The 72,089-nt window shown below is 36.4% G+C and overlaps 1 long non-coding RNA gene across 2 annotated transcripts; it reads right to left on the bottom strand.

Moving 5' to 3' along the window:
- Positions 1-19,991: 19,991 nt before the first annotated feature.
- Positions 19,992-55,284, bottom strand: LOC149912897 (uncharacterized). 2 transcript variants are annotated; one of them, XR_016461824.1, is made up of 4 exons: positions 55,210-55,284; positions 31,357-31,382; positions 30,714-30,796; positions 19,992-20,071 (listed from the first exon to the last, which is right to left on the bottom strand). It is a non-coding gene; the product is annotated as an uncharacterized LOC149912897 (long non-coding RNA). The 2 variants fall into 2 exon arrangements; XR_016461823.1 differs by lacking the exon at positions 19,992-20,071 and adding an exon at positions 21,962-22,009.
- Between the last annotated feature and the right edge of the window lie 16,805 nt (positions 55,285-72,089).

The raw sequence follows: 72,089 nt of genomic DNA on the forward strand, positions 1-72,089 counted from the left end.
ATACTGCAAATTTGGTTTGCATGATTGAAAGGATGACAGTGATTACCATGGCCAGAAATTAGATGTAACCAGCAAACAAAAGACATTAATTAATATATTTCAGGTCCTTAGAACACTGTAAACACATCTGCAGTACCACCACAGCAGCAGTTTGACTTCCAGGCTAGTTTACCAGTCCCAGGTTTCTTGGTCTCTCAGAAGAGGCTGAAGAAAATCTAGGATAAGGGAAATTTCTGTCTGTCTGATCAGATACTGATCCTACATATCTAGAGGCTGTATTACGGAAGTAAATGCCATGACCGTCTTACCTAGCTGAAAAAAGGTGATAAATACAAATTCAGTCACTTCAAGAATTATCATGATTTGTTCCCCCCCTCCCCCTTTGTCTTACTCCAAAAAGCTAAAATACCAGAGAACATCACAATTGAATCATATTTTTTCTGCACTTTACAATCAGCAGGCTGTCAAAATTCAGTCTCTGAAGAGGAGGATGCTGTATCAGAACTTCACTCTTTATGGCATTTGTTAGCAATTTATAAAATTTCAAGTAACTTAAGAGGATTTTCAAAGGCTATAACTATGCAGCAATAGGAATATACCGAAATAGTAACTACTGTTAATTGCAAAGTTTCAGACACAGATAAAGTCTACAGTTTCTGATGCACAGAAGTACTCACTGTTTGTTTAAATGTAAACCTGAAATTGGGTCTGCAGATGTCAATGGGAACATCTGCATGCATACAGCTATTCTGCTGCTAAATTAGCTAGTTGAGTCAGCATCTAGTGCTGAAATTCCACTAAGATTCACTGCCTGAAAACAATATATGGCCCTATTGCATACTTTCAGGCTGGATAAAATATGGCCTCCATACAGTTATTTAAAAAACGTAATCAGAGATACTCTCAGATCAAGCATCTTCTAATAGGTAGTAACTGAGACCTCAAGAAACACCAGCATTCAAGGTGACTGAGATGTCAGCACAGCTGGTGCGTGGGAAACATCTGTTCCCTGAGCATTTATCAAAATTGTGCTGTGATCTACCCACCTCACACCTGCATGAAAACTTGCATAATAAACTTAGGACAATCCAGCATGCATGCTCAGGAAAGAATACACAAAGCTCTACCATACAGAAAAACTCCACATTTAAAATTTGTTTCCCTTTGTCATCTTGGCAAAGTAAATGCACAAAAGTCTCTAACAAAGAAAGCAGAATAAACCGGCTGCCATAAGCTTTCTTCAGGGAATGATGCTGGTGTTCCTGTTTGAAACCTCAATCTGCCTATGATAAAGTTATAATGACAGAAAATGTTGTAGATGAGAAGTCTCTAAAAGTATTTTTTCTTCCAATTTATGTACATAAGACAGTTCAGCAGTGAATATTAAAAAGGTCAAGCCACTGATTTTAAGGGAGAATAAGGAATAAGGCAGACTGCACATATAATTTTTAATTTGTCTAGCTGCTTTATAATGATATATGCAACACCGAACATGGAAACACTTTTTCCAGCCATTTTTCCCTACATTTCATCATCTGAGCTCCACTGAGATCTCATTTCTACTTCTGACCCTTTCCTCAATCCTTCACTTTTTCTCTCATCATGATGGGTTTCCTATGATTGCCTTTTTCCAAGTTTCCCAAGTGTAAGGGTAATCCCAACCACAGGTACAGGTTGGGCAGAGAATGGCTTGACAGCAGCCCTGAGGAGAGGGATTTGGGGCTGTCAGTAGATGAAAGACTCAATATGACCCGGTAGTGTGCGCTTGCAGTCCAGAAGACCAACTGTATGCTGGGTTGCATCAAGAGAAGCGTGACAGCAGATCAAGGGAGGAGATTCTGCCTCTCTATTCTGCTCTTGTGAGAACCCACCTGGAGTACCGTATTCAGTTCTTTGGTCCCCAAACAAGAAGGACATGGAGCTGTTGGAGCAGTTTCAGAGGAGGGCCACAGAGATGATCAGAGGGCTGGAGCACCACCTCTACAAGGTTGAGAGAGCTGGGGCTTTTCAGCCTGGAGACAGCTCTGAGGAGACCCTACAGTGGCCTTTCAGTACACAAAGGGGGTCTACAGGAAAGCTGGCGAGGGACTTTTTATAAGGGCAGTTAGTGACGGGATGAGTGAAAATGGCTTTAAATTGGAAGAGAGTCGATTCAGACTAGATATTAGGAACAAGTACTGTGAGGGTGGTGAGACACTGGAACAGGTTGCTCAGCGAGGTTAAGAGTGCCCCTCCCTGGAAGCACTCAAAGCCAAGCAGGATGGGGCTGTGAGCAACCTGGTCTGGTGGGAGGTGTCCCTGCCTATAGCAGGGGGTTGGAACTAGGTGATCTTAAACGTCCCTTCCAACCCAAACCATTCTATTACTCTGGTAATAGTTTCTCATTCTTTCATCTACTAACTGCGTTATCCACTTGCTCTAAGGAGTTTAGCTCTATTTGAATCCAACAGGTATAACGACGCCTTTTCTTCCAAAGCCCCAATCTACTGCAGAGTGGGATGCTCACTGCTATCCAGGGAGTACTTGTGAGATTTACTATTTTTGGACTATTACAAGCCTAGTCTGTATATTATCTAGCTTATTCCATGTTATCTAACTATCTGACTATTGCATGGCCAAGGAGCTTGCCACGTTTCCAGTTCTGCACCACAGCTTTCTCCTGTAACTAAGGGATAGAAACTTCACATATTTACAATTTCTCAGTTTCTATGTCAACAACTGGAGACAGAAAACAATGAAAGCAATGCTGTTTACTGCTTTGAGAAGTTTCTCTAGGATGCAGGATTTATAGATGGGCTACTCTATGTCCTGTCAGTGCTGACAACTTTCATATACTCCTCAGTGATAAAATCTGAACTCAACTGGATTATTTATGTCTCTGAATCTCATTACTATTTCTTATAAGTCAGTTGCTTGCCTTCTTAGTAGCATCCACACAGTACAGGCAAATCTGCCTTACAAAGCCAAACAGAACTCAGGTTTCTTTCTACTAATCAGAAACAAAGGAAATCAGACTTAGCAGCATTAATTTTAAAGATACTCTGAAGTTCAAAGAAAGATTTTATTTTTGTTTGGAACAGTGTTAAGTTCTTTCTTTCTCCTGACCCGCTAGGAATGAATAGCACAAGAAGGGTAAGCCTTGCCATTTCTTTATGAAAAGACTTATTATACTAGGAATCCTTTCTTTGTCTGATGTGTATAATCACAACATTGCCTGCTGAAAAAGGCAGAAATTGTTTTTGCAGACTTTTCATGAGAATCTGCCTTCTGCTAATACGAGTGGGAGACTGGTGAGCTGTTGCCAGCACCTACCAATTTACTGACAAGTGCCGATTAGTTTGCATCCCCAAACAAGTGTGAAATCACAAAATGAAGTTATTGCTAGGATGAAAAATAGGGGTATGAAAATACTTCTGCTTTAAGAAGACTGTTAATTCCAATGTTAAAAAATCTGACTGCTTTTCCTTAATCACATTACATACAAAATGTCTGATGCTTTGTTTGTTTATTTTCCCTTCTATTAGTTTGATATCTTTCTATACATACAAAATTTTAATTTCAAACAGCATGGATTTTCTCAATGTCTTCATTAATGTGCAATCTACACAACTCAGGCATTTATAAAGAGAAAGATTTTCTCAGCCTTTTACCACGTTCACCTTCCTCTACCTTATGCACGAGCATGTCAAACACTCAGAACATAAACAACAGATCTCAATATTAAATAAAGTTTAACTTGCAACAGATTTACAGATATACAATTCCTTTTTTTTTTTCCTTTTTTTTTTTTTTTCTGTGAATACAGTAGTCTGACAGAATAAAAACCAAAAGTGGTTCATGGAAGAGCCAAACCATTTCCACAGAGGCAAAAATCACTGAATCAGTGCTAAAAATACATTTGAGTCAAATACAAATGCAAAAATAATGTCAAACTTTTGTGTGTTAGGACTACATTATTCTGTGTTAGGATAAATCTGATCTCTGGTAAATATTCCTTAAGGTTTTAAACAAGTCTAAATGATTTATCAAAAGCCCACTTTACTGTTAGTCTCTACATACAAGCATGCTTAAAAATTCAATTCAATTTCTGGAAACAAAGAAAAGAAGCAGTGAGATGAAAACCTGAATTTTTATTCTATTTTATTAAAGTTAAGATCTTATAATTTTTTCTAAAGGATGACACATCTCTGTCTACATAAGAGTTTATTACATGTATGCAGTTTGTCTACATATTACGTGGAAAACTGGGAAACTTCACACCTGAGAAAGATTACTTACAGTAAAGTTATGGAGTGTGCCATAGCTTCATTAATAATATCAATGCTAAAAATAATAAGTTAAGTTAGTAGATTCCTGGTCTTGCAAATTCTTGAAGTGGTATCTGAAGCTGTTCAGTGACATCTCAGCCAGTAGTACACTGAAAACTATAGACTAACTGGTATGAAGACATTAATCATGAAATAATGAGTAACACAGGCAGATTACAAGATATGGACAAAGTGTCTCTGTGAAGTTCATGACAGCTTAACCTTTGGCCTCCAGTGGGGAAACTGATACTCTTCAGAGTTGTGAGAGATTCAGAATGAAACAGAGCATTGCAAGATGTGGGAAGGAGTATCCAGAAAGTTAGAAGTGAATGGGAAAGAAGGAAAGCCTCTGTATTATAATAGGATTGCTTTCATTTTTATTTCAGCTAAAGCTTTGAAGTGTCTTTCCATGATAAAAACTTATGCCATGCCCATTTATACTTATTTTTTTGTTGTTGCTAATTTCACATGATATTTCTAGAAGTTGCTAAATTAACTGCATTTTTTCCTCTGTTTAGATGCAGAAACGTATAACAAATTATCTTTACTTTCTCACGAAATACTTTCATAGACTATTCTGAACTTCTGAAATTAGTATTACTTCTACAAAAAAAGAGTGGCAATAAATGCTTTAAGAAGATAAATGTTGAGTGCTAAAATCTACAGCGTTTGGTCCTTTTTTCATATAGAAAATTTTCAAGATTATATTTTCAGTTCTCTCTCTTTTTACATGTTCAATACATTAAATATCACAGGATCTGAAGTAAAACCAAACATAAACACAAGTCAGCTTTTCAGGGATGCTTCATTTTTTTGCAAGAGCATTCTTGTGCTTATCAAGGTGCCCACTGGACTGAGATGACTTCAAAAATTTCAAGCAACTATTAAAGTCAAAGCTTCTATTTAATAGCATGAAAAAAAGAAATTACTCAATTAACTCAGACTTACCTAACACAAGTACATAATATTGCTATCAAAAAAAAAACTTGCTTGGCATTTCTTTTATTATTGTTCTTTGAAAAGAAGTGCATTAATCTACTTACCTATTCATCATAATTTTTAACATAATTAGCTTTTGGCTTTGTTGCAAATACCATGAAAGTCTATATCCATACTGAGAGGAATATGTCATAAGATTGCACGGAAATATGATTCTTTCTGGAACCGTTACCCTTCTAAATTATTGGTTAGAGTAAGGATGTCACTTGCCTGTAATTGTTTTCAGCCTGCAATATTTCTAAGTTTTTACTGCTCAATAGCTGTGAAGAAATTGTCTGACTTAGCTTATAGTCCATGTAACACGGAATATAGGTCATTTATGCTAGAGATAGTAATTATATACCTTGAGAAGAATGCAAGGACATAACACACAAACACAATAATGCATTTTTTCATTACATTTTTTCAGCATAGATACAGAAGGAGATATTACGTTAATTTATACCCAAGAAATATACCGTTTTTATCTCTTCCAAAAAAGATCAGAGCAGAATACTTGAACTTTTAGAGGTAGCAAACGAATATTTTTTTACAGAAAATAAGACTGATCTACTATATCATAAAGGTTCTATAGACTGTTATGTATCAGTCACTAAGTGCTGTGAGCACTTCTAATTTTTAGATTAACCAGACATATTCTTAATGATTCCTCAGTTATGAAGAAAACCACAGAGTTTTCTAGCATTATTCTTTTTGTTTAAGACATTCTGTGATTCAAGGTATACAGACAGTGCAAATTTGCTGAGTTAGTAGAACTGGCGGTTCTGAAATCTCTAATTCTGATGTCAGAGGAAAGCTCTGAATTTTGAGACAGAAGTCTGCATTCAAAACCAAACAAAACTCTATAGCATCAGGCAGCCAGGGTGTGAATCACAGATTTAAGAGAAAAGTACCAGAAGTCTTATAGTTTTTTTCTTATGCAAGAATGACTTAATGATTCCTTCATGCTCTTACTATTTATCTTGTTCACTTTTGCATGATTTTGAAAAAATTTCAGAAATTTTGGTCTGTTTTTGAGGTACAGAAATTCCTGGAACTAGACTAATGCTTGAACTTCTACAAAAATTACAGTATTTGAAAGAAAAAAAAAAGAAGATTAATGTAAAGGTCACTGAAATAAAGAAGTTTCATCTAGGTAAAAAGTCAGTGTTAAGAAAAATAACTTGAGATAACAAGTTTTCTTTTGGGAAAGAAAAAAGCAAAATACCTTCACTTTTAAATTTCTGTTCTTTCTTTTGTACTTCTAGGGTGGTTCACAAACAACAATGCTATCTGAAGCTTTTATTTAAATCTAGCAAATAAGGTTTACTCTAGCAGTAGGTGGTAAATGAGAATTAAAACAACTATATTGATAATATAAGCTTCCTTGCTACATGCATAAGGACACAAAAGGAAAAAAAGCCCACAAAACCACAACTATTTAGAAAAATTGAGAAAAAATAAGTAGTTCCATTACTTTGCTGTGGCGCAGAGTAAATTATGTGCAGAAATAGAACCTAGGATGCATAAAGGAATAGAAGGAAAATAGCACTAAAAGATTCTAAATGTTCCTAGTTCTTCCAACATCATTTTGGAGTTAGAGAGTTTTCTTCCAAGATTTTGGATAACAGTCTCTACAACAGGAGTATGTTGACACAGAGTAAGGATTCCTTAAGTATTTACATACTATATGGCAGATATTTCACAGTCTCTGCATTTCAGCTTTGTTCACACAATAGCATAAACAAAAAGAATTGTTTGCTCTTCAGCACCTTGACATTTCTGCTTCTAGCTAGTTTCATCGTACCTCTAAAGCAGCCAAAAATACGTGTTTTAAATTAAATATATTTATAAATATTACATTTCGTGGAGTTTTTAATTTTTATTAAGTATGGTAAATCTTGGAAAGTATCTCTACTCTTCAATCACATCACTTGTGCAGCAGAAACAAAAGTTGTAAGGAAGACTACAGAAATGTCAAATCAGGAGTCACAAAGTATTAACAGCAAGGCAGCAAAGCAAAGCTGAGATATGCAATGACTATAGCAGTGGACTTCTTTATTCATTAGTGCTTCATGTGCAGTACTATTGATAAATAAAGCACACCTGACCACTTGACTTGAATCCTCATATTTGCAGCAGAGTAATCAAGTACCTTTTTCAAAGGTTTTCCTGGAGAAAACCCAACACCCAGAGTCCTTATTTTACTGGAAATTTACAGGTCAGGTAGTGTTGGGTTATTTCCTTCTTGTCTGCATGAAAGAATGCAGGAGGGAAGAGAAGAACTAAATGATGTATCAAATAAAGACAAAGCTTTCTTTCTCAGTTTAGGTTCTGTGCATCCAACAGAAAAACATAATGCCATGGTGAAAATATAGTTAAAATTTTATCATATACTAACATAGTACATATGTATTACATTAATATTATGTTAGTATTGAACTTTGTGCATGCAGTTAATTATTTATGAGTTTTTAAAGTTGCAGTTGCTGTTGATTAATACAACACGCAAACAAAGCTTTACTACAAAGAAAATTAGTGTAACTCAGACTCTTTTGTGCTGGAGTAGGTTGCTTTCACTGTCTACATTTTGAATTGACCTATAAGAAGTTCAGAGTTTTTGAAAACTGTATCCAAGATTTAATAGATTATATTTTTAATTAATTAAAAAGCAATTAACTTAAAAACACGCTTGCGTGACCCACTGCTGAAGATAAAGGAAGTCCCTGCTTCTGTCTGATCTCCAGAAAATGCAAATCTCCTGCAATCTCTAGGAGCATACAGACAGCATGCTTAGCGACGTGTTTTCTGGAGCTACAGAACATAACCAGGCAAACAATGACAACAGCACCAGTCTTTTCTGTGACTTTAAAGTTAGCCAAAGGGACCTTGAAGAACAGTTTGAACAGTCTAGATGTGTAGACAGTCGGAGTGCATTTGAACTGTTTGTAAACTCAACATTTCAGCCTCAGCTTCCCACTTTTCTTGATTCCATTAGATGGAAGAATGGTATCCAACCTTCACCTTCACCCAAGCCTAGTCTTCACCTACTCAAAGATGACAGGTTTCCCTTGGCTAGGTGCTGGCCAAGTGCAAGAGTAGAGGGAGGTCCAGAAAGGGCAGCAAAGCTCAGATGTGGCACCCCAGTGCCCCACCTTCACACTGCTCAGGGGCTGAGTGATGGTTTCAGTCTGGTAGCTCAGCTCCACCATGCCACTCTCTCACTAGCCGTCCTCAATAGGAAAGAGGGAGAAAATAACATGAAAAGTCAAGACAAGAATACGAAGGATGGTAAGTCACCGATTACCATCACAAGACAAAACAGACTCAGCATAAGGAGATAAATGTAATTTATTGCCTATTGCTAACAGATGAGGGCAGTAAGAACAGAAGAAAAACAAAAACACTTTCTGACTGCTCTACCTCCTTCTTCCTCCCCACAAGCAGTCTGCAAAATGCTGTCCTTTCACAACTGATTGTTCCTGCACTGGGTCCACCCTTCAGGCACTGTCCCAGCACAGTCCCCACAGGTGGCAGCTTCCCCAGCCCTTCTGCTGCTTCATGGGCCACTCTCCTCAGGGTGCTGCTCCAGCCCAGGACTGTTCCTGCGGGGGAACCCATGGCCATACCTCTTCCTGTCCACTAGACAGCTTTCAGTTGTCCATCTTCTAAATTATCAACAAAAGAAACGAATGTTACCTTTAGATCTCATCACAAGAGAACAAAAGCGGGGCCAATCAATTTTTTTTATTCCACTTCATCAATCTTGAATTCACTGGGAACTTATCCTCTGAGACTTGAAATGATACAGTTACCACTAACTTTTTTCAAACGTATTTATGAAATACTGAAAGACAAGATGGCAGATTTCTGCTTCTACTTCAGGTCTGATGAAACTAAAACCTGTACATGTATCACAGTTAAAAGCCAGTCCAGTCTGTGTCTTCATGCTTCATCTCAATTCCCGCAGTTCAGTGGCAAGTTAGGTGTATTTCATTTTATTGTCTTCTAAAGACTAAAGCCCATTTGGTCTCTGGATTGTTTACAAGGCTGTGGACTTGGCTGACCTCCCCCTGGTGAACTGCCATGGACAGGGGATGTCTGAAATACCAAAAATGGAAGAGGGCATTCAGGAATGATTTTCAGGCTGACTGATAATAGTCAGAAGGCAGTGAGCAGGGGAAGATGTGGTGAAAGCAACTTAATCAAAGCAAAACCACAACAGAGCTGGACCATAATTGTCTATCTGTTTCATAACAAGATCTTTTTGAGTGTTTGTTACAGTTTCAGTTGGTACTTGTCTTGTTTTGCGTTTGCTCCCTCTTCGAGGTCATTTCATTCAAATCCAGCCATTGGCAAGTGGAAAAACACTAGTCTCTTCAATTATTTTTCCTTTAGATTAATTAGTGTCCATTTTTGCCATTCAGATTTCATTTCTGCTCTTTCTGCTCACACTGTGTCTCTATAGCACTGTCTCATTTGTTTGTTCTCAGTGGTATTTGAAACTCCGTCTCAGACAGGTAACATCGTGTAACTGCAATTAAATTAAAATTTTGCTTTATGGTTCCTCATCCATTTCCTACAATAATTAAGTTGAACAATTTAAACTGAAATTATTCAAGAAAGAGAAAAGCTGAAATGGGAAGTGACACACTACAATAACTAATCTATTTATTATACTTGCACATAGACCATAATCACAAGCTCTAATATAAATGCACAACTTCAGGAAGCCTAACTTCCACAAAATCCAGTCCTGATCGGCATGTCCTTGTTAATGCACTGCATGAAAAATTATATGGCACTAACAAAGAATAAGCTTAAGTCTTTGTTCATGTATCTCCGGGATGAAGAACTGAAACATTTTCACTGTTCCTTCAAGAAGGAAAATGGCTCACTTCTGCAAAACACTGGATCTACACTCTACATGAAGATGTCAATCCCATCAGTGCATCAAATTATACACACTGTGTGTTACCGTTAGGCCCCACACTTGGGAAATGAACAATGACGCTTACGAAGTTTAGAAGTACTACTACCATCCAATCAGCACGCACAAAGAAATGCTGTGTATGATTATGCAGACTTCCATAGAGTAGAAGGGTAGAGAATAGTGACACAGTAGCACAGCATACTGAAATAAATATTTTTAGAAAGTCTTTTGACTGCAGGAGTCTGGCTCTTACTTAATTTGTATGCCATTCATTTATATTTGACTACGAAAAACAAATAATTATACCGAATTACAAATCTATTTGGTGGTCCACTGACACATTCAAGAATACTTACAAATTCTAGGCATGCTGGTGTATCAGAAACAGCTGAAGAGTTCTGCCTATTTACTGCAAATTCTATCTTTTATGAACCTATACAGAAATAAAGCCGATGCTAATAAAAACAGTCAAATGGCTCAGAATATCAAATGACATGTCAGTTTGGAAAGATTGGGAAATCACAGACATACTATACAGATAACGAGTGGGATTCTTAAAATAAGAAATAATTAATCTTACATTTTTTAAAATGACAGTGAAAGACTGATTTTATGCTGTTTGTTTGTTTGTTTGTTTTCAGGGTAGTGCCAAGCACAAATACATGCAGACAATGGATTGAAAGCAACATGAGGAGAAGGACTTGGTGGTGTTGGTTGCTGAAAAACTCAGAATGAGCTGACAGTGTAAGTCCAGAAAGCCACCTGCATCCTGGTTTGCATCAAAAGAAATGTAACAATCAATTGAAGGAGGTTTCCCTTTTACTCTGTCCCCATGAGGCCCCATCTGGAGTACTGCATGCAAGCCTCGGGCACCCAGTACAAGGAGGATGTGGAGCTGTTTGAGTGAGTCCAGAGGAAAGCCACAAAAATGGTCAGAAGGCTGGAGCATCTCTCCTATTGAGAGAGCTGGGCATATTCAGTCAGGACAAGAGAAGGCTATGGGATGACATCATTGTGGCCTTCCAGTACCTAAAGAACTACAGGAGAGATAGGGACTGTTTATTAGGGAGTGTAGTGACAGTACAAAAAGGGATGGTTTTACACTAGAAAAAGGGAAATACTAGGAGATATTAGATAAGGAGATATTAGAAATTCTTTACTTGGTGTGGTGAGGCAGTAGCACAGGCTGCCCAGGGAAGGTGTGAATGCCCCATTCCTGGAGGTGTTCAAGGACAGACTGGATGGAACTCTGGGCAGCCTCATCTAGTGGAAGGTGTCCCTGTCCATGGCAGGTGGATTGGATCTCAATCATCTTTAAGGTCCCTTCTGACCCAAGTCACTGTATGAATCATAAATGGAAATTTTCTTTGTATTTATGAGCAGACAACAGAAAAAGAAAAAAAACCCCAACCAAATAATTAATTCCAAGTTTCAAATTAACCTTTTTTTCCTGGTAGTACTGTCCTCCATAAGAATGAATATTGTTAAATACGGTATTCTATATAACAACAGAAATTATTTGTTATAAGATCTGAGTCTTTCACCACTATGCATGTGTTAAAATAATCTTTGAAAATAAATTCCTGTATTGAAATAGTAATAAATTGACTTGGTAAGAAAGGTTGAAGTCCAAATTGTTCATTGATAAAATGATACCTTGAGGTATTTACATCTGGTGACAAATGAAGTGAGATTTGGAAGTACCGACAATCCTTTTTACTTCAGTGATTCTTAATCACAGCACCTTAATGGCTTGGGATTAGGGTTCTTGCTATCTATCAGATACAACAGGATTAGTGATCTCTAACATTTGGTGGAGATGCATAATATCCTTCTTTGTTCAAAACATAACCCAAATAAAATATGTTCTACGACTTTTTTTTCCAAGTAGAATAGCTTTCACCATAGAGGCAGAAAAATTTACTGTGAGGAAATTCTACAAGCAGAGACAGCTGAAAGAGGAGCTGGGGAGCAGTTATATTACCAAATTGAGAAGGACTGTGCTGCAATATGCATTAGCTCTTCTCAGAACATATCAGGAAAGTGCACAAACAGGGACCATGTAAATACACCTGATTGAAACCTGGAAACAAAGACAAAGAGCCCCCTAAAATCAGGTGTATGTTCAGAACAGACTTCAGCAGCTTTTCAATGAGACCTTGTTAAATCAGCTTTAGCACTAGCTCTCCTCAAAATAAATTTCAGTCACCCACATTCTCAGCACTGGTGCTGACTGTTGAAAGTACAAGTTCTTCTCTGGAGAAGAATGTGTATTTCCAGAATGTTCTCTGAAAATTCAGAGAAACATTTCCTTCAAGCTAATGCAAATGGATTTAGTCAAATTCTGATGACTATCCTGGTATCTTATGCACAATTACCTGAAACAAAGAATCTTGATGTAAAAAACAAACAAACAAAAAACACAAAAAAACCCAAACTATTTATAATAACCATTCAGAATTACCTGCATCATCTCATACTTGCCACATGCTACAAATGTACATTATCCCACATTCTTTGCAATAAAGAAAAGGGAACTTGTCAATTCAGAAACCTATGCATTGCAACTTATCCTGTCATTGCTCAAGAGTAACACCTATAATCTTTTCAGCTCAGGATTGATTTCATGACTGAACGTTTACACAGTAATTTAATTCACATACACTAATGCTGTTGCAGCTTTACAACTAATAAAGAAAAAATTGAGTACTTTCATAACCTCAGTCTACCCTTATTCCCCTGCATTTACAACACATATCATGCATACATAACAGAATAACAGCATGAAAAGATATGTTTTAAGCTTATTAACTGAACTTTCCTCACACAGAGAAGGTGTGAGATTGAAGGTGTTTCAATCTAATTCTGATTATTTTAATTTCTGCAACAAAACACTGCAGATAACAGAGACTAGATTTACCTTAACTGAGTCTACTATATTCAAGGTGAACATCTTTCACACAGAATCATGGAATCACAGAATGGCCAGAGCTGGAACGGATCTCAAGGATCATGAATCTCCAACCCTCTGCCACATGCAGGGCCACCAACCACCTCATTTTATACTAGACCAGGCTGCCCAGGGGCCCATTCAATCTGGCCTTGAACACCTCCAGGGACGGGGCACCCACAACCTCCCTGGGCAGCCTGTTCCAGCACCTCACCACTCTCATAGGAAAGAATTTCCCCCTGATGTCCAACTTAAATCTCCCCTCCCCTCAAATTAAAACCATTTCCCCTCGTCCTGCAGTTATCAACCCTTTCAAACAATTGATTCCCCTCCCCTCTGTAGGCTCCCTTTAGGTACTGAAAGGCTGCAATGAGGTCACCCCGCAGCCTTCTTTTCTCCAGGCTGAACAAGCCCAGCTCCCTCAGCCTATCCTCATAGCGGAGGTGCTCCAGTCCCCTGATCATCTTTGTGCCCTCCTCTGGACCCTCTCCAACAGCTCTCTGTCTTTCTTGTACTGGGGGCTCCACATTTGGACGCAGTACTCCAGATGGGGCCTCGCAAAAGCAAAGTAGAGGGGAACAATCACCTCCCTGTCCCTGATGGCCACCCCTCTTCTGATGGAGCTCAGGATACCATTTGCTTTCCATGCACTTTCACTGCCAAGAACACCTGCGATTCTGTAACATATTTTCTTCTTTGTTTAAATCTGAGAGAAATGACTTCATCAGCAAATGCAGCACCCATTCCAAAAAAACTTACCCATAAGAAAGGCACAGGTAGGATACTGTTAGTAGGCTTTGATTCCTCATATAGCATTTTATGCCCCACTACCCAGCTGTCCCTATCAATTACCAAAATGTGGTCTGCAATCTGTTATAATAAAGAAGGAATGAAGTGAGTATTGCCTTGATATGGCAAGAGGATTCATCTGCAATATACTTTCCACAGAGGAGGTGAAGAGAATGAATAAATTACCTGAGGTTTATTAACAACATTAGTACCAGTAAATGAAATCCAAGTATTTAAGTTTTGAAGCAAGATTTTTTAACTTAAAGGTTTGATTTTGGATGCTGGAATCCTTCTAAGTGGCCTTATTTAAAAATGTTATCTGTTGATCCTTCACAATGTTTGAAAAAGGCTAGAACTAGAAACGTGTGATTAATAACAAATTCCATACTCCTAGGTCTACCACTTCAATTACCACAAGGAGAGGACAAAATGTTTTGATATTTTACAGCGAGAATTTGAGAAAATTTTTGTGAAGCACTTAGAGAATGTGAAATCAATGTGAATGGCCAGTAAATGTTTTTGTAAAACTATTGGTGATAAGTTTCATAGGAAATTATTACAGGTGCAAGAAACATTCCCTGGGTTTTACTATCCATTCTGTGCCACTAGAGACATGAGACTTTAAGTCCTTCATTGGCCTCCTGCAGTTTCAGGAAAGGGTATAGACTCAATGGTTTATAGATATTTTCTCTGTAGAAAATAAAGTCATGACTATGTAACTGCTGTCTTCTCATTTAAGCTGACGTTATAAGCAGTGTTAATCAACTGATCAGTGAAAAGAAATTGATGGCTGAAATAGCTTTTTTGTTTAAAAAATCCTTAAGGACATCTTAGTTAAAAATGCTTTTTTTTTTCTGTGATAGACAAGACAAAAATGAAAGTCTTCTTTATGTAACTCAAACTTTCTTGTATCAGTCTGTTATCTTCTACTAACCATATGAATTTTTAACCAGTACTAAGGCTGTGATTAAACTACACATCCTGAATGCTCAACAAAATCTCTGTATTTCCAAAGAAACCATGGGAGTTCACACTGTATTTTGAAATCAATGTATCTTAAGCATTTGTCATACCAAAAAGACATTTTTTTTCTTATTTATGCTGATTTGATATGGCTACTTTCATCTTCAGCTTGTACCAAATAAACATACTGAGTGTGGGCACTCCAATAGCTGCAGCATGATGAATTTATGCCTGTCCCCAAGTGGTCCTGTCACATTAATTAGGACAATATCATTGGTTGACTTAGCAAATGAAGCAACTCCCTCTGGAGTGCATATGCTTTACTTCCATTTAAAGAAATGCTGTGCTTAGGTGTGCAACAAGAGCTTAATATCTGGCAAACTTTGTTTCCCTAAAAGAAAGAAACAAATACAAAAACTGCATTTCCTTGCACACCCTTTTAAATGTGTCAGACAACTTGTTGTGTTTCCTAAAGATATTCCTGGAAGCTAAACTATAGAAGCTGTGGGGAGTTAACAAAGCAACAGTCTTATGAAATCAAGCTAATCTCCTCTTAAGTCCCTGAATATCAGTACACAGATGATTATAAAGATGTAAGCAACTTTTTCACCTCTGCAGTAAACAAAGAGCTTTCTTAAATCTTAAATCTTAAATCTTAAATCTTAAATCTTAAATCTAAATTGTTTTGTCAAAAGTTACTGGCTACTTATTTCCATATTTTTTTCTGGGGAAAATTACAGAAGGGTTGAGTTATATGTGTATCACATGCTCCAGCTGTCAATCACTTATTAGCATTATGAATCAGGTAGCAGGACTTGATTCCAGGGGAATTACAATTCAGTACAGAAGCAAATGAAAAATACAGTAAAAAAAAAGTGAGATCACATAGAACTTCCACAACTTTAAAGGTTTGTCAGGTCATATCAGCAAAGAAATAAGACAAAGAGGGGAAAAAAGGCACAATATCCCTATGAAGTTACTGAATTTTTGCAGCTTTAGCATCCCAAGGCATGCACTTGGATTTAATTTTGAAACTGCAACAAATATTTAACATATTTTTTCCAGTCCTTCACTACTTTATTGCCACATTCTTTTAAACAGAACTAAAACACATTTTAATAGAATGCAGACATACAAATCTATACTTGTATTTCCTTGGAACAGGAGAATATTTTCACTGACATTTTGGATCCAACTGGCATTGCCTTGCTATGAAATAAGCTAGACCATCATGAAAGACAAGGCAGAAAACTTCCAAAAATATTTCAAGTATTTAATTCAAAGTAGCTAATATAAATGCTAAAAGGAAAAAACCCTCCCTGGGGTTGCTCTTTCTTTCCCCTCTACAGTGATTTAATGAATTCTAATAATATTATATGCTGGTGAAAAACTCTCGAAGGATTTCACCCATTTACTTCAGATACATTTCCAACTTTGGTTTTTAAATTCATAATAATGCATAATTAGAAGCAAAACGCCTTTGTTTTGCTTGATGCATTTCACACAATCAATGGGCAGAGAAGAAAATGGTCTCTGATCAGCTTCCTAAAAGATACATCATCATCCTAGAGAGCAGCTGGTCCTCCACAAAAGCAAATATGCATGCATGCATGAATGTGGGTTATGTGTATATGTGTTTTACACATCTGTAGATTCATAATGGAGTGGTATATTATTTCCAATGAATATTCCAATTTTATTAATTCTGTTTGTTTCATCTCTATGAAGTTTATTGATGGAAAATTATGCTGTATCTGACTAGGCTGCAGATAAATTTTTAATCTGACAACAGCTGCATAGCCTTAAAAGGATAAATTTACATACTGAAATGAACTAGAAGAGATAGAAAGGATATATTTCACATTACTGGAAATGTCTGTTGTACGTCTTACTATCTGTATTTATTGCCTCTTGTGACACATTAGCAATAATTATTACACATTATCTGCCTAGTCCTGCATTAACTTAATGAATTTCTTCGCTTCTAGGTACCAAGTATTTGTAATTTTGATTATGATACGGTCCATTAGAAAAGAGTGGCTGGCAGGAAAGTGAGCTAAATTTGAAAGCAAAGTTATGTGAATAGAAAAAAAAAAAATGAAGCTTTACTTGGAATTTCCCTAGAAGAAGCAGTGCCATTAAGGCTCCGTGTCTTCAGCCAAGGTCCACGGAGGTAGAAAATGAAGATTAGTGGACAGCAAGAAATGAAAACAGAAAGAGGGGAAGCACTCACTACTTGCAGTTTTAATACTGAGAATACTAAAAAAAAATGGCTCAGGTAACTTGCTGAATGCACATCTACTACCTATGACGAGCACAGAGATAGATAGCAGCATCAATGACTTCAGGATTCCAGCACCTGGTGAAAACATTTCTCTATTTACCCACATCTTCTCAGATTTTCTGTCTAACAGAAAGTGCTCAATTAAGTAACCAAAGTATCCTGTCATGTAAGTCCTAAGCCCAAACAGGTGAGGGGTACCTGAAAACGTATTCTCTCCTTCCTGCTGGGTTGTCCTAAGAACACAGATATCTGAGCTCTCCCAGCTGCTGAGATGGTTCTCTTTCTTTACTCACTTGTGTTTGCATTTATGCAGTAGTGATATAATGTCAATGACTTTCACTCTGCTTATTCATATGGATGGCAGCCTCAAGTTTCTTGTTCTCCTTTAGTCTTTACAGCAGAATGCTGTAGGAACAATATGATTAAAGCACTCATGCGGTGTTTTTGGAAGGGAGGGTAGAGGGTCAAAACAAAATAAATTTGCTATTAGTTGCATTTCCACAGCTGTTAGAAAAAAAAAATATCACAACAGAAAAAAATACATATTATCCTTTGTAAATGATAAAAATTGAAAGAAAACATTGTGGAAATTACTTATTAAATTGATACTGAATCTCTCCTTAAAGGGTGCTTAATCCAAGCCACCTTTCTTCTCTGTCCTGGAGTAGACACTGTGAAATTTCTCAATTTCTTATTTAATTATATTTGGCTTAGGAAAATATCTTATGGTGCTGCTTTTTCATGCAAAATTGATGGAAAACACCAAGTAGTGAAAGTAGTATTTTGGCTAGAAACGGACAGTTGGACTTGCTTATCAAGATGGAAAAATATTTCCCTTCTTCATGCAAATACATCTATCAGTTGAAAAGTACTTAGTGTCTCTTCAACAAAGAACAAACCAGCTCTAGTACTAAGCTATGTGCCAGTAAACTAGAAAGTGACTTTAATTTTTATATATATATATAAATCTTGAATAATAACCTTAACCTGAAGATAAATTTAGCATCTTAAATTATGAAATACCAACTTAAATCTTTACTGTTGTCAGCAATTGCCTTCATATTACCACCTTTCTACCTGGAGAACTAATCTATACATTAGGGTGGGAATAACCTTTTCCTGTCAGGTAGAATCAGAATGATCAACATTGTGTACAGTTTTTATGTTACAGCTTCATTTTCATTTTTACTTTTATTACTTTTAATTTTATTTTCTTGTAGAAATGGTTGCTGTAGGCATAGATTTTGATTAATAACTCAGCTAAGCATTCTGTTTGAAAAGAATTAATTATCCAGGCAGGGTACAACAGATATATTCAGAAAACAATATTTTACATGGAAAATTACAAAGAGGACCATAATTACAGATTGTGAGCAGGTTATTTTTTGGGGGGGTGATTTCCTCTAGGTAGGGAGAAATCTGTTGGGAAAGCTGTTGTACCATAAATTTATGAATTGATAAGCATATTCTGAAAGAAGAGTAAATCACCCTTAAACTTGGCTCATGCAGCATATGTCTCTAGTCTCAAATTTAAAAATATTTTTAAATATAAAGGTCTTTCAGAACTTTGTTTTTCTGTATATATTCAAACGACTTGTACCAGAACGAGTGATGCACTGTCTCAGAACTACATAAAATCTATACAAAATGGCCTTATTTTTTGTTGGTATTAGTATTTCAAAAGTCATTCAAGCATACAACCATTACACCTATATGTTTAGCATCAGTAACTGTAAAATAAAACATAATAAACTGGAAGTTACAGAACTTGTACCTTTACACAATGGACATTAAATCCAGAAATGAGATTGTGGACCCTAACCTACTGCTTCATATGTTGAGATTTGCCCTCTTCCATGCATCAAACAGCTGAATGGCTAGGTGGATCTTACTTCAAGCTATTCATATTTGTCCTGGTTTCAGCTGGGATAGAGTTGATTTTTTAATTCACAGTGCCTGGCATGATGCTATGTTTTGACTTTAGAAGAAAAACAATGTTGATAACATACTGATCAACAACTGGTTTAGTTGTTGCAGCAGTGCTGCACTGAGTCAAGCATGTTTCAGCTTCTCAGCTTCTTGTACTGTTCTGCCAGCACAGGGGATAGGGGGGCATAAGGAGCTGGAAGGGGACAGAACCAGGACAGCTGACCTAAACTTGCTGAAGGGATGTCCCATTCTATATGACACAATACGAAAACTGTAAAACTGTGGGAAGTTGGCTGTGTGGGCAGTTGCTGTACAATTGCATTGCTAATTTTGTACATATATACTATATTATAATTACTATTATGTTCCTTTTCTCTTCTTTTTCTGTCCTAGTAGATTTTTATCTCAGTTTTTATTGTTTTTTTCTTTTTTTTTTTTTTAACCAACTCTTTTCCCCATCCCTCTGGAAAAGCGGAGTAAGTGTGGTGCAGAGCTGTCTGCCTCTACTTTATTACTTAGCATACTTCTGACAAAAACAATACTAGAATAGACAGCGAAAAGGTTTTGCAATTTCACACAATAGAAAGCTTCCCAGTTAGAAAAAAAGCATTAGAAAAATAAACTTTGGACACTTTGTTCCCTTAAGGGATATTCTGCTCTTTAGGCATCATTGAATATCATCTGAATATATATCTGAATATAATTAAATGGTTAAAACTTCTCCAAACCAGATGAAGTCTGCACGCAATTCAACTAAATACTGAAGCATGTGAACATAGTTACATGGTTTAAATCAAACCTTGCAAAATATGGAGAAATTCTTAAAAGTAGAATAAAAGTTTACCTGAATCACAGCTGCTTCTGTAGAGCTTTAATTAAGGCCTTTTGGAGGAAGAGATCAACATAAAAGGCTCTGAAAATTTAGCAGCCTCTGTTCCCTATAAAAGAATATAAAAGGATGGTGAAAGAGATAAAGAACACTGCATGAACTGCAATTCTCAGTGGGCTTTTAGCATAACGATTGTTACCTCTGCATTTCTGGGCTGTTAATGTTTGGGATTACCTTCTCTTAATAACTTCTCCAGAGTCTGATGAAAATCTCAGGAGACCTACCTCACTGTCCTATCATGTCATCACCACAAAATCTCCCTTCAAAACAGCACCAGTAGAACAACAAAGCCAAGAATTAATACTGGATGTGTGAGAATCCTTCTTTGTTTTTTTGGCTCAAAGCTTGCTTCCTGAGGTATTTCCTGTGAAAAGGCTCTGATTGATTTACTGAGGAGGCAGGTGATGGGTGCTACCGTGTGACAGTCAACATCACTTTGTGGACATCTGAAAGCCCCCTTCCTCCAGAGCTGCCTGCTTTTGGAAGAGAGTGCTCAGGAGTGTTTACTGGCAGAAGATCTGCCCTGTGACTGAACAGCTCCAGCTTGGTATGGGAAAATTGGGGAATGATACCATTGTGTCCTGTGAAAAACGGGATGTGGGGGGGCATCCTGCTCCCACCTATCTGCTGGCAAGGAAGATGGGAACAAAGGAGTTTCTGCTGAGATCCCAGAGCCAGAAGCTGCCATTCCAAGGAGAGCTGACTCAACCACTTTAGATTTGAGCTTTCACTCCAAAGACAGCTGACTTGACCACTTTGGACTTATTTATAAGTTGGTACTACCACTGAAAAGGGGCCATCATCACTGTGGTCACCGTCGTCAACAGAACAACAATGCCCAATGACCCACCACTACTGAAGATCAATGACTGAACTATGAACTATGCTGGATCCATGGTGGTGACTATCTTCCTCTTGCTTCCTATAAGGTCTCCCTGCTTCTTCTTTCCTATATTTTCTATCCCTCCTTCCCTTCCCCGTTACCCTAATTCATAATAGTGTCCGTCCTCCCCTTCCCCATCTTCCTGATTAAGATTTGTAATAAACTGGTCGGACCAACATTTGAACCATTGTTTCTTAATCTCATGCTGGGTTTATGTATATTAAAAAGAACCTCCTCTCCCTTCTATAAATTGGAGCGAGACAGGATGCATCTAGTAACAAAACATCTTCATGGTGTTCCAAAACTGACGATATTTATTGGTGGAAAGGCAATACATTTATGACATCAGGGGAAGGCAATGCTGATGTGTCTTCTTTGTTATAACTTCAGCAGAAGATGGGTGGTGGACAATGTGGTTTTGGACCTATTTTTTAATCAGAGAATAAAATGCTGCTACATTGAAGTTGATTTAAGATATGATAAGATCGCTAACACAGTTGTAGATGTGAATATGCAGGACTAACCAGATACTGAAGGCATATCAGGCCATCTAACTTAAGATTTTCCCCTCTTCCTTACTCACTACCTTTGTATCATTTTTACCAGTCTAGATTTTACACTTGTTTCAGCTTTACTCTGTTCTACTTCCTCCTCCTTTTCTACTTTGTGAGCTCCTGAACTGCTCCACTTTCTGAGTTCTTGAACTCTCCCTATCTTCCATGGCTTCTCCACCCACCCACACCCACTGTTTGCAGAGCTTTTTAAAAACACCTTTTTATCTGTTTACCAAGTTAACCAATTAGAGAGCAATCTGTCCCTCAATGAACTTATAAAACTTTCTCTGCCAAAGAGATGACTCAGAGCTAGAGAAAACTGATACAAATAAAACAGGAATAATGAAGAATTTGAGAAATCAAGGCATTCTTCAAATCTACTTCTAAAACATGAAAATATGACTGAATAAATCCTAGAGATGTACATTAAAAGGATAGGATGGGAGAGCTGCTCACCTATATTGCCTTAGCTTCTCAGAAGATATTTAAAGGGATAACTTACACTAGCTGTATGTAGGCATAATGTGCTAATAGATGGGTTTTGTACCTGCTATAATGAAAAAAAAAAAAACAATTAAAACATGAAGAGGAATGCATTTATACTTTACACCATTCAGATTACTGATCTGGGAATAAAAAAAATCTTGAACATGAAGTTTACTATCAGATTCTAGCCTTGAATAAACATGAAACAGATTTTGAAGACATACCTTCATATAATTATTGCAGTAATAGTCAAGTAGACTTATCTGCTCTTTTCAGCAGACAATAGTATGGATAACCTTTACTTGTTGAGTCACATTTACTCTTCATCCCAACAGAAGAAGGCTTCCAACACAGGAAGCCTGGACACAGTGACAAAATACACAAACCAACCCTGGCATTACTTGATCCTGGGAAAAACTTTTATACTAACAGAACCTTATAAATTAGAATGAGACAAAAAAGCCAAAGAATAATTAAAAACATATCTCAGCACAGCACTTTCTATGAAAGGATCTTTCCCTATGCAAATGATATTTATGAAACAGTGTCTGTACCTGCGGGAAGACAGCTAGCTTTATAACTTCTATTTTGACAGTACAGAAGTGTTGAATAAACAGACAAGAAGAAGCCTTGACAGTACTGCTTGCTGGAGTAATGCCATATAACTTCTTTGTATGTTGGGAAAAAGACCACAGATATATTTTAAGATGAAATGCTGTCATTTCTTCTGTGAATGCTTAATATTATAGTACAGATGAAAAAAATAGTTATGAAACTGAGAGTAGCTATCTACACTACAAAAACAAATAAAACATTCTACTTAATTATAGTGTTTACTGATACAGTTTTCCCAGATCATCTTTTTTTTTTTTTTTTTCTCATTCCAATTAACAAGCTTAAGAACACACTGACAGCAAAAAACTAATGACTATAAATCACTGTTACAAGTAAAAATGAATTCCGTATTATCTGATAGATGTTTCATGAATGCCAACAGAAGATCAAGGTCAGAAAAAAGAATCGCCACTTATTCATACAGGCAGGAACAGAAAAGATAAGTGAGAGAAATTAGATGGTATTTTGAAGTAGCTAAAAGTAAAAGCTTAAGAGGTCATTAGTAATACTTTCTACATATTCCATGACCTATTGGAAGCAATGCTTTTAAGATCAGTACTTTTGCAGTAATTAATCACTTTTGGGGTGCTGGATAGCTCTTTAATCAAATTACCCCATGTTTCCTTGAAATAGTAATTGGCCAGATTTATCTCTGATGCAATTTGTTTGACTTCTGGAAAGCTATACCAGAGATGAATTTTTTGCTTTGATCCTTGTACCTCTGACATTAAGCACTCTGTTTTTCTGCTCTTGCAAATGAAAAAGAAATTACATCCATTAGGTCATCCTTGTTTTCCTTTAAGTAAAACAACAAACAAGTATAACTGTAAACTAAAATAATTATACTGGTAACTTTTAAAGTGACTGCGAACTGCCTTTGGAAACAATGATATTAAGAACCTGACTGAAAACAGAAATGAGAGGGAGTTGTAAAAATTTGGAGTTGTATTTTCAGCTAAACTTCAGACATGCAAAAGGATTCTGGCCAGCGTATACAAATAGATTTTCAAATATTTGCATCCAAAATCAAAGATTTTAAGTAGCTAATCAGCAACTCTCATTTTAACACATACACTGTGTAAAATCTTAATACCTAAGAACATGTGGACTGCTTACAGTCCATTGATAATCTCCCAGGTATGAATCCCTTAATTCTTTAGCCTTTACAAAAACTAAGTTTTTTATTTTATTGTATTTTATCTATTTAGTTATTCTTCCTCTTTATTTCTCACTGTTTTTTTTTTTTTTTTTTTTTTTACTATTATCTCAGCTTTAAGTGCATTATTTTTAATATCAGAATTGTCCACATTATGAACTTCAAATGTTCCTGGTGTTTTGATTTGATTTGGTGGAGGGCTGGGTATTGTATTATGATGTTAGCCTACTATTCTAAAAGAAAAATATGTGCAGCATTTTCCATATACTGTATAAGAAAGCTATGTTCTCTACTTGGATTCATGTTTTGTCAAAAAAAAAAAAAAAAAAAAAGCAATTTTACAGAACTGTTTCTTTATTTTCAAGTTACTGCTATAACTTCTTCAACATTTTCTGTTCCATATTCACAATGGAACTGGAAGTGAATATTTCAAATATTTTGCTTTAAGTGGAAAAATCTACTTCTTAGATCACTGATCAATTATCAGGAGTGTGTGGCCAGTAATCACCTTACACAATCAATGTTTTGAGGCCTATTATTAACATTGTACTGTAGTTAAACTACAGTACTGTGCTGAGAAAAAGGAAAATAACATTTCACAATGCATACAATTGGTTGTTTAGTTGGTCAAATACACTTAGGACAGAATTTCACTTGTGTCACCTTACTTCTTTTGCTTTATTCTTGTAGCGGGTTACAAAAACTTCAATACAGGATCAATTCCATCAGCAAGGGCAGCAAATTAACTGCACATTACAAAGTAAATAAGGGTGTCTACCTTTACCCTAAAGCCTGCTCCAGGTTCTGTTTGCAATATCTGAAAGCTACCAGCTTCTCTAACAGAGTTTCCAGTGGAGGTAAATCTGCCTGCACTTCACTTTTTTGCTTTATCGGTTTTAGAATACACACATATCCACTGTGAAAAAGTACAACATTGTGGGCTGCCTCCTTACTGTCTGCATCTTGAAACAGCCTTAGAAGCCTCTCCTCTTTTCCCTAGCATATGAAAAGCCAGTACTGAAAAAGCATTTTTGCAGATTACTTGGGATCACACATAAGTTCCTGATGCTACCACGCTTGTTTTGGGTACCTCTACATGAATTTCTTACTTAATATTGATTTGCCATTACTTTGCTAATGAACTTTAAACAGTAGCCTGTCTTAAGAACAAAAGTTTCAACCTCGTAATTAAAGCTTCCTTTTTTGATGAAGAATCTGAAAACAGTTCTGAAAAAAAAAATAAGAAATGACCAGAATGGATATATTTCAGCAAATATTTTTTTCTTAGCTGATCCATGATTTCATACAATTTGTAGGTTGATTGCTGACACCTTCATTCCAGTTTCACTTAGCCTCAGGAGTTTCCTGAGTCTGTTTCTGGTAGTGAGGATGAAAGCTCTTCTCTCTCTTTCATGTTTCCCATTTTTTCCCCACAGTTTTCTTCCTCTGTTCCAAAGTGAAGACAAAGCTCTTAACCAATGACAGCTATTAAAACTTCTGTTTCTTTCCGCTCAGTAGTTTTTAGAATTCAATTTTCCCAATTATTTTTTAATAAAATGAAAACATATAAGGGCTTGTGTTTGCTACTTTTGAAGGGCCAATGAAACATCTGTTTCTTATTTAGTGGAATGATATCACTTATACCTATATTAAGAACACCCACAATAACTAGGTCAGTGGAAAGAGACCATACATGACCACAGTAATAAATACAGATGACAGATTTATTATTACAGTGCTCCAGCTTTCTCAGTTTTAGACAATCCTGACATTATAGAAAAAACTATCTGAGCAGATTCACCTGGACTGCCAACCGAGTAAGAGGACATCTAAAAATAACAGCACAAAATTGAAGAAGTGAGTGTTGTTTTTCCCTTTTTCATCTTACTGCCAAACTACAAGCATCCTCATCCCCAATGATTTGCAACAATAAATATCCTTTGTATGCACGCCTAGTTTATAATACAATACACTAATTGAACTAATCCAGTACTTTTGCCCCCTACAAAATTAAAACTGATGGGATAGTTCATTGCAGCAGATGTGTTTAGAAGATGCAATCTCCAACTAAAAGCAGTAACTTCCTGAAGTATCCTGGAAGTTCCAAAATTACATAGGATTCTCAATTACTCACATACATAGTTCACTCAAACAGTGGTAAATATGACTTGTCTACTCTGATAGTATTTTCTAGCCTTCTCTAAAACAGTGCTCTCTGGAGTGCCTTCACAGTGCACCATGAGCAAGACAATCCACTGAATGCAGGAAGAAAATATTATCAATTCAGTAATACATGTATATAATTTCTAAATAAATACACATGTACTGGGGAGGGTATATGCTAAAAACCAACCAAACAAAAAGGAATAACTGATAGGAGAGGATGATCAAAGAAGTTTGTAGACCACTGCTCTAGAAAATGGAAATGATATTATTCAACCCTGTACCATCATTCCCAAAGGACTTCCAGATACAGAGAATATATCAGATATACCAGGTGTAAAGTGGTTAGGGTACGTCATGCTATGTTCACATATAAATAAGATCTTTTAGAAATGGTTATCTAGCCTTGTAAATGATATAAAATGCCAACTGTGCTACAATCACAATGTGCCTCTTCTCTGTCATCCATGTTAAAGCAGCAACTGGTCATCCTACTTTCCACAAGAGAAAGTAGAAAAGCTTATTATTTTCAAAACCTTTACTCAATTGGATCCAACTACCACATGGTGGTAACCAGGATTTTGTAGTTTATTCTCACTAATTAACATGTGCAGCTGTCTAAAGGAAATGTTTGCCTGTATAAATTTCTTAAATGTTTACCAGAAGTATATTTATTTATATATCCCTTATCTGCACATTGTTCAGAATCTCCAAGATGTTAGTATTCTAATGAGTATAACAGAAAATAGAAAAAGATGGCACATTTCATGTCAGTTTATGCAACATTTTCATAACAAATAGCTTGCAGTGGTTAGTAAAACCTGGATCTTTGGAACTTATCTAGTCCAACCAGCTTCTCAAAACAGATCTAATGAGATCAAGCTGCTGAGAACTGTGCCCTGTTTAACCTAGAATATCATCAAGGATGGAAATCTCACAGTACCTCTGCACAAACTTTTTCAATATCTGAGTGACCTCACAGTCAACAAACAAACAATTAAGCAAACAATCTCCTCATAGCTAGCAGGAATTTCCCTCAAAACAAACTGTACCAGTCAACTCTTGCCCTTCTACTGTGCTATCTAACAGAAGACCAGCTCTGTCTTGTCTCTATTTTCCCATCAGGTAGTTTCAGAGAGCAGTGCTTTCTCTTTCTCTGGTTCTCTCGTATGCCAGGTGCTCCAGTCCTTCAAAAATCTCTGACATACTTCATTGTGGTCTTGACCATGCTGAAGAGCTAAAAGGCATAACTTGCTGGACTTAGATCAGTGGCACCATGTCTGTCAGATGGTACAACAACTACATTTCCCATTCCAAAGTTGGCTCTCATACCTTATATTCTGTTTTTTATGAATCAAAGTGTGGTGGAATTGTAGCAGTAAGAGATCCAATGCTTCATGGCATAAGACATAAGAAATAAAGGCATAAGAAATAGTATGAATGACCTAAATGACCTGCTTCATGCTCAGCCAGATTGTATAATCCGATAAGGAATGGAAGAGAGGGCACTTAATTCAATATACTCATCTGAATGGCATCCATATGCAATTGTGCTCAACTCAGAAACGATGCCCTAAGGTTGACATGAACTCAACACAGTAAACACAAAAGCAAACAACATCTAAGAGAATGAATTTTAGTGAACAGAGAGGGAACAACTCACAAAACATGTGGTTATACCTACAACAATCAACAGGAAACAAAGTCAAGCGTGTAAGAATCATTGTTTGCATTTCAAGGTGGCACTGCTCAGTTATTTTTTATTTTCTACTTCTGTTATGAACTTCCAAGGATATATATTTCCACTTTGCTGCTCACATCTGAAAGAGTCTAAGTTGCTTAAAGAAAATATTTTAAAAATAAAAGACTTACTTTTGAAATACAGCATTGACACAAGTGCAACATGTAGGAATGATGTGACGTGTCTTGAAGGGATAAATGCAGATATGCTAGCTTTTGACAGAACATTCAAATTGTTTGTCCTGAACACTGGCCATAAGAGGTTACTCCTATGGTATCACAAGTGAAGTTGAGAACACTATAAGTGGGTTATCTAAGAAACAATGCATCACTGAAGTTTTTCACACAGAGGGTGGTGAGACACTGGAACAGGTTGCCCAAGGAGGTTGTGGATGCCTGTCCCTGGATGCATTCAAGGCCAGGCTGGATGTGGCTCTGGGCAGCCTGGTCTGGTGGTTGGCGACTGTGCACATAACAGGGGGATTGAATCTAGATGATCATTGTGGTCCTTTTCAACCCAGGCCATTCTATGATTCTATGACAATGATTCTATGACATTTGAGAGAAAAAAAAATTCAACAGAAGAGACACAAAAAACCCTGGCATGTGGGATGTAACCATGTGAAGCCATTCTGTGAAATCATAAGGCTATGCGTCAAAGCCACTGTGATAGGGGTCCCAAAAGACATTTTGGAATCTAAGAAGCACTTTGGAGAATGCCAGCTAGATCAGGACTGCTAATAATTGCATATGAGACAGTTTTCAGAAGATTAAAATGATACAAGATGAAAATATTTTGTCTTCTAAATGATTCTGGAATACAAATACCCTAAAAAAAAAAAAAAAAAAAAAAAGTGATGCAGTTAAATATGACCCTTGCAAAATCATTTCTTTTGATTAAAAGAATCACCACAATTTCCTGTTTCTTCAAAGAGACAATGTACTTTTCTTCCCTGAGTGTGAAAAGCTTAGAGGAAAACTGGCAATTCAGACATGGTGAAAATACCTGACTTTTATGATGCTTGAAACATGACTAAAAAGTGCTGATCTTAAGGCAAGAAAATCCTTTTGAGCAAGTGTAAGCTTACAAAACAAAAATCAGGGAAATGCAACCAACCTAAAACTACTTTTGCTGTAGTCCATAATAGATTAAGGAGTAAACTCAAAGTGCAGCAGCTCAGCAATGGCCATTTGTGCTGAAGGCATGGAGGGCAAGCAGTGCTGGCTGCAAAGAGAGTAAGCTGGATGGAAGCATGGACCCAGAGACAGAAAGACTCTGTGTTAGGAAAAGAGGTTTCCCTTGCCAATAAGATAATGGCAGGGTTCTGTCTTGCATGTAAGGTGCAGTGTGAGCATTCTGGGATCACCCAACTGTGGGCTGAAGTGCCCTGTGCTGACGCACAGGAGTGGTGCTGAGGAAGTGCGTGTGAGTCTGCTCACAGCACAGCTCTGCAGGCTGCTTGCAGGACTCTGCCTAATGCATTGCTCACCAAACCTCTTTGTATTAAAGCACAAATATATGCCTACTTCATCTCAAGGAGTACAGTCAAAGAGTACTACTATCTCCTATTATTCAGTTCCCAGAATTAGCATCTTCATCACAAATCTAAAGGAAGGAAACAAAACCACCTGCATGCAGTGCAACTGAAATTTTAGTGATCCATACAGAAAAGATTTCAAAGGCTTCAAGAAGAGAAGACAGGACAGGATGTGATTTGAGTCAGCATAAGTAGACTTAATATTTAGCTTGGATTGATCTAACAGTTCAATTATGTTCGCTTTGTATGAAAAGAAATCTCAACCCTGAAGGATAAAGCCATATTCCTTGTGTTTCTCTATCATTAACATTCCTATTCTCTATCTCCCACCAGTCATCACAGGCAATAAATGAACTTATTTTTGAAGAAGTTTCTTATTTCTTTACTATTATCTGATACATTTTCAAAGTCAGTGTAATGGTGAAGCACAACTGATGAACTGTCACTGCTGATACAACAGTCAAACTCCAAAATCTACTGCATTTTCTTTTAAACAAAGGGTCTAGATCATCAATTTATTAATAGAATCTCTGTATACAGATATATACATGAGTCTATATACAAATGTACCTAAATGGAGATGAGAACACTTTTGGATGGAAAACTACAACTCTTACATATTTCTTGCTGGTGAGTCTGATATCTTTGTAAATCCACTCCTAGGCTGTAAGGAATACCCCACTCTTTGCCAAGTTCCAATACCAGTTTTTCATATTTTCAAGTTATAAACTTGAAATCTTGTACATTAAATGCTGCAGCTCATCTGGATTCTTCTTGAATTTCTAAAATTACCTCCCAACTTCCCAGTACTGCACTTTATTATTCAAAGGTTGTGCATTTCACTAATGTGCTAGCTTATAAACAGTACCAGGACTAGTTCTATTCCATGAGGGGGTCTTAGAGACTATTACACATAAATGCTTCTAACTACTTTTCCTCCCCAAGGAGATCCCTCTGCTAAAATTGCACTGTTTTTCATCTAGGGGAAAAAAATAATCACTGACTGCTCTATCATAAAATTGCAACTCACTGGAAACAAACATTCTTCTAAATAAGAGTAGGATAAGTAAATGCTTTAAAAATATATTTCTAACTTCTACAGCAATATTGTTAAAATTCAGAAGTGTGCTTTTTTGATTAAAAAACTTTAGCAATTAAAATAAAAAAGACAATAAGATTTTAAAAGCCAGTTTTTCAGCTTATAAAATTTCCAACATTTCAACATCTAGTCTTGACATGAGTGGGCAAAATTTGGGAGTATTGTGAACATATTTGAAGGATTAGAAAACCATTTTCTGTGGTAGTTGCATCAGCTGAGGACTGGAAATGCTTGGTATGTGAAAACACTGCATCTCAAATGGATCATGAGATATCGAGTACTCGTGCTTTGTTAAGACAGAATCCAAAGATTATAAGTTTAACACAGACATCAAGAATAAAAATCAATACCAGCTGACATGTTACAGCAAATATAAATGAGACCACTGATAGAAAACCTGTCACAAGAATTACCAGAAAACAGAAAAGAATTAACACAAAAATTAGCAAAAACTTACCAAGTTGAAACAGCTCATTGCTCACTCTTTTGGTGGGTATCTTCCACTACTTCTCTGCTCCAGACTATTATCTTCATATCAACCTGGTAAAAATAAAAATAAAAATCAATTAAAAAAAATCTCAACAACTTAAAAAGCCCACCAATACAAAACAAAACAATGGCATTCAAGTCTTTTGATAAAACAACTTGATTAACAGAGTCAGAAATCTTTCAATATGCTAATATAATAGCTCATGTTCTCTTTTCATTGTATTTGCATTCAAGATTGAGAACACAGCAAATCACAAACTGCCACTAAACAATCAGAAAGACAAGCAGTGTAATCTGTTACATAATATATCTCCTTAGTTTTCCTTTACTTATGGAATTCAGTAAATCATAATGGAAGCTTTAGAACTCTAGCAGTCATAGGCAGCAGGAGGTAAACCCTGACATGAACTGATATGGATTGTAAGAATACATGGATTCTTGAATGTCTCAGTTATTTTCCAAAGTCTATTTGCTATTTCTGCCAGTTTGTATTATCTGGGGAAGAGCTTAAATTGCACTATGCAAATCATACAAACTAAGAGTATAAACCCTAAGAATGTGAAGTAAAGTGAATAAAATTAGCATAAGCATTTCTCCAAGTGTGCTCTTACCTGTTTACTCCCAAATTTCAGATTTCCTGAAAAAAAAAAAAATTAATGAGAGGCTTAAGAATATGAAGTTTTTTTTCTGTAAATAATCCTAATACTAGTTCCTGACTTTCTGTCCTTAAGCCTTCAGACTAGACAACTGCTTCTACCACAGGACTCTCTGCTCCTTATATTCAGTTGTCCAACAGCTTTTTAAAGCCAAAGGGTTGTGAGTGACAATCAGAACAGGACCAATGGTATCAGAGTTTTTGAAAATTTCCTGTGAATTATAATGCAGTCACAAAATAACTGGCTGGTAAGAACCTGCAGAGATCCCTAGACCAGGGTCAGCAGTTGAATTCACATCATTTTGCTCAGGGATTGGTTGAACTGAATACTGAAAAACATGTTACCATCATATATTTTGTTAAAGAACCTAAGTTGAGAGCTAGCATTTAAGTAACTTTAGGTAACACAATGTAACACAAATCAGTAAGGGCAAGCCAACCCTGTACCTATTTTCTTTGAATTTCTCTTCAGGAATTAGCTGTCATAAGGCAATATATATGCCACATGTCTTAAGCTCTTACCTTACTATTTATAAGTAATTCATAAATTCATAAGCAAATTCAAACATGAAAGATGAAAGAGGCATCACTTAGAATCTCATTATTTATGACACAATATACTTTGGAAATCCATCCACTTTTAGATATTATTGCTTCTATATCTAGATACAATGACTCAGTTAAATTTTGCCCCAGTCCATATTTATACAACAGAACAGCTTTTCCTGCCAAACTATTTTTAAAGCCAGAAAAGTAGCTATTTCATCCTTGTTATAATGACTGATATTTACTAGGTCAATGGATAATTTGATGTCATAAAAGAATCTATTTTTAATAATACCTACTTAGAATGCATCAAAACTAAGAGAATAATTTCTGTGTTTCATGACTAGCCTTTGAGAACATTCTATTACTGGAATAAATAAGAGATACTATTCAATACTCCCACTGTTCTGTTTTATTTTCAGAGTGCACTGTTTTAACTAATGTTCCTGGTAATGTATTATGATGAATTATATTGCATGACGTGTAATACTTAGGAGTACTCTAATATTAACCTGCATTATATACACACAGCATATTATTGGGAAGGGCTATAAGAACATCCACCTGACTTGTGAAATATTTTGGAGAACCACTGAGGAAAGCCGAGGAACATAGGCTAAATTCAGCTATAACAAAGACCAAGAGGCAGTCATGGTGACCCCAGAAGGGAAATACTAATTACTTACACACCTAAAATAGGAAGCAATGTATTACTTCAAATTACCCTGGCAGAAAATTCAGGAACAATGAAGTTCAGCACATACATATACACATATATACTGATGCAAGAGATTGACTAGCATTTCTAGGTGCAGTGGACAGTGTCTTATTTATTTTAGCTCTCAGCAGATGGGTTGGATGAACTCATAATGACTTATTTTTTCCTAATATCCTAGCAAATTTATTGGCAAACTTACAACTACTAACTTAATATGTATAATTACATCACCTTAATTCTGTGCTAACTGCACTAACACCCTTTCAAAGGTTTGCCTTTTAACACAAATATCTCAAAGGTAAGGACTGTATTTGCATAGAAAGAAAAAGGTTCAATGGGGATAAATGAAAGAATACCTCTGGTCTGAATTGTCAGTGAGAGAGTGGTAGTTGACATTGAGTTTAAGGCAGTATAACTCATCTATGTGAGAAGCTGAAAGAAAACAACAGAGGAAGAAAGACATCTTTTTATGCTATGTCACTTTTTTGTTCGCTTGTTTGTACTAATTACTGAGAACCACCTGGGACTTGGATGCTTCAAGACATTTCAGACTTCCTTTGTAAACTCAGGATTAAGTCAAAACATGTCCAAATTTCTCAATGGAAACACTGTCTTATGACATATGCAACCAATTTTCTGAGCTATTCTAGTTTTTCTAGATTTAGCATAAATCTCAGTAAGTGTAAAAAAATGAAATCGCATTTTTTGACAGGAAATGAAATTGCTTTTTAACATATGGCTATTTTCTATTTCACAGCATATGTAAACTATTATGGACTTATTTACAAATTTATGATCTGAATGTACTTTAGTCCTGAAAGTCATCAGGGATTTTTAGCTAATAGAACTATCTTGTTTACTTATTCATTATGTAATTCTATTTTAAAAATTTGGAAGAGGGGAGAAAAACAAATTTCACAGTCCTGGAGTAAAAATCAAAATTGATGGAAACTGGATGCATTTGTACTTGTTTTTAAGGATTTCAGGATGAGGCAGTCAGTATTGATATTTCTTCCTTACATATTTACATGTCTCAAGCAGTAACCATTTGCATCCCTGGACTACTTGTATAGTGCTACTACTAAAATAAACTTTGAACTTGATTGACCTAACATAGTATTCAATACATTTGCCTAGCTGTTTCCTCATTTGAACTCTTCCTTCCAATCTCCATTTCCTGTTATTTAAGTTATAATTGTATAATTAAAAATTATTCTCAGACTGGCATTTGTAAACATAACCTACTGCTACAGCATAACTTTGTTTATCCTAAAAGAAGTTGGAGTAATTTTGAGGGACTGAAACTGGGACTGATACACAATAAGAGTGTAATAAAATAGGAGAAACAGCAGCAAAAGCATAGAAGCAAAACATAACTTTGGACTGAAAAGTACTATTCAAATGCTTAGTTAGCATTCTTTCATTCTGAAAAACAGGCACATGAAATAAACAGACTTCAGGCTTCATTCCACATTTGGTGGCATTGGAGTAGGCTCAGTTATAAATTATTGTTTCACTGGGAAGAAAGAAGAAACAAAGATAATGAGTTATAGCTCTTCACTGAGGACAGTTAGTCAAAACAGTAGAACACTGTGTCCTTCTGCATTCCCTGCCACTGGTCTATGATTTAAGCAGAGATATGTGTCTACAAAAATGCATTTAAAAAAAATGCATCTAGGTCAGTCACTCTAATGCCTACTATTTATTTCCATGGAAATTACAACGGACTGAAGGAGCACAATAACACTATTTGATAGAGCAAATTCTCAGCTACAAAACATTATTTTTTAACTTAATCAGCACCATTAGCTATGCTTTTGCACCAGCCATGAAAGAGCCTGCAGGCCATGCTCATAAAAATTTACACCAGAGGAGGTGACCCACTGTTTCACAGCTGCTATGACAGTGACATTGCTAGAAAAATGTTGCCCATGCAGTCCATCTTCTATTGGCCCAACAGATGAAAGTCAGAAGGTGCTAAATCCTATAAAACTAAAGTATACAATGGGTGTGGTAGGACAGTCCAGACCAGACTGGAAACGTGCTCCACAGCCTACAAGCTGGTATGGGGCCTGGCATTATTGTGTTGTGAGAGAGAGGTTGTCTTCTTCTCTGACTCTGGAAGATCAGGCCTTCAGCTCAGTCAGCATCATAATGTAGAGGTTAGAGTTGATAGTTTGTCCAGGTTCCAGGAAATCCAGAGGAAACTCTCTTTTCCTATCCCAAAAGACAGTGCACATCACTTTACTCACTGAGGGATGTGTCTTGAACATTTTCTTCAATGGAGAATTCACATGTTTCCACTCCATGGGTTCCCGTTTTGACTCTCACCTATAGTGGTCACACCACATCTTTTCACAGGTAAAGACATGATCCTGTTCCTGCGTGAGTATTTGGTCATAGTCTGCCATAGTGCGACAGCTAAGCATGGCCATCAAGAATTTGACTTGTCTTCCATGTCACTGTCAACACTGTTGAAATGCACCACCTACTGTCTCACTGTACTCCACTGGTTGGTCTCCATAAACGTTCAGCAAGCAAAGGGAACCACTGTTTTTTGCATGGAGGAATTCAATTACACAACTTTGTGTGTAATTTTTGCTTCATGCAAACCTCCATGTCAGACGTCTTTCTGTCACACTGCCCCTCTGCTGCCATCTGTCACACAGCAACAAAACATAATGGAATATTGGTGGAAAGATTCAACCCTTACTACTATACCACATACATCTGCTTCTGATGTTATGTGCCAGCCTAACAAAACAGGAGGCATTACTTTTGCTGCAGTCCTCATATATCTTGCCAGCACAGCATAGCAACAATACACAGGAAGGTGTAGATCAGTTAGTATAACTCACATATAATGATTTCAGTTATATATGTATCATGAACACAAAAACAGAGTCTTTCCTTCCTCCTGATCAGTACACCCATACTGAAGATTGGTGGCATTTTCACAAGGGCATATTCTTACTCAAAGAAGGTGCCTTAAAAAAGTTGCCTAGATGTTCTATTATTGCCATGTAAAGTGAAGCCACATAATGGAGGTAGTCAAACTGTAGGAGAAGCCACTGAAAAAAATGAAATGGAGAATGTGGAGAAGTTCTGAATGCTAGCAGTCAGAGCTAATGTGAGAGACTGCTCACACAGTAGGATAGAGGTTTTGCCTCTTAGCATATTTTACATAACACATATTTTACATTACTAACTGTAACCTTGCTTATGTTATTTGTACAATCAAACTTAGAATGTGAAAGGACATCTTCTTTTTCTGTATTGTTCATGATTATATGTGCTATAGAGCCTATATTCTAGTGCTAATTATGATTTATTTGGGATTCTTCTGCTATTTTACAGTGATGAGTGGTTTAGCAAATTACTATTTCAGTAATTTCGTAACTTTTAGTCAATACCCATTCTACTATATTATTTGTTTATATCAATTTTACTTTATATAATCACTTTCACAAAAATTTGAGACATATTCTCAAAATCTACTCCTTCAAAAGAACAGGTATCACAAATGTCCAACTCAGCTCACTCACAGTAAACACCTATTTAAAAATAAAAACTATCTGGCCTTGTATTTTCCTAGAGGACTAACAGACTTGATACTGGGAAGGATCTCCTTTGGTTTTCATGTCTGGTCAATCATGTTACACTGTTGTCTATCTAAATATTAATTTAGATGTCTCCAGACAAATTGGACTGATGGAAACTGTGCTCCAGAACTATGTTTTGCTCTTATTAGATATCTAATTTCCAGCTTACATGTGTCTGAGGCCAATTAATGTTCATTTATTCCTAAATAGATTTACCACATGCCTTCCAAATAGCGAAGGATCCAGGTCTTCTGCTAATATATGACTGGAATTAAGCAGATTTAGAGCAGAGCCATGCTATGATCAGAAGGTAATTAAATAAAAGTAGAAAGGCACTCAGAGTTGGAAAAAGCAGTGGAATCAAGAGACAGGGTTGTATAGTCGGCAGTTACTTTAAAAAATATCTGCACTCGGTCATTCCAGACAGAAGATGTGCATCAGTATAGCTCAGACTTTATTCATGATCTGAACAGAGTTTTTGGTACCTTAAGTGAATGAGAGTGTAAATCGCCACTACACTAACCTTTATTTTTATCATGGACAACAAATAGATCCACAGTTGCAATTGATACTATTAGATACACAGATCCACTGTTGCAATTGATACTATCTTCAGTTTCTTACATAAAAATGTGCAGACAAGATTTGTTAATGAATAGAACAGTGGCTTATGAGCAAGGACTGAACACAAACACCATATTCGTTTGACTACACACATGACTATCAAAAATAACATATATTAAATGTACTGGTGACATCCAGCTTAGCTCAACATTCAGTTTAAGCTGTACGTTCTCGAAATTAGGAGGTTTACTAAGGCATTGCTCACTTTACACATATACCCTCACTTTCTCTTACCATTGTGAAAACAGAACTACTGCTGAATTTTAGCAAATAAAGAAATTCTCATGGTGAAAATCACATTTTTGTTAAGAAATTTAAGTGCCTTTTCACAGAAACACAGAATCACCAAGGTTGGAAAAGACCTACAAGATCATCCAATCCAACCATCCAGCTATTAACAATAGTTCTCACTAAACCATGTCCCTCAAAACAAAATCCAAACGTTCCTTGAACACCTCCAGGATCGGTGACTCCACCATCTCACTGGGCAGCCCACTGCAATGCTTGACCACTCTTTCAGAGAAGTAGTATTCCCTAATGTCCAGCCTGAATCTCCCCTGGCGCAGCTTGAAGCCATTCCCTCTAATCCTATCACTTCTATCACTTCAGCTGAAAATTCAGCAGTATCTTACAAATCAGAAACACAACAAGAGAGTTGAGGACATGATAAGCACTCAAATTAAAAACAAACAAACAAAAAAAAACAACAAACAAACAAACAAAACAGAATTGAAATGTGGAACACTTCAATTTTCATGCTGTGATACAGATGCATACTATCATACTATCACACCCAGGAATGCTTACGGCCAATCTCTAATTTTACTTACTAAACAGCACCTATTCATTTCAAAGGGACTATTTATAGAGAAACTTAGTTTCTCAGGGTAATCAAAGAATGCTGAGGCTTGATTTTAATTGTGTGCCACAGAGAAAATAGGCTGGTACCTGCAGAAATGGGAGCTATCACCACTAGATCTACTATTAAGCTATTATCCAGTTAACAGATCTGCATATATCTGCTGCCTGACATCCCTGGAGTCTTACCAACAGCTGAAAATATGTGTCTTAATTGATTTTTCAATATATATGTATTAAATGGAGCACAGTTCCACCTAACAATATATATATATATATTTATCATTTTGATTACATTAAATATAGTGGTATGCTTTTTGACAGGATGCCAGGCATACATATCTATTTCAGATAAGATGGAAGAATGACTCTACCTGACTGAAATGCAGAACCAAGTTGTGACTTAATCAAGATATCAGATGAATTCTAAGGGTACTGAGCTTGGAAATTAACTATTTTCTTAAACTGACTGCATGTAGGCACCCACTGAAATTCTAACAGAAGAATCTGATGACTTGTAGTTGCTAGGTATAATAAGCCATGATCTTTTTGAACACAATTTAAAGTTACAACCTCCAGTTTGAAAACAGTCAAACAAGCAAGATACCCTATCAGTAATAAAACAGGCTTTTACTTATTACCATGAAATGTATTTTCATTCCTTCACAACTTAGAAGCAGTGTGGCTCCATATCTGAGATTTCTTATTCTAAAAAGTCAATTCCTGTTTGATGTGGCAATGATATTGTTAGAAATCAGCTTCAAGAACATTGTCCATAGGATTAATACTTCAGATGTAAGGATTTCTGAAATTTCTGAAACAAAAGCACTGAAGGCACTCTGAAAAATAGAGCTTTCAATAATAGTGTTGGAAAGTGACATATACTGGATTTTTAGACAGCTAGATGTATTTTAAAAAAATTTTGGATTAAAATTGTTTCTCCTTGAAATCCTTATAAACCTTTTGTAGATAATACTCTTACATCATAAGGATACTTTTTGAAACTCACATCTGCGTGGCAATGCACTGTTGATAAGTGCTTTTTTTGTGTACTACAAGCACTTTGGAAATAACTTCTGAGTAAAACTAAATGAGTTCCAGTGTAAGTAAATAAATGAATAACCTGAGAAATTGCAGCAGGAGCTTGGTGAGACACTGATGTGGAAACTACAGATATGCAGCCTGAATCTGTGCAACTGAAGTCTTGCATTAAGTAAGGGGTCTAATAACATATGCTATAGTATGGAGCTTAAGCACTCAGTGAAACAGATATTAGATCAGAGAATCACAGAACCGTTTGAGTTGGAAAAAATCTTTAAAGGTCATCTAGTCCAGCTCCCCTGCAATGAGCTAGGACATCTACAGCTCGATCAGGGTGCTCAGAGCCCCATCGAGTCTGACCTGGAATGTCTCAACTATAAGCTTTTACTATTACTGGCAGTAGGTTGGGGAGACTGGTGGAAAAAAAAAAATCACAAAAACATGCAGGAAGAATTCTTATCAATGCCACAACTTCAAGCAATTACAGCAAAACTGCACTTTCTATTCTGATAACTGTTAGAGGAGAAACTGCACTTGTATCTTACACATTGTCTCCATAAATTTCACAGAACACAACATTAGGACTTATTTCTGCCCTTTCCCAACTTCAGCGTAGAATTACAGAATGATTATAGAATCACAGAATCACAGAAAGGCTTGTGTTGGAAAACACGTTAAAGGCCATCCAGTTTCAATCTTCATGTCATGGCCCATCGCTGCATTTTATATCCTGAGAGACAGCTCTTGCATCTTTATTTAGGAGTATGCAATGGGAAAGCACAAATGCTGCCTCTGTCTCCAATGCAGAGAAGTGTTGGGTGCTTACTGAAAATAGTCATGACTAGAGTCTCTTTTATTCAAAGGAAAAAGACAGATAAGACAGAAAAGTTTCTTCTCATTCACAATTCATATTGCAATATCGTTCACTGAGCAAAATAAGCTTATCATGCATTTACCATCTGTATTTTTCATGTTTGCTTCTCATATTTCCCATATTAGTGACAACTCTAAGATATACCAGAGCATTTTTGCAGAAGTTATTTCCCAGAGATGTCTCAGGCTTTCAACTGCTTTAGCAATAGTGATGTTCAGAGATGCTCAGCTTTTAGCAGTTGCTGCAGTCAGTGTAGTAGTTGTGCATAAATTTAAGGAAGTATTTAACTGAAAAAAGCTAAAAATGGTTTCAGATAGAGTAGTAGTCTAGATTCGGAAGTATTTTACATGGATTGATCCAAGGGCCCTGACGGGATGCACTTCTGAGTGCTGAGGGAGGTGGCTAATATTAAAACAAGGTCACTTTTGATACTCTCTAATGAGTCATGGAAATTTAATGAGCTGCCAAAGGTTGGGAAAACAAATGCCACTTCTGTCTTCAAGAAGAGCGACAAGAAGGACCCAACCAAATACAAGCTGGTGAGTGTCATTGCATGATGGAATATCTAAACCTGAAAACAATCTTCAGGCACATGAATAACAAGAAAATCATCAGAGAAGGTCAGCATGGATTCTCCAACTGAAAGATACAGTCTACAGTCTTTCTTATAGTGCCATTTTTTGCAAGATTTCATTTCCAGCTCTATCTTTCTTCACATACCTGAATTTCCTCTAATAAACAGCTACAAACACATCAGTATGGTTTTCTAAATTTAAATTGTACTTCAAATATTATTATAAATTTTGTACTTTAAATTTGTAATTTTTTTTACACAGCTGTCATTGTATATTGACAGTATTTGAGAAATGTAACAAAAATACAAGAAAAATATGCACAAAGTAGGGAGAATTCAAGAAAGAAAAAACATTAGTGAAAGATATATAAAATGTGATCTACAGAAAAAGGCTATGATAAGTACACTGGTTTGTTGAGCAAGTGAGACAACTGCATACAACATAACTTGACACTCAGACGATAACGATTAACAGTTTTCAAACTCCACTGCAAGTCAGACAGGAAATGCTAATATAACTTGCAGAAACTATTCAGGTAGATAAGTGCAGATAACACTGGGGACATAAAGGACTTCTATCTTGAATTAATTTAGCAACTTGGACACAAATCTGTCAGGGATGACCTAGCTATGATGAAGTTTCAGGATCCTAGAGCCTTTCATACAACTATTTCACATTTCTTAGTAATAAAAATCTACCAGAGAAACAAATACAACTTCACCTACAACAGAACCTGTGAGACTGGAATTGAAGTTCATGATTGTATTATGCTTCAACATGCATAAAGCTTATTCATTATAAGGACAGAGTTTTAAAGCTCTACAGTGGCAACAAGTAGATCTTTCAATTTCTTCTCCAAAAATGTGACTGTCATGCATATGTACATATAGTAGGAGGATCCAGGAAAATTCAGCATTGGTTTCTACAGTATTAAAGAAACCACTACCAAAGAAGTCCATGGCCTCACAAGTAAAACAAAGAAATACAAGAAAGAAAATACAGGAAAACCGATGTGTACCGACACCATATTGCTTTAATATGGGAAGTTTATGCATGATAAAACTCTGTTTCTGTGTTGCTGTTACTGAATAAATGACTCATGGTCATTGTTTTGTGAATTGCCTGCACTTGAAACTTGCTCAATTAAGTGCCCTGGATAAGTAGCGAGCTCAAATTTCTGAGACCTTGATTTATGTCAGCAGCCTAAAATCTGCATTCTTAGGAAACCAGCCTAATGCAAGCCAGATCACATTGCTCCAGATAAAAATCAGATATACTGAAGATTTGTTTCTCATCCTCTTAGAAATGTGTAGAGATAGGGTTTTTATAATGTCCACAAGAAAAAACCCCAAGGTTCATGTCTGATTTCAAGATCTGCTGGGTGCAACCAAACACTACTGATAGGCTTTTTATTCCATCTTAACACAGAAATTATGCTGATACAATACCCAACAACAAATCTGTATTCTGAAGAGGAAAAAAAAACAGAGGAAGGAGACTTCATTTATAATTCTGAATACCTCTCCTCACTCATTTCTGATTACATCATAGAATTTTCTGTTGGATGAAGGCCCACTGCTGGATTAAAAGAGTGAGTCCTTAAATCCTACAAATTCTAGCAAAAACCTACCAGTTATAAGTATAAAATTTCAGAATTCAGCGCTGAAGGACACTTTACATAGGTACTTAGGGAACACTAAAAAATTACAGATCCTTCAGAAATAGTCCTTAATGTGCAGATTACCTCAAAATAGTCTCTGAAGGGTAACTGCCATCACTTCCAAGAGTTAGAATGCAAAACCATTTCATACCATGCACATTTTGACCAAGTATTTTAGATCATAATAAACACTTTAATTAATTTTAAAAATTCATTGTCAGTTTGATTTTTCTACGAACTTACTTCATGTTTTCTACTATGATTTGCCACAAGATTTTCAGTTTTAGCAGCTTTCAAGAAAGTAGAAGCGAAATCAAGTATTGTTACTGCAGAAGGAACATTTTCTCTTGTAGTTCACTAAGCTATGCAGCGAAATTTTTGTAACACCTACAAAAGAAGAAGAATGTAGCCTTTCACAACTGTGCATTACGGACTGTTCTAAGTCCAGAGCTACTGCTGACCACCTGCGTTTTGAAGTCAGGTTTCCAAGCTGCCCTTAGAGTGGACAAAATAACTTTTAAAGGTAAAAATTAATTAAACAAATAACTCCTGTGGTACAAAATTTTATTATTCTATACAATACAACATAGCAATAAACACTGCAGTAAAAAGCCCATAATGTACAGCTATAGCGTTTTAGTGCCATAAAAATGTACTTTCAAGACAGTAGCACATTATAGCTAAGTGAAGCTCTTCATTAGATAGAATGAGAAAATGAGGCATGAAAGGAAGATAGAAAAGCCTTCTTAATAGTTCCTGTGCAGATAATGTAAGCCAAAGACAATCAATAGCCATGCCTCATTTATTTTATGTTTTTGAACACTTACAGGCAAAATGTTAGTATTTGCTGTACTGTCAGGTTTCACAGACCCACATCCATGAGGACAAAATTGATTTGCTTATTATGATGTAATTCATATGATTTTTTAATCAAATTGCAGTTGTTATTGTTAACTAATATGAAAGGTAACAACTACTCCATTAGCATGGACACGTTAAAAGTCATGCTGGTCTACTAATTTGATGAGTCATCAATGGGACCTAAACAATTGATCTAAAGGTTTATAAACATGTATTAAGATTGCACAAAATGTATGTCAATAACTTAAAAGTCCCATTAAATATTTGAAATTAGACTATCTTTGCACAGTCAACTGCAGCTACTCCTGATTGAAAAATGAAACTGAAAAACATGATTTTCAATGCATTTTTAAATGATGTTTAAACAATTATTCTCTAACTTTCAAAATATAATTTTATGTGACAGCCATGTCACAGTATTTCCTTATGACCTCAATCAGATTCATTTCTTAAAATTAATAATGAAACAAGCTTTTAAGCTGCTAAGAACAGGGAGATCCAACACATTAAAAAGTAAAAATGTGTGGAAAAATGCTGGAAAAAAAAAAGTGTTTCATAAAGTTCCTCTAAAATTACATATTGGACCAATTCTCTCCTACTGAAAATCTCTCACAAAAGTCAAGAATCTGGTTAGTCCTTCTATGCGCAAGTTCTAACTCATGTTTATATTCTAACTGAAATAGTAAATCTTTTTCAACATTCAAGAGAAATAAGATATAGCTTTGATTTCCACTGCCTTCTCCCTGCACTCCTCCCCTACGCATTTAGAAAACTGTGTAGCAGTAAAACAAGTCTGATTCAATAAACCTTTACATGAATAATTTTGACTTACTGGCTTCACTCCTGTAACCTGCTCAGCAGTGCCATTATTTTTATCATTCCCAAAGGAAAGCAGCTACTGAACATACACGCTCCAGAAATCAAACATACAGATAAGGTTTGACCTCTTGTTTACAGTTCAGTTTCACTACTACACAAAACCTGGGCTACAATATATTTGCTTATATATCATATTACTACAGTCTAGTGATTTTCTTATGTAGGAAATGAATGTTACAAACAATTAAATTAAATTATGTTTTACTTGTGCTTAACCTCTTCTATGAACAGTGCTAATACAACAAAGAAAAATCACTACTTCACAGCAGGGTAAATCCTACTTACAGAATTTAGTGATTGCACCAAGTACACCCACCACACTGAGGCTTGTATAAAGGGACCACCTGTAACAAAAGCTCCCCCAGGTTTGTGAACAAAGAAACAATAGGCACCACAAACAGTAGATTGTAAAAACTTTGGATGTACTCAATTCCGGGGCTATATACAGCATACAGTTCTAGGACTGGAGCAATTCCATACATGTATATAGTTTTGGGGCCAGGAAAGTCTTGTTCACATGGAATAATTGCATGAGATTAATAGATTGCTGTGGCTCACAGGTTAACAAATAATAGAGCTATTCTTTAAGTACTGCATTTCATAATTGCAGCTTTTTCTACAGAAAGCCAAATTTTAGTTCACATCTAATTTGACAGTCTGTGACTGATAGGGCCTCAGCAGTCCATCGCAATAAATGTATGTTACAGAACAGATTTTTTGTTTCTTACAAAATGCTGGAGAACCTGTAGTACTGGGTAGAATGAGAACATACAACTCAAGACTAATAGAGTTTAAGCAGACTTGGGAATTGCATTAAGTGGTTACCATAATCTAAAGCTGAAACTAAAGGATAGTATTCTACAAACTGCAAGACTGACAAATGAATCTGAGACAGTTCCCCTAAAAATATATATATATCCTAGACATTTAAAAATCACACTCCTCACTCCTATTATTTACATAATGGTGCAACTCCATTCTAAACTGTGGATCTGAAAGTAAGAGAATGGACAACAATATGCTTCCTTTGATACAACCTGAATATTACAGAAAGAGAGAGAGAGAAAGATGGAAAGAGAGAGATAAAAATGAATCTGCAGTATCTGACATTTGTACAGCCAAGGGATGTAACTGATTTCCCTGGAAAACTCTTCTGCAATGCTAGGTAATATTTAGTTAGCAGTATAGTCATTCAACAGGGTACCATGGGATAAAAGTAGCATAGGTGCAACTAAAAATAACAACTTTAAACATAATATATTCTTTCTTATGCATTTGCAAAGAATTTGCAGCTACTATAACTAATGTGCTCTATTCATAAAATCCTCAGAAACTTTTATTAGTTGTAAGGGAAATGGTTGGAAGGAAAAGAAACAGGGGACCTTGCGAGAATGTTGAGCATCCAGTATTTACAGAATCTTTTCTCCTAAACTCTTATTAGTAAGGTTTTCACAAGAGGAAAAAGGAGGGTTTGGTGATGGTAAGAAATAAAAGATGCAGGAACAAATGAGAGCAGAAGATTTTAAAAATTATTAAAGTAAAAGTTATGCTAACAGTACGTTATTATTTTTTTTCTTCTTTTGGCTCTTAAGTCTGTAACATTTGTACCAGTAAACTCTTTCAGCATTTTTAACTAAACGCTATAAATAAATAATCTAACTTCATGTTAATCAGCAAATTTCAGAGAAACTGGAAAACATGTCAGTACAGTGTTAACAGTGCACAGCATTTGGTTTCCTCTTTGCAGCTCTGGGGCATTCGCTTGGGCTCCATCCCACTCTTTTGTACTGTCTTTGCACTAAGTGGTGAAATCAGATCTTTGTTGTCCCAACATGTCACTCCTTCCATTATGCAGATAGTTCCCAACCACAGACTGGTCTGTGAACATAAAATATGTACAAATTTCAAAGCAAGCCTTTAATGTCTGTCTGTCTTTGCAACAAAAGCTGGAAGGACAGCAATAGTCCACTTCAAGTGGAATTCTTTCTTCAGTTCTCTTCATTTTCAGCTCTGAGGTTTCATGGTGATTAACGTACAAATGCATAACCACTACATTAAACACAGGGATGGAGGAATGACAAAGTAATTATCTTACTGGCCAACATAAGAATTCCTAATGTGCCTTTATGTAATGCCTTTGATCTCCTGGGAATTATTTTTAAGAACAGCAGGAAAAAGGCAAAATCTATTATGAACAGAGGTATGAAAGGATTTAATATTAAGTAAATAGCAGAGAGTGAAACAGCCAGTTTAACCAGGTTATTTTTACACCTGTTCATCCAGCCCAGCATTGAAGCTAAAACATATACCATAGCATATGAATTCTATTTCAAGGCTTATTTGACAGAGAGGTTTCTTAAGTATATTATTGCCATTCATTTCTGCTACCACATCCAGGTGCACAGAGGAAGAATGAAATGAATTAAAAATATTCTTGTCCTTGAAAGAGAATTCTGATGTTACACAGAGGTGTTACCAAGAGGAGTGACAGAGACAGGGATGACAGTTACTCATTCAGTGACAACGTGATCATCAGCCTCTGCAACTCCATTAATGCAGCACAACTCTTTGCCATAAGCCATTATCTCTGGTGGAAACAATGTCTTGAAGTAACAACAGCCATCAAAGACACTATGAAAAGAAATCATGGAAGGGCATATAGTTAACCTCACCATCTGTCAGCATGTTTCAGAAACCTTAACATCTTAGTTTTCTGTCTATTATTTATAGTCTATCTGTCTAAACACATTTTGTAGTCCTTCGTAACACGTTTAGCAGAGCCTGAAATTTGATAGAACACACAGATTTCAGAAGTAAATAGGCAGCCCTGGTATGAAGCTGAAATCATTGATCCTTACTTTAACTCAGCACATAAAGAGAAGAATGTGAGATTTTGCATTGAGTTTAATGGGCATGGAACAAAGCAATTTTTAACTTATTTTCAAAATTATCAAGATTTCAGGACAGATGAAAGGATAGTGATGTAAGCAAAAGAATTTGTCTCTGAGGTGAGAGACTTATTCCAGAGGGATATCTCAGTATTTCATGTGAGTTAGTTCACTGTGGTCTGCACACTGTTAGACTTTCAGATCAGCAATTCAAGAGCAGGACACACGCCTATGGAGAACATCAATAAGGATATGTCACTACCTTTCATAAAAGATTATCAAATTCTGCTTTGTGTGGACAGGCTAACTTAAGGAAGCCAACTTAATTGCTAAACTGCAGTTTACGCTTGCTTAAGTTAGAAACCAGAACCATGCCTTCTATTTTGTCATGTATTTTCTTACATACTGCCCAATTTTGTTGAGGTTTTGCTTCTCTCTTTGTCTTTCTAATACCCCTTTATTCTTTCTCAAACAATGCTTTCTACATGTTGACTATGCACAACTTCTCTAGGATGCAGGAAATCAAGGTTCCAGCTTGCATTATTGATCTGTAGAGCTGGGAAATGAACATCTTTTCCTAAACAGGAACACTCTTTTCACTGAACCACCATTATTTACTCTCATCGTGGAAGAAAAGGGAGGAAAGGAAGGAAAATCCAGTCTACATTTTGCTATTATCTGGCTTATTAGAACAGATCCTTCTCTGTGCTCCAGGATAATGGTATTCCAGCACAACAATCAATTTTGCTGTCTACATATATTATTCCATCATATTTATAGGTCTAATTAACACTGTTCTTGAGGCTTTTTCAGTTATATCAGCTCTTAGAAAAAAATTAAGATCTTGTTACCTTTGTCAATGTTATGTGATCTGCGCTGGACTGTACACTGTCATTTCAATGGTAATTAGCATTTTCTTCTAGTATCATTGAATACTGTGGTATAATCAATAATAAGTGTTTAAATAACACTTTATCTTAAACAATATTTTTTATCTTCAGCTTTCAAGTCTTCAAAAAATATGTTGCCATGTCTAAGTGATAAAGCTTATATACCACTGTCACTTAAAGACAGTCTGAGTATCTTAATTCCTTCTGCTCAACTCCAGTTTCATTTAAGAACTAGCATGGAAGAAAATGGCTAAAATAAATAGATGATTATGCAAAAACTTTCACCCATCCACCTCCATAATTGCCAGGAAACTTCTGTTCCATTAGGATACTTCCATCTTCTTTTATGTCAAACTGAGGTGCAGTCTACAATAATATAAGTGGTTTAAAAAAAATAAATGACCCCTTTGACCTTGCTTATAATTCTAAAAGGAGATTTAAAGAAAAATATCAGTGACCAGTTTTTCTATGAAGCAAACCTGAAGGGAGAAGTAAACATAATTCACTGGTATTAACTGATTGAAAAAGAAACTAATACTGACTTTAACTGTCAGTTGCATGTTTGCTACTTTTGATTACTATCTGAATTTCATAGGATAAGATTAGAAAGAAAAAATGAAGAACAGTATGTCTTTGCTGCTCTAAATGCCATCTAAAAACATGCATATTTCTTCTGAAATGCAATAGAATTGCTACAGTCACTCTAAAGCGTAAGACATAACTTCCCAATTTATTATTAACAACTTGGGGAAAAAAAAAGAAGCACAAAAGAACCCTGCATACACTGACTATTTCTAACGTACTTTAGAAGGACAGATGTTTCAGCTTTTTTAGTGTCATTCAATAGTGCTTAACAGAGTTGGAATAAATGCATTAGGAAACAAGCACAATTAAATTTGATCCAAAAGTAATATCTACTTTTCTGAACAACAGAAAGTTTCAAGTAGCTCTATTGCTCTGAAAAGTAATTGAAAGTAGCTTTACAATTAGAGAACCTATTAGAGAAGTTTCACTCCAAACATGAAGACAGAGATGGAGGCAAAACAGACAAATGCTCATGAAGTAATGAAGTGAGCATTTTACTTTTTATGATTTCATCAGTATTACGTGTCCTAATTACAGTGAGTTATTCAGTCACAATTGTGAGTGGAACAGTATATTCCACCTTCACTTACTGGAATAAGAACATCCTGAATGGAGCCAAAGAGAAATGTTAAAATACAGTTACGATAAATTGCATTGAAATGGCAGTATATCACAGAAATTACCTCAGTCAATTGGCACACTTTATAATGGAATTTTACTTTTTCTTAGTTAAATTCTTGTTTTGGTCAGTTGGTTAGCATTAGTCAAGATCTGTAAAAGTCTTCTTCATCTTCTTTAAAATTCTGTAGTAAGTCATATGCTGAACATCAAATTTGTCTAAAATAGCTTTAAGAAGAGCTCTATAATAGAAGCAGCTCTGAGAGGATGTTCACATTTAATTTTAAGAAAATGTAAGCTTTTCACCATGGATAATAGCCTTTCTCTTACTATTGGAGGGCAAAACTATACAAGGAAAGCAATGAAAATAATAGCTGGATTCTTGAAGTAGGAAATACTGCTTTAGACAAATTGATGTACTGTGTAAGTAACAGTCAAGGATATGACCTTGGAACTTTACTGAGCTAAAGCTCACAAAATGCCATTACTGCATGCGTTACCATATGTCTTCTCAATATCTTAGCATATAGGACTGGATTACTGCATGACTTTCTGAATATTTCCCCTAAATGCAATTTCTTCCTATGCATAAAAATCCAGATGCTGTGATTTAGCATGCACAAGGAGGTCTCTGTATGAAACCTAAGTTCTGACAGAATTACACTGGCTTCCTGTTCAACACTGAATTGATTTTGAAATTGCTATATGATAACTTACAGTATGAAGCTCTGCACAATTTAGAATCTCTGTTTTTATCTACCCTATTATCTTTAGGAGTCTAGAAGTTATTGAGACTATCTAAAGTTGGACATTTCAAAACAATGCACATACTTTCAGCTGTTATACTTGTCAATTTGAAATCCATTTCCAGCTGGAGTTTCGAACATGGATTCAGATTCATTTAAACATAAACTTTTATGTTTTCAGCCTGACATCTTCATCAACTGAGCACTTGAGCTCTGTATTTTATATTATTGGAAGTACTAAAGTAAACAAACAAAAAAATTACTTAGCAGGGGAATGTTTTTGCATCAAGAGTTTCTGTGTGTTTGTCTCTGTCCTGTAAATAAACCTGAAGCTGTTAATAAATAGTTAAGACTGTTTTTCAACAAATAACAAAGTTTGACTATATACAACAAAAAGGTGTACGTCCACTACTCTTCCACTATAGTATTCTGGGATCAGATGTGCAATATTAGTTCTTATTAAGAATAGAGATAATAATTAATTGCTTTTCACACAATCACAGAATTGTTTAAGTTGAAAGGGACCTTTAAAGGTCATCTGATCCAACTCTCCTCCAACAAGCGGGACATCTGCAGCTTGATCAGGTTGCACAGAGCCCAAGCCAGTCTGACCTTGAATGCCACCTCTCTGGGCAAACTATTCCAGTGCCTCACCATCCCTGTTGTAAAAAACTTCTTCCTTATATCCAATCTAAATATCTTCTCTTCAAGTTTTTAACCACTTTCCCTTGTCCTGTCAGCACAGATTCTGCTAAAGAGTCTGTCTCCTTCCTTCTTATAGCCCCCATTTAGAATTGAAAGGCCACAATCAGCTCTTTCTGGAGCCTTGCTAGCTCTTGCAGCCTGTCCTTGCAGGGGAGGTGTTCCATCCCTTGGATCATTTTTGCGATTGTTTTCTGGATTCCAACAATTCCATGTCTTTCCTGTACTGAGGACTCCATCTCTGGACACTGTAATCTAAGTGAGGTCTCACCAGTGCAGAGTATAGGGGCAGGATCACCTTCCTCACCCTGCTGGCCATGCTTCTTTTGATGCAGCCAAAGATACGGTTGGCCTTCTGGGCAGCAAGGGCACATTATTATAATTATATCTTGCTTCCCACCCACCAGTACCCCCAAGTTCTTTTTGGCAGGGTAATACTCAATCCTTTCATCTCCAAGCTTGCATTGATGGTGGGGGTTCCTATAACTCAGGTGTAAGACCTTGCACTTGGCACTACCAAACCTCATGAGGTTCATCTGGGCCAACTGCTCAGCCTGTATTTCAGCCTTCAAGAGTGTAAACCTCACCACGAAGCTAGGTGTCATCTGCAAACTTACTGAGGGTGATGAAGATAGTAAAGAACATTTGTCCCAGTACTGATCCCTAATGAACACTACTTGTCACTTCCACAATAAACACAGGAACAACTCAAAGATTCATGTGACTAGGGCCAAAGGCAAGAACTTAGGGAAGAGTATTGCAATGGGGCAAACACGTATGTATTACTGCAATAGCCCTATATTCTCTCTCAATTTCTACCTATCCAGTGCTGAGGAACACCTGAAGCACATGTTAAATCTGCACCTTCTAGGTGCTTTATGAACATGTTATCCTACAGCAACATATTCACAGTTTGATTATGCATTTTGTGAAATAAAGTTTTACTGCTTATAAAATGACATAAGGAGACATGTAGAAAAAAAGATGTATTCTGATACTGTTGGCTATAATAAACATGGTCACCTTCTGAAGCTGACATAATGCCAACGTGTTCAAAGGTGTAGCATCAAAGATATCCCTTAACCATCTCTTATTCCAAATCTGCCAAAAATACCTATATCTCCATATTCTCACACCCCTATGACCTTTTAAACAACTACTATGCTCACTTATCTTAGGATCTCACTGTTATCTTAGGATAACAAATGTTGAGGTTTAGTGGAACATTATCAGTATCAAGTGAGATTATCGAAAAACAATCTTTTTTGGTGCTCTTTTTAAAAATAAATAAATAAATAAATTTTCACACTTAAGACTATTATTATTCATAAAATTTATCCAGAATGTTTGACTTTACATGACCTTCTTAATAGGAAAAATATTACCTATTTTTCTGGTAATTTCTTCCTGTACAGCAGTATGTTGTTATATGAAGACTTGATTAGCTTATGCTACCATAAGGTGGCAGCATATAACACATATTTATTTTGAATTTATATGTAACAGGCATCTATTTTCTGTGTGCTTTAATTCACATTCTTGCAATTAACACAAACGTGCACTGAGAGAGATCACTTATAACATTTTTCAAATTATCCCAAGAGGAAGAGTTTTTTATACTGTACCATCCTTTGTGAAAATCTTCATGGATCATAAGTTAATGAAGATAAATTTTCCTTGAGTACAGGGTCAGTAAAAACTAAAATGTTATTCTTGATATAAACATCTATGTAACCACAATTCTTTTGAGGCTGAAAACAGAGAAACTAATGTTTTTGAAGTAATATTGAAAATAACAAACTGCTTATATCTACATTTTAGTAATTAACACCTATAAATCTAACAACGCACTAATAGCAGTCAAACTTGCATTCCTTCCAAACAGCCTTTGCTACTGAAAATTGGAAACAAAGCACTGAAATTAAGATAAGAATAATAAAAGATTGCTTTGCTGCTTCACATATTTCTGTATCTTGCTTTTCACGATCTTTTTAAAAATTACACACACACAAAATCTGTTTCAATAAGTTTCTGTCAAGATAGCAACATTAAAAACAACATTCTAAGCTTATAATTCTAAGCTAGAATTTATATTAAATAGAATTTTGTGTTCAGATTTGATTTGGATAGCTGGAAAATACTGTTGCCTTACTGCGAATTATAATTATGTAAAACTTATTCCTTTTATGCACATTGAGAAGATCAGAGGTATTGACTGGGCTTTGGAATAATCTGTTTTTTTATATCTCTTACATTGTATAAAGTGAATGAATAAGAAATATGTGCAATGAAAAATACACTTTAAGAACAGTTCAGAACTGGAGTAAGTTGTGTAGAAGTGCTGTGGAATCACATTCTTTCAAAATTTTCAACGTTTTAGATGAAGAAGAGTAGAAAGTAATCATAGTCTGAGCTATCACACAAAGCATGGTTTCACTATACACCATACTATTATATTACAAGGACCAAAACAGAATTTTGATAATTTACCATTATTAAACTATGTAGTCAATTCTTAACCTCTATGAATTTGATTATTCATAATTATAAAAAGGACTTTTTTGGCCCTTTTCATCACATTTTTGAGATGGCATCAGAGATGGCTTTATAAATTGTTCACTGGGAGAAGCACGACCACCACAGCACTACTTTCACATTGCTTTTTTCCCACATGAGCTTTTCACAAAGTTCCCACCACGGTTAACAATGGAGCTAGTCTAATTTAGAGAAGTGTAATGGTTCATATAGCCTTTTCTCTTGAACTCCACTAAAACAACTTTGGGACTGCTGAGAGGCTCCTGCTCACTACTGATAAATGTTCAAGTGTATTGAATTCAAGAGCACTGAAACATAGCTCGGGGCTATTAGACTGAAGACACTAGAAAAGTAAACAAAAGAGACAATAAAACAATAATTTTTCTACCATTTTCTTCCATTACTTTCTGTTTACCAGCTGTGTCTGGCTTTTGGGGAGGATTTTTCACTCTAAAACTGTCAGCTACACAAGCATACACATATAGAGTAGTCCAGCAAGCTCATGAATCAATTTCTGAGGGAAAAATATATTTCTTGGCAGGTATGTCTATGCAAATTACGGCCTTCATGGCAAGCTACAGCAGACATGTGAGCATGCTGATAGGAGGTGTAAGAGGCAGGCCTAGGAGGCATGTGGTAGGTAAGAGGTAGGCCCAGCTGCCTGCTGGGCTTCTTGATGCTTGTTGACAGAAAAACACCTGAAATCACTGGAGCAACTGGACATAACTCTGGAGTGTTTCAGCAAAGCACAAAATGAAGCTCCTCTAACTGCCAGTTTGGGAACACACAAACAATGTCATAAAATGGCCTTATAGACTGTTCAAGTCACCTTCTGCAGCTCAGCCTTGAGGCATTTGTCTGCCTAGGGCAAATTTTCACAGTTCAGTAAAGAACTCTTGAATATAGTGTTCCAATGGAGTGCCAGCACAGCATTTACCATGGGACAGCTTTGTGCAGGGGACAGGCAGAAGGCTCAAAATTAAGATATAAATTTGATAAAAAATACATGCGGTAGCTCAAAAGAAAATGAAAGGTTGTAGAGATGCAGTTTAACAGGACTGCTGCAAATTCTTTTTTATTTTCCCTACTTTCAGTACCTTTAATTTCTCATACAGAACACATAAAGGTACTACTACATTTAGCCTCAGGAGACTGCTAAGAGAGGGAAACTGATCTTTAACGAAGCCTTCTGATCTCACATCCATGCTGCTGCTTAGGAACAAAGTTAATTGCAACATTTATACTTGAATGTGACAAAAGAATAAATAAGTAAAATAAATAAATAAATAAACGAAATAATAATAAAAACAGAATGAAGACCATAGAATCACAGAACTGCTTGGGTTGAAAGGGATCTCAAGTATCATCAGGTTCTGTGGACAGGATTGCCAGCTGCTAGATCAAGCACTCAGATCAGATTGCCCAGAATCCCATCCAACCTGGACTAAAACACATCGGAGAACTGGGTACCCACAGCATTTCTGGGCAACCTGTGCAAGCATCTCACTATTCTCTCAGTAAAAAACCTCCCAGTATCTAATCTAAATCTGCCCTCCTTTACTTTAAAATCCCCTTGTCCTGTTCCTATCTACCTGTGTAGAAGTTTATTTCCCCTCCAGCTGATTATCACCTTCAGAGGCAGACCAGCCAGTAGAAGGGAAATTTGCCCTGTAGTGGTCTGAAAACTGAATTTTCAAAGCACAATATTGATAAAATTTATCTTATTCTGTTTTAGTGTTTTGATTTTAGTGTTTTGATTTTAGTACTATGCTCCCTCCAATAATAATAATAAAAAAACAACAAAAACCAAATCAAACAACAACTAAAAACAACCTAGCATACAAGAAAGTAAATCAGATGTCAACTTTCAGATTATGTAACATGGAGAGACTTTGTTTTTTCCTGTGTACACTGCTTGATAGGAGTAAGGCTGTGCCTCTGTTCCTTCTGTTCAGAGTATTCTCTACTCCCAAAGAGGAACAGTATGAGGTACTCCGGTTATAGTTTCCAAATCATCAGGTCTTAGCGAAGTGCCTCGATAACTGACCTTATTTTCAGGTGCTGAGCTCTGGCAGCTTCCTTTAAAGTAAATGAAAGCTGCCAGAGGCTCAGCATTTCAGATATCAGAGCACTTTCCATTTTTGACTATCTCTGGATTTAAGAATCTGGCCTTCTTACCATTTTTTTTTCTTTCCGATTTTTTAACTGCTCTGTAATCCAACATCAAGAGAAAAATATTGATAGCAGTCCTGAGTACAATAAATATGGTTCCAGGCTTGGAATGCCAAGCCTTCTATCAGTTGGAGTTAATTATTGAAGAGAGAGTCTCAGCAAAAATAATGTCTGTTAATTTAAGTATTGTTTTCTACCCTGCTACCGCATAGCAAGATAATGCAGCTATGAAGATTTCTTCTTCTCCAGCCCATTAGCTTTATGGCTTTGACAAGTCTGTGTAAATCTGACATGCACTCAGACTTGGCCAGGTTTACCTGAAATATTTAGAACAATGACAAGCCTTTCAGTTTGAATCATGACAAGACTGCCACATCTTAAGTGAGCAGTAAACTACTTTCTTAATAGGATAAAAAGAAGGAAAGCCACACTTACAGCTTTAATACTGTAGTTTGTTATGGACCACTAGTGAAGCAAGGTCATCTGATGGAACAGGTACTTGCATTAAAGCAACTAATACAGCTGGAAAACAAACAAAACAAGAATTAATCACTTAATGTATTTCTGTGGTCTAGATTGCTCTATGCTTTCTTACAGCTGTTAGTTTTTCCTATTTTGGACCTCTGTTCTTCAGTTGAGTGGCTCATGACAAGTTTTGGGCTTTAGCCTATAGCAGAACAATGCATTCAGACCTGCACAGAGATGGACATGCTTCTTGGGCCAGAGTTTGGGGAATTGAGTACAGGCAACATCCAGGTTAATTCCATGTCTAAAAAGAGGGAAATTAGTCCTAAAGGTTCCACAACTTTTGTTTCTTCATGAAATTATTTCCAGGAGTGTCATATAGTACCAAGCATTTAAAATCTGTTGATTTCAACTCTTCCAATTAAAGAGGAAGGAGATGTGTGATGTACATACTGACGAAACAGCTACCAAATCCCCAAGCCATTACAACAGAATAAAATGTGATGAGCTTATTTTAATCAGAAATCTTACATGTTAATGCACAGAAAATACAGGCAGGCAGGATGTAAAACCACCATACAATTCCTTCTGATATTTATTTGGATTCTAACTATACATGAAAAAAGCAAGTGAGACTGAAAAAAAAATGCTGCACTCAGTACTGCATAAAATGCATGTGCAGTACTGCATAAAATATCACTGGTATTTCTGACAGTGGTGAATGGTCATATTTATATAGCTTCACAATTGTGTGAACCACAAGCAGTAGGCCGTTGATGGGTTCATCTTGGCAACTTCTGCCTGCAGATCTTCTGCTTAACCTAATGGCATCCACAGTAAGCCCTTAGAGAGTTACCTCAGAAATAACACCTCTTGCCTCCTATGTGTTTGTGCTCAGATGTTGTTTTATTATTTTGTTTGTACGTTTTTGTGAATAAACTTCTGTAAAGAAGCAGAACTAACACAGCCAATTCTAAGCACTCAGAAGCATCAGACTCCAGTGGAAGTAATGTCATGAAAACAGTTCAAAAATACTGCAATTTCAGAAGTTATTCTTTACTCCTGTTATTCAGTCCTCATATTAAACCTCTAAAGACTGTTTTTTTTTTTTTTGTTGTTTTAGCTTTAGCTACACCACCCAGACCAGAAACTTTTTAAAAAGAAAACTAAGATTCTGAAGTAAATTTTCATTGGGAAGAACTAAAAATAGTGAAACAAAATAGAAGTAACTTTTGACACAATGCACGGTATCAAAAATGGCATAACCTTGCCTTAAATAGCCTTGAGTCAAAGAGATTTGGTCCGTGCTCATTGCCATGAACACATGATAATAGAAAAGGAGATTTAAGTTTCAGAGGCACAAAAATGCCACATAGTTAGGAGGTGCTTCTGAGGCTTAATTTCCATACATGTAAATTAAAAACTTGAACACAAATTTCTACTCCATTTGCAAGAAACAAGGGCAACAATTGCAATAAACAAGAGAAGACTTATAATTATAATGGACAAGTAAAATCCCTTAACAATCAGATGCTTGTCCTGTTCTTCATGCTGAAACAAATGTCCCAGAATAAATCTACCTATATACATCCGCATATAGCTAAGTTTCTGTGAAAGTCAGCTGATAGTTCTTTTAGAGCGAATAGCTCTTCTGTAACTAGAGCTGCTCTATGAAATAGCAGATCCATGTACTCACATTATAGAAAAGTCAAATCTCACCACACTTTTGTACCTTCAAGTTTATTTTCAATTTTCTGTAGGGCAAATACAAGTGAATGTACAGCCTAGGCATGCCAGACATTTCAGCTGCGTGGAAATGAAGTTGGGCTTTGCTGAATCTTTTTTGCTCTTTGTAAAGATGCTTTGCTCAGGCTCACCCTTGCTCTATCATAGCCAAGGTGTTATGGCTTTCTCAGTATCACAGAATCACAGAATAGCTTGGGTTGGAAGGAACCTCAAGGATCATCAATTTCCAATCCCCCTGCTGCAGGCAGGGCCACCAACCTCCATATCTAGTACTAGACTGGGCTGCTCAGGGCCCCATCCAATCTGGCCCTGGACACCTCCATGGACAGGGCATCCAGAACCTCTCTCAGCTGTTTCCTCCAATAGCAGTGCTGTCTCCTGTGCAAGGAGTCATCTCTCTTTCCAACTGCCACTTCTCTTGCAACCATGAAGACTGTGGAAGTTGTGAAGGAAGAAGGTAGGATGAGGAGAGCATCAGTTACAGTACTCGGCTCATGATGCAGCCAACATACAATCAGTCACATGGGTATGGAGCCTTTTTTCTGTACCAGCTACCACCAATGCTGCTTCTCCTCTCTACACACTGTACACTGGGAAATAAATCATTTAACTTTTGTTAGTCTGACTGGTGAAGTAACTGCTTCATGCCACTTGTCAAAAGCATCAAGTCTAGCAGAAAATCTTGTGAGCTCAGTCCAGATCACTTGTATTTAAATACCTTGTGAAAGACAGCCTAAATTCACTAAAATGTTATTTTACTCAAAAAAATTAATACAAACAATCTTTCATCGCAGTTGGTTGCCTATCACTGTGTCCTACAAAAAATCAGTTACCTCTAATTGAAAGCAAACATAGTACAGTAGAAAATTATATCTATTCCATTCATATCAATTTTGCACTGTAGTGTGAGGATCTACGACATACAGTAGTAGACAGTTTGCCAACTAATGCATTACATTTTCCAACCAGATGAGTGAAACTGCAGGTAATGCTTTAATTAGCCAAATTTCTTCCTGTGCTGGAAACATTGTGATAACTGAAGCTAAACTGGCTTATCTATGAAAATACACAGATTTCAAAATTTTCTTTTAGAATAATTACCAAAGAAATAACATCCCAAGCTCCTAAAGTTCACAGTGATTCTTCCACTCAAAATGCTATTTTCAAGATACTGTCTTACACCTAAAGTACCATTATTCATTAAAATCAGGCTTTTTTTTAAAAAAAAAATAATTTATTTTTTTTCTTTTTGTTCTTTTTAGTGCACTGTCCTATTTCTGCTCACAGCAGATCTACTGCAAACTTAAATACATTTTGATAACCACAAAAAAATCATTAGAAGATAATGGATTTGCAATATGTTGCTGACATACATCAACCTACTTTCTCTTCACTTTTGTATGTGGAAATTCAGTTGAATTTCCTGGTTATTGTACTTCATAAATTTATGAAAGTATCACAACTCTGACCTGCCTTACATTCACACAGTAACACTGAATAGTAAAGATTCTCATTCAACAACATAATTAAGATAACTGAAGATATACCCATTTCAATTTTCACAAATTGACTGATTTGTTTGAGTTAAGCATTTTTTGAAAAGGCAGTAGAGGGAATCCATATTGCTTGCAGTTAAGTGGTTAGCTTTTCAGCCTGAAAGTACAAAGAAAATAGAATCTGCCTAACCATAAATCCTGACAGTATTTCATAATGTCCCATTTCAGCTGGACAATTTATTCAATCTCTATATACTAGTGAGCTGTGTCACTGTATTTCAATGTTCCAATCTCATTATACTTTAGGTAAAATGAAACCAACCAACCAAAGGGAAAAAAAAAAACAACAAACAACACAAAACCCAACAACAAAACAACAAGAATTAAAAACAAACAAAAAAATCCACCCTAATATTCCTATTAAGCAAACATCTTTTGAGAAAAAAATCCTAACAAAATGCTCACAGTGGATATGAACAGGACTTAGAGTGGCTAAAGGCTATATCTTATTTTATCTTGAGTATGCTTTTTTTTTGCTTTCTTATCCTGTGTTGTGACCTCATTTTTCAAGGAAGAAAAAGACAAAACATAAAATCAATTAGATGATAACTCTTTGATGTCTCCTCCCAGTGGAGAAGCAAAAGCTCTCAGGCAAATATTTTAGCAATAGGCATGGTCTAATGCTGTGGGAAGTCATCCTCTAAAAAAACACACAGAGAAAACCTTTGCAGGACAGAAAGAGGATCAGAAAGTAAAGATAGAAGACCAATTGAAACAACAGTGAAAATGTAACAGTATTTGAAATCTCAGATAGTATTTTCGAACAATTTTTCTAGCCAGATTTAATAATAGTTTATTCAATCTCTTGCTGTCTGACTGGATTCTACCTGTCTCCTCTACTTACGGCTACAGCCCCTGTGGCCATTCTAGCAGCAAAATGAGAGCTCAAAACAAAGTAACATATATCTAATAATATACGGATCTGCTAAATCACAGTTCAGTTTTCACTGTCAATCACAAGTATATGTATAAAAACCAGGTAGCAATGGTCCTTGCATAATATGCAAAAACAGATATGGATAAAAAAAAAAAAAAAAGCTGGACATGCTAGCTATCTTTTCATAGGTCCTAGAAAAGAAAAAAAACTATCTTAGTTGTCTCCTAATCTTGATGGGATTCTCATCTTTGTTTTCAGATTTCTTTTTTCCTGAAGGGAATGTCCTAATGATTAGACAGGCTATGAGACAGTTAGAAACACAGAAACTTGGATGGCTGCTTTCTAACCCTTTCTGTTAAAGATGTTTCACTGTATGGCTTAAAAAACACAAGCTTACGTATTTCTGGCAGGAGGGCAAAAATAAGAAAGAACATGCCTGTATTCTGATCTGAGCTTTAGGACAAGGTAGGCCCTCTGCACTCAACATCACTCCCTGTCTTACCCTAAACAGGTATGAAAATAAACCCTTGCAGAGTGATTGGGACAGTGGGTTGTTCTAGAACAGATCTGTTGGCTTACATAAAGGCATACATAATTTTACATGAAAAATATATCTTTGTCTTCTGCAGAATGCTCATCTGAAGGTCTCAGGAAGTGTATGAAAATAAGCTGTATAATTTACAAATAACTGAGTTCAGTATTGGGAAAATATCACCACAAGCAGCCAGACAGAATCACCTGTCAGAATAACTCAATTTCTTTGCTAAATTATGGTGACTGGAACTCATACCAGCAAAACTCTTGTACAGTATTATGTTTATACTCTCAGCTTGGCTAATTTAATAATGGCATGGGTTGAACAAATGTATCACTTCTTTCATCTGACTTAGTCTGTAATACTGAAGGGACATCGTGACCTCCAAATGCTGTTTTCAGCCTTACTGTTTTGCTGTTTCTTTCACATCTGACAACAGCATCTGGTAAACATGCAGAGTGAATTGCTAAATTCATCTCCTACCTCTAAAATTAGTCCAAGTTCATGGAAGTGCATAAAAGCAGTTATGCTCTTTCTATAAAACAATGCATTTGACTAGTTTGATCAGCTGAATGTACCTTGGAGCTATTTTGGCTTAAAACAACTCACGCTGCATGCTATTACTGATTTTTGGGCTCAGACTCAAATAGTTAAGTTTGATGTGAAGTACTAATGTAGCATCCTAACAACAACCGAAGTATGAAGTCAAAACTGTAACTCAGTTCTAAATTCAAACTAAATTCAGATTTGGTTTTAACTTGGAAAAGAATAGTAGAGTTCTCCATTACACTCAGATCTCCGCATTTACAGCAATAGTTAAATGCCATGTGTTTGGTAGCATCCACAATGAAGCGTAAGTTGACTGAGGTGCTGCTGACTCCTTTTACTAAAAGGCATGCTGGTCAGTGAGTGCCTGTTTGTGCTGGTAACAGTCACATCTAGGCAGGTCCACTGCAGCACTGGGCAGGAACACAAAAGCTATCAGAGCAAGATGATTTACAGGCAGAGAAGGGGACAAAGCCTGTAACACTAGAAGCAGAACACACATTTATAGTTTAAAAACACCATCAGTGAAACTTGCTTTCAGTTTTGTTTCTGCTGGTTTGTTTGATACTACAGAGACTTGACCGTTACCTAAGAATAATATATTCCAGGTTCCTTTTTAGACCCACAGAAAACATGGAAAATCTACACATGACAGTTGTGGGTGCTTAGAAGTTAAAAATTTGGTCTGAGCTTCTTTGGACATAATAGTTTTAGTCAGCTCAGCTGTGTCTCAAGTGAAACCACTCTGAGAATAAGGGGACAAAACTATCACAGATCTACTGCAAAATTGGCCTTTGACATATTACAAAGGAAAGGTAATGAAACAATCACTCCTGAGTAATTTAAGGCCATAGAGACACTTTACAGGAATTCAGCCTAGGGGAAAATATACCAAGAAAGAGATTGTGATTATGATCACATATGCTCCTAAATGAAGACTAAAACTAGTTAGTTATCTAACAGAAATTTTCCACTTTCAGAATCTGACTGAGAATATCCAATACTTTACAGGAAAGGAGTGCACTATTTGCACTATTTCCAACGCATATCTGCAGGCATTTGAAAAAAAGCAAAAAAAAAAAAACCAACAACAACAAAAAAGAGCTTTTAAGTTTACAATAAATTGTAAATTAATTATTTTAAGTGTTCATGTTCAGGCAGAATGGAACCACTGATAACAGACTTTTACCATTCCTTTGTCTTTTCCACCATTCTAGTGAATTGATTAGCAATAATACTGCAATATCCAAAGGCAAAGATGCACAAGAAAAAAAAATGTATTAAAAACTAATTTACCACTAATTAAACACTGCATTCCACTTTTATATGTAGATTTACTGGAATAGTGCTTTACTGCAGTCCTACCCTTGGAACAGCTCAGGAAAGTAGCCATATCTGAAAGGGAGAGCTGACAATGTACTGCTCAAGGCAGAACATCAACATACACTGCATGACTTCCTTTTCTTCTTGTTGACTCATCTGTTCTGAATCAGTGAGACTGAGTTTAAAGCCTCATCCTTGCTTCTTCCTGTGCATCCACACAGGAAAGATCAAGGCTCATCACCTTAACCAGGTGGTCGCCTGGTTAAACAACCCTACCAGCAAGTAACCTGTGCTGAATGGAAACTGCCATCTTTCTCACATTCTTGTCTGCTTCTGACTTTACCTGTAGGCTCAAGTCCTGTCAAGGCCTTGCCCATACCCATCTTCAGGAAGGTGTCTGCTGTTTGGGGCTGCCCTGCTCCCTTGTAGGATTGTCTTTGGCTGTTAGGCCCTACAAATGTTTTTGGAAAAATTTACAAGGAAGACAGAGGTGGGACAGAAATTAATAGGCCTCCTGTTGCTGTGTTAATGTTTAAGCAGCAGAGTGTCCCCTGAAGAAGTTTCAGAAGAGCAGAGAGTAGAGATGGAGTGCTCTCGCTGTACCTGAATGACAACCCATACTCTGTGTGAGATGAGCTAAAGAGGATACACTCCTATAAAACTCAGAAAGAGAATGAGGTTTTATTCAAAATCAGAAAGTCTTTTTACCACACAGAGACTTTGTCTCTGTCTTTTGAAAATTTCAAACACAGCACAGATATATATGAACATCTTCACAGTGACATTTTCAGTCAATGAACTAAAGGTTTTGGAAACAAACACTTTCTCTTTGAAATCTTTTTCTCTTCAAAAATGTACTTCTTTGTCTTCTGTTTTACAGCAGCTCACATGAACGTCCAAATCAATTTTGTCTTCTGAAAATCCTACGACTTCCCCCAGTGATTGCAGGTAATGTTCCAACAAACTATGAGGACCAGTTAGATTTGCTCATGAAGCTTAGCACAAAATTTCTTGTGGCTCAGCTGAGGTCCTTAGTAGCAGATCAAGCAGGTAAAGGTAAGCCCCGGCTTTGGAGAAGAGTGCTCAGAGTTACAGAAAGGATGCTCACACTCCTTTCTTTGATGTGAATTTCATTTTATAATAATTTTTACTGGAAAGGATTTTGACCACAGTTTTTCCTGTAAAGCACTCATAGTACAAAAATCTACTTTGTTCAGAATTGCTCCCCAAGAGCACATAATAGATTTTCCTGTAGACCACAATAACACATGCCAGTGGGAAGTCAGATGGAGTTTTCTCATTCTCTGCTCCTCACCCACACTGGGCCAAGAGCCAGACTGTGTGCATATTCAACAGCTGCAGTTCTACTTATGAAACGGGTAGGAAGCATAAAAGGGCAATTGAAGGCACCTGAAGCATGCAGAAATTCTGCATCTGTCGGCTGCAAAACTAACTAGCAGATGTCCTCTGGTGATTGTAATTCTGTTCCTCAATCCTTGTCAAAGTTTCAAGCAAAAACGGCTGGAAAAAAAAGTTCCTCTTAGGAGGTAAGTTGTTGCTAACACAGTAAGGTGTAATTTCTACATCTCTGCACCAGCTTCATTGACTTCTTTTCCTGTATCCAGATGGATTAACATTAAACAGTTCTGGAGAAATCTCAAACAAAATCAGTTGGCAGCCAGAATGATTTGAAATTGCAATTTATATTCATAGCACAATGATACATGAAAACTGCTTATGTGTGTTTTTCACAAAGATCATTTCAGTTAATGAGCTAAATGTACGGAAAGAAAACTCTCTTTGAAGATGCACTTGTGCCTATTCTGTTTTACAACAGTCAACATAGGTCTTGCTTCCAAACAAACAAACAAAAAGAGTGTGCAATGGCCTCTCATTACATCTGTGTTAGTCAGTATTGTAATACAGCCTGTTTTCAAGATTTGAATATCAGACCTAGAAATGTGCAAAGCCTAATAAGGTTATCCATTCAGATTCCACATTAACTAAGCCTTTCTACTTTTTTTTTTTTTTTTGCTTAGTATATTAATGTTTCAAAGTTTCTAATGACACTAATTTTTACATATATCATAACTTCCTTACAATAAAAAAACAACAACCTCCCCTTCCCCCCCCCAAAAAAAAAACCCAACAAAAATGAAACAAAAAAAACAACTGAGTTAAGATCAGCTTACACAGTCTGGACATAATTTTGCCATCCTTACACTGTGCAAAGCTCTGCAGACCTTACCAGGTTTGATAGATTCATGTCAGTTGGACTATAACATAAGAGCAGGCCCCAAAGATTAATGCCCTGTATTAGGAGTGTCTTTGAGTTATGGGCAGAGTTGTCTGCATTTCTACTGTGCAGCTTATCAATAACATACATATTAGAATTGCACATATGATGAAACTGCAGAATGCACTGAATTTACTGTTTAGGCATTAGCTGCATACAGATGGCATAAGTCATAAAACCAATGCTTCAGAGACATCAATCTCACTGCAGACATAATGTACTGATACATACTGACACAGTGAGTCAGTCTAATGCTCCTTGAAAGTGTCAGAAATACTGCACAAGTACACTGACTGCAGTACTTTCAAAAAGAATGAGAAGCACTGAGTATAGTTTCTGTATATGGTCCCATCATTGCATCTCACTGGGATGATTTGTGAAAATGTCATATTTTTTATCACATTTTATTTGACAAAATTTTCAGTTGAAAGAGAAAAAGAAAGATGTTTTCAAAAGAGCAGAACTAATTAGTTCCATGGAAGACAACATCTGGTGACTTCAGGGACGAAATAAAGCATTTTTTTCACAGCACTCAACAATACTTTCCCCTGGCTCGTATTGGAACAGCAAAGCAGAAAATAATTTTCCATTCGTAACTGATGTTAATAGAGAAGTCATTTTGATGCTGTGATTTTATCAAAAAGACTAGATGACTCTTACTCTTGTTAACAAGTTAGACATTAAAGGAGATGACAGCAGCATTTTCATAGCTTTCCTCTCTCAGAAGAAGCACAGTAAAGTAAGACATAATTATCTTCAGGTATTGTAAATGTACATTCCAGTTTGTATGCCACGTACAAAGGGGAAAAGAAAAAAGGATTCATTTAAACTAATATGCATTTGTCAAAATACTGTGCTAAAGAATTCTTAACGCTGTCCTGCTTTCAGACCTTTGTAGAAATATCACCCTTTGAAGTTTTGAAAGAAAACGCTCTACAGCTGATGATCTGTTTGTTCCCTTTCTTTCCTTATTCTGTCTACACTAACATTGTTCCAAAATATGCATTTGACTGCCTTTTTAATTGGGAAGTTTTTTAATTTTTAGGTTATGCTAGGATTGTAATTAAAGCTATTTACATCACTGTAATTGCATGCTGGCACATATGAAACATTTATGAATTATTTAGGCAGTGACTGCTCACAGCTATCATGAATTACAAAATCAGAGTCGAAAAAAATATATCACAAACCACAGTGAAAAACCATTAGAAACTGCCTTTCTGAAAAATTTCCTCCTCCTGAACCTAGTAAAAATAAATTTCAAGGTGATGTTCTTAAACAATCAACTGAAACAAAACAAAACAAGTATTTCATTCTTTTTAGTTCAGTCGTGCTGGTTATTAAAGATATTCCAATAATATTTATCAGTAGTAGCAATCAGACATGAAAACTGTTCTGACATAAACTCTGTAGTGATACCCATTTCTAGAACCCTTGCAGAATAGTAGGAAGCTTGCTGAGTACTCTGGATCGTCTTTCTCTCACAATGTCAAAACACATGGGGAAAACGTTTTGCTCAATGAGCACGTAATTATCCAGATGTGAGCAGTATTTATTCTTCTTTGTTGTCAACAGATTTGGCCTTCAAACAGAACCATCATTTGGCTTTTGCCTGTTTCTCATTTTGTGAAGACTGACTTGCTTTTTACGATTGCTCTGATAAATCTTCTTTAAATTGAAATATATGGCTCAAATCTGAGAGTCTGTATTTACACAGTTAAATATTCTCAGACAGGTTTTGCCACTCCTGTCACAGAAGATTTGTTTCATGCTTTCAAGGACACAAGTACACATCAACATAATAGGAAAACACTGTAACACACACACATCTCATCCCTTCATAGAGAAACAGTGCCTTTGAATTCTCTCTCTTTCTATATATATTTATATGCATGTCAATAGACAGACACACACAAGCATGCTTTCACATGAATAACACTGCTGAGTATCAGATAGTTGGGTTTACTGTCATATTCTGTGCTATCCTTCATTCTATCTGAGACAGTCATAAGAGAAGGAACAGAGTACCTGGTTCTCAACAAGCTTTGCTCCTGTCCAGAGAAGTGCCAGAAACATCTGAAAACACTTCTATGATCCTCCAAATCTGACTGGCAGTTGCTAGCCTATTCATTTCACTGTGCCAGAGCAGTTAGCAGAAAACTGGCTTGACAATGAAAATTCTACACAGAACATCCAAAATACTTGTTACAAGGTTGCACCTGTATTCCATACCTCAGATACACAAACTGTTATGCATGCACACACATATATATGTACACACTTGACAATTTGTATTTATGTCTGTTTTTCAAGAAGATACTGGGCACATCTCCATCACCCTACATGTCAAGATACACAGTTCCCAAAGACGTCTCTCTTCAGCTCCTGACAAACAATACCCGGTGTAAACTATGATACATATGTACTTGCCTCAAATTTCAAAACAGGCTCAGTTGTACCTGGTTAAGAAACCTCCACATCTAATCAACTTCATGCCATAAATGTATCAACTGATTAAATTAGGACAGAAACTGCCACGCAGTACCATTAAAAAAAAAAAAGCTGTGTTTTCTCCCATAGCCTTTTGCCACACTTTGTAAAATCTTTCTAATTATACACTTTTTCCACCCATGGAACTTCTTGCATCTTTCTTTCTACTACAACATTCTAAAAGATACTGTAGGTAACTAGTTGCACGTGTGCATGGTGTATAACTAAACAAAAAAGCATAAGTACAATTGTTTTGCTTCTCTTAAGAATGAAGTCATATTAAAAAGGTTGAGAGACATTCAGCATTTTGTTTCTGTATTATTTTATTTCCCTCATTCTTCTTCTACAGAAACTTAAGCTTCCAATTAGCATTTAAGAGCAGAGTTTTTAAACAAAAGCCTTGACCAATAGTTTAAAAAAAAAAATACTGATCTTTTATTTTCTCTCCAGTCATTGAGGGCTTAAGTGCTTTTAAGGAGGGAGTTCTAAAGATCAAACTGGCGAAAGAGTTAAAGTATTTCTTTACAAATGTAGTTATAAAGGCACAGTACTAAGGCATTTGATATACTTATTTTGGTGCTGCTTCTTGTTTTAGATGAAAGAAAATAGTGTGTAATTTTGGCAAAATTATTCATAGATTGTTTCATACAATTTTTCACAACAAATCATTTTTTAGTAATTACTCAATCTATGCATCTCTTTCATATTTGGCCTTTTTATTTTTGTGTAGCTTGAAATGTTTCAAACTGTGTGGATTTGTCTGCAAGATCCTTCTTTTAGATGCAGTTTACCACACAAGTTCAAGAATCAAAAATTAGGAGAAGTAAAATTGTCCAGAATGAGGATCAGGTACACATAACCAAAGAGAAAAAAAGGGTACTCACTCATAAAATTAACGTATATGTAAGAGAAAGGGAAGATAAAGAAAAAAACACTTTTCAGTGACTAAGGGAGTGGGTACATAGCATAGCCAAACCACATGATTATGGTTAATGTGGGTGAGAGGACAGACTCAGGTGGGGCTTCTTGCAGGTTACCAGGAGACTGCATTTTCTAGAACAGTGGCTTCTTCAAAAAGATATACAAATACTCAAATAGGTAATTTTCATGGAATCACTGAATCCCAGAGCCACAGTTTATCCCCAGTTGGAAAGGATCCGCAAGGATCCAACTCCTGGCTCCACACTGGACCACACCATGTTCAAATCATGTTTCTGAAAATGTTGCCAAAATGATTCTTGAAATACACAGGGCATTCATTGAAAGCTCCTTTTAATTTATTGTCATATCCTACCTCTCCACCTCTTCATCAAAGAACAAGTGGCATTTCTACAGTCATAGTGTCATTAGCAATAAGACTCTAATGAGAAATTATTTTATAAAGACTTAAATTGAATATTGTCCATGACTCCTGATTAATGACTCTAATAGTCACAATCATCCATACATTTATAAAATCAAGTTACTCATTTATATATATTTCATTTTCAACACCTGCTGTACTGAAGTAACATTCAGTTTGCTAAATGCTGCCATTTGCTATCAATTCTGTTTCCAGAGTGCCTTAAGGTTATTCTGCAGCAAGCATAATACACATACCTGTTATTATAATCAAAATTGACTACAGTTCAGTGATATTCTGAGGTCATTTACAACCAACATGTAGGTTTTTTGCCAGTGATTTCTACAGTTTACACATTCTACAGATTTTTATGTTCTGCTACTTTACTTTAATGCAGCCATTATCAAGAATATCATACCCAAGACTCCTTTTTTATGAATAATATTTTTCTTTCCTTAGATAAAAATGTTGAAAGAATGTGATGACCGGTATGATACGAGCCAGCAATAAATGTAAAAAGTGTAGCTGAAATAAGGATCTGCTTTTTAGAATGAAAACATATAAAAGATTACTTTCCTATCTCCGCTCTTTGCTCTCTTATGTCAGTATGAATTTATCCAAGTATTTTTCTGGTTTTATACATTGATGTCAAAGATATGAAAGCTGAATGTGGAAATAAAAGTTGTTAAACTAAAGGTAATTACCATGAGGTGGGCAGGTGTACAGTCTGCTGCCTACCCGTGTAGCTCCAGCTTCAGCAAGAGCTAAGAAAGACTCCTCTACAGATGCTCTCTTTCTTGGCCACGGATGCCCCTTGAACCTGCCAGAGGGCTGAACAGGTCACAGCTTCCTCAATCTAGTCTCAAAAGGATAAGTGAGTTTGTAACTTTTTGCTTCTTTCTTGTAGGAATGGCACCAACAAAGAAAAATTTAAAAGACTATTCACTAAGGCTTTTCAGGCACAGAGGATTTGAGAGGCGTTCTGGCTAGACACAGTACAAAAGAGAGCCATACGGAGTCATGCAGACCTCTGAGCCACTGACTGTAACAGTGCAGATTGTGTGAGAAATAATTACCCTCACAGAGCATGCATCTCCTGCTCCAGAATACTGTGGCTCATATTTTCAAGCAGCATATCCAACTGAAACTCATCTGTACAGACAACAAGAAGGAAACAGATTAGGATCTTTCTGTGTTTGTTACGTTTTTTGGGAGCTTGCTTGTTTTCCTGATAGTAAAAAACACTCCATTGCTCAGCTCTTTGGCACCCAACTTTGTATCACTCTCAGTGGAAATAGAAAAACAGCATGTTTTTGCTGCATCAAGAGACTCATCCCAATGCAGGAGTGAGACCTTGGATACCCTTCTATATGATAACATGATGTCCAAACTGAATGTTCACTATCGGGCAGCAAATACAAAAGAAGTTACCACTGATTCAGAAATTGCATTTTCTGATATCACTGTAGTGATCAAAATGTCAGTAACTACCAAATTGCCAGATAAGTATCTGAAATCCCAATTTTTCCATGACACGTTCAAATCAGGAAGCCAGCACAATGATTTTGCAGGTCAAAGCCAATAATTAAAACCCGTCCTGTTTTTAAAGAAATGTCAGCACCTAATCTCAGCTGCCTACAGCCAGGACCACCAGGGCACTGTCAGGATTTGGCAGACTCACCTGCTAGTGGGATGGGCATAGGGTGCCAAAGGAGATTCTCATCTCTGGTGTGTGCTGCTGCTCGTCCAGGTAGCAAAGGTAATGTGCCAATTCCCAGTCAAAAGCACAAAGGTGCTTTGGCTGCAGTATTCATCTCTGGCTCAAGTGTATATTTCACATAGGAAAGGAGGGGGAGCAGGAGCAAAAAAAGGCAGCATGGAGTCTCTGCTGCTGCCTGTTTACATTTTTCAACTGAAAGTAGCTATAATGTTGCCCAAACATTACCATAAACCTTGCTCTGAATCATTACACAGATTTTCTTTTCCTTGGAAACCCCTTCACACTTTCTACCTCACCCCTGTGTATGTACTGCTTGGGAGTTTTCTCAAGCAACAATGACATGTTTCACCATTGCCAGAGAAAACCAATAGTGCTTCTATTGCACTGAGTGTGCAAGTCTCAAAATTCTTGCTTTCACTTTTCTGGATATAATTACCACGATATACTGCAAATGCTCTCAATTTTGCTGTACACAGAAACAACAGCAAGACTTGCAGTAAAGCATGTTCACAAAGCACAGTTGTATTCTAGATAGTTGCTATGATTATCCAGTTTAGTTATTCCTGTATGCTCTGTTTCATTCGTTAAGCATTCAAATCATAACTACACACTACAGCTGACCGCTCCTGGCAAGAAGACAAGAGTATGAATGGGACCAGAAAGCAAATCCTTTATATCCCCTTTGTCATGTTTGCCCAGGCTGGAGCTGAATTAGGCAGAAAATAACCATTCTGTGCTATGCCAAACCAGGTTGCTGCCACCTAAATTACATGTTATCACTTACTTGCCATCTCCTGTTGGCCAGTTCTTTGCCAGCCCCTCTCCCAAACAGTACTTCTCAGACAATACCAAATAGAAAATTGGCTTGCACAACCCAGACATGCAGCTGTTGCACACTAGTGAAAGAGAAGACTGGGTGTAGTAGATGGCCAATGCCAAGCAACTAGACTTTTAGGTGGCTACGACATCATTAATAGGGGATCAGAGATCAGGAGCAAAAAAATGTGCAGTGGATAAAGGCATGATTGCGATATGGGAATGGAAACTGAGAACTCTTGGCAATTGTACTCCATTGCTTTATAAGTGAGACAAAGAACATATGTATTCATGAGCTATCTATGAGCACAGTTGTTCCCTTCTAAGATGAGACGTTACACAGAGCATCATTTTATTCCACTCACTCGAGGAAGCCTCTTTGACAGTCTTTGTGGTAGAATGTCTTTGCAGTAGCTTTCAGGTGCAGTATTTCAGTCTCTTGAACATTGGATGTTCATTTCCTCTTGCAAAGCAGCCCTGGTGTTGTCTGCACTTCCAATTTCATTTTGATGCATTTTTGAAGTTTCAGCTGCAGTAATTTTGTCTCATTTGAAAATTTAGCCTCTGTGTAGAACAGAACTAATAGATTTTTTTGTTCTGGCTGTATGTATGCATGTTTATGTATGTATGCTCTTACATGAGTCTTTGAATGTCCATACTTGAACAGGTTGATGGTCATTTGTGTATAGCCAACCAGTCCACCCTTTGCAGCACTTAAACCCAGTAAGTAGGGCAGAAACATTCTTTTGTACTGGTTCCCCATGGCAAGAAATTGAGAAATGTTACGGTGATGCCTTCTAAAGTTGAATTGATACAATATCTAATCAGTCACACACAGGAAAGAATCTCAAAGGTTATACCAACTGTAAAAGAAACGTGAATGAATGAGAGAATAAACAAAGCCTCCCGCAGACTTCTGAGAATTTCTGCTACTTGGGAATACCCATGTAGATTTAACTGCTGGGCATGCTGCTAAGCTTGATTATGCTATGTTAAGCATACAATAAAAGAGGGTATTGAACAGAGCACTGAGAAATTTACACTTTAACATTACTCATGTGCCAAAATGATCACTCTTCAGCTGTGAAAATTGCTTTTGTTTTCATCAAATAAAGCAAAAAGACTGATGTAAAGACAAACAAATGCCACCCTTTTAACTCTTCTTCAGAGGAAAGCAGAATTACTATTATTACTTCTATTTCTTTGAAGTAGTTAATGTTTTTTTTCAATATGAGAATGAATCCAGGATTGTTAGCTTTATCTTAATTGCTAGAATGCAAGAAAGCGCCGTACTTTCTGGGGTATATCTTAATCTCTAGGATGCACAGACTGACATGCCCAAACCTGGTTGTCTATAGTCCAGATGCTTTTCACAGTCCTTTAAATCATCACCTAAGTGTGGAGGCACAGTAGCAGGTTCACCCTCAAGCCTTTTTGACTCAAGAGATCAAGACATTGTGACAGCCCAGCTACACTTGTGGCCACACAAAAGTTTCAAGAGAGATCATCTCCTGACTTGTGATCCCAACTGAAAGAAACAAGGTTGGTTTCTCCACCAGCAGTAGATTCAGCCTGAAAAAGTCAGGTTCAAGGACTTGTTCTG

This window comes from Phasianus colchicus, chromosome Z, assembly GCF_987193195.1.
Source record: "Phasianus colchicus chromosome Z, bPhaCol1.hap1.1, whole genome shotgun sequence".
NCBI lineage: Eukaryota > Metazoa > Chordata > Aves > Galliformes > Phasianidae > Phasianus > Phasianus colchicus.